The sequence below is a fragment of the Acartia tonsa genome, chromosome 7 (assembly GCF_053477335.1).
Source record: "Acartia tonsa isolate MP-2025a chromosome 7, ASM5347733v1, whole genome shotgun sequence".
NCBI classification, from domain to species: Eukaryota; Metazoa; Arthropoda; class Copepoda; order Calanoida; family Acartiidae; genus Acartia; species Acartia tonsa.
The window spans coordinates 28,603,280-28,675,368 of NC_137266.1; the positions used below are offsets into that span (position 1 = coordinate 28,603,280).

The 72,089-nt window shown below is 30.4% G+C and overlaps 1 protein-coding gene and 1 long non-coding RNA gene across 2 annotated transcripts; one reads left to right on the forward strand and one right to left on the reverse strand.

The window, feature by feature from the left end:
• Window positions 1-723: 723 nt before the first annotated feature.
• On the reverse strand, window positions 724-41,266 carry LOC145325224 (muscle-specific protein 300 kDa-like). The gene is made up of 21 exons (XM_080168140.1): window positions 41,213-41,266; window positions 40,914-40,982; window positions 40,246-40,305; window positions 39,727-39,803; window positions 36,924-36,977; window positions 36,135-36,204; window positions 19,665-19,726; window positions 15,103-15,190; window positions 13,263-13,333; window positions 12,850-12,923; window positions 9,364-9,458; window positions 8,862-8,926; window positions 7,542-7,638; window positions 5,302-5,409; window positions 4,864-4,982; window positions 4,322-4,426; window positions 3,446-3,593; window positions 3,056-3,130; window positions 2,543-2,649; window positions 2,130-2,223; window positions 724-1,671 (listed from the first exon to the last, which is right to left on the reverse strand). The coding sequence occupies exons 1-21, from the start codon at window positions 41,246-41,248 to the stop codon at window positions 1,537-1,539; spliced, it is 1,809 nt and encodes a 602-aa protein (XP_080024266.1). The 5' UTR covers window positions 41,249-41,266; the 3' UTR covers window positions 724-1,536.
• A 6,184-nt stretch (window positions 41,267-47,450) lies between these two features.
• LOC145324253 (uncharacterized) lies at window positions 47,451-48,274 on the forward strand. Its single transcript, XR_013881220.1, has 2 exons — window positions 47,451-47,568; window positions 47,883-48,274. It is a non-coding gene; the product is annotated as an uncharacterized LOC145324253 (long non-coding RNA).
• The last annotated feature ends 23,815 nt before the right edge of the window (window positions 48,275-72,089 follow it).

Here is a 72,089-nt window from a genome sequence, read left to right on the forward strand (position 1 = left end):
AAATTTTTATCTACAGACGGAGTCATTTTGTATATCATCATTGGGGATGTATCTAAATGTATCGGCCATTGTCTTATCCCTGTAGATCCAAGGGTAATAACTCTTTTAGCTTCGCTACTCATGAAAAAATTCTTACTTGACTTTTTTCTCTCCATTAAAAGATTTCTTAATGTTAATATTTGTTTGATCTTAGGTATGTTGTAGAAAATCTTGGTGTACCTTTAATTCCACCAAAATAGTTGATAGTTTCGCACCCAAATAAGTTGTATTTTTCGCTAAAAATAAGCTCTTTTTGTCTTATCGCCTTTTTCTTAACATTAAAGTAACAGAAACGGTTCAACAATGGAAAGATTATCAGATTGGGCACGCAATATATTGTGAGATAATTACAGTAGATCCGATTTTTGCGCGGTTTTGACGGTATACCCAAAATCTTATTTTTCTTACATTTTCTTTTCATAACAAAATCATATCAACATAAAAGAAAAACATTTAGCATTTATGTCAGGGTAAAAAGTTGTTTTTATATTGGTTGGTTTTAAGTAGAGCAGCAACTCTATAGTTAACAATTGGCTGTACATCTGTCTAACAAATAGTCAGTCGTGTACACCTTCTTAGCAAATTATCATCACTGGGTATTTGGAAATGATAACAATCAAGATTTGTTTGATAACTTGGGGGTAACAGGTTTTTTTCAGATGATATATCCTTACCAAAACACGATTCTTTACTCTGATACAATTTATTTAAAAGATTTTTACATTGTGATTATAGCATAATTATTACATTCAATTTACAACAGTTATCATTTCATTACAAAATAAATCCTTCTCAAAAATGAATTTGAAATTTACAAAAATGTACTCTTAGTTAAAACTATTGCAAAAATAAACTTAGTTTTCTAAAAACTTTATAATGTTTACATCATGCTTGCCAATATTCTGGCATTTAAGACTAACTTAGATATCAAATCTATAATTAGTTTATCAAAATCTATTTTTATGATTGGATTTATGACTTAAGGAGCAATTAAAAACAAATCATTAAAACAATTTTATAAGCTGCAAATGCTACTTGAAAACATTAAATTTATAAAACTACCTTCCTTTGGCATTTAATAAATCATGATCCTAAATTCTATGAGTAAAAATTTTTAAAATTTAAACTTTTGCAATAATAGGTTTAATTAAAACATATTCACTTAATTATCAAAAGTAATTGGTATAATAATTACAATTTAACAAACAAAGATCATATTTTACATTAAATATACAAATAAGATTCTTTTTGAGAATTATCAACATTAATTGAGCATTCGTTTGTGACAACTTTACTGTAGCAAAAAGATTTTTGGGAAATAAATTAGCTTATTTTAAACAGTTTTCAGAAATTTAAGAATTCAAACAACCATGACTTCAGATAATTTGTCTTAGATGTTTAAATTCTGTGTTTTTGGAGGTTAGTGTTAAAATAAGCTAGTTTAAAACCAAAATAATACTTTATTACAGCAAATCATCAATGAAATCAAAGCATTTTTCAGGATGGGACAACATTCAATCCATCCACCATTTTCTGTTTCTCAATGAACATTTTCTTCATGTCAGCCAGGAGTCCCTCAAGATCTTCCACCTTGATATCACTGTCAGCTGGAGCGGTTAGGGCAGCATTCACCTAAATTAGAATTAGATTTATTATTCTTGGGTGTACATACATAAAAAGTACAACAATAATAAATGAATATCATATACATTATTTATACAATCAAAATTTTCTTCCCAAATGGCAGTAATAGATAAGAAATATGCAGTAATGTGTAGTAACACATTGTTTTCATACAGGCCATAAAAAGAGATATGCCTGTTAGGAATGACAGGTTCAATAACTGTGTTTTTGTGTGTATTTCAAATATTAAAAGACTAAAGAAAACTTTTGTTTTTTTTGCGATTTCTCTTGGGAGGTTGATGTTAGCCTCCCCCAAAATAGTTATAAATCTTCCCAGGACTTATTAGAAGCTACCCTGTAAAGGAAAACCATATCTGTTCATCAGTTAGCAAGATCCTTTGGTACAAACAAACAGACAGGCATCCCGTTACTTTATTTTAAGGAAAATGATAGAATAAGATAAGCACCTTATCTGCAGTGGCCGCCTGTTTCTCCCACATCTTGATCATCTCGTCCATTCTTTTCACCCAAGCCTCTGCCATTGCATTGATTTTCTTCCATCTAAATACATATTTTTATTATACTTGTTCTGACAGTGTTCAGGCTGATTCTAGAGCACACTGTGTCATGATAGAGGTAGAAATGTTTCAGTTGCTGCTATGTTAAGTGACTGTCATACAAAGTACAACTTAATAGAGTGCATTGGCTCATAAGCAGGCGCATCTAATTACAATACACATTTGGGACTTGCAAATAAGTACCGTGCAATCATAAATTGGATTGTCTGTTTTACACAACAAGAACAGAAAAAGAAATACTAGGAGAAATAGTATTTTTTATTTTTACTGATGCTAAAGTTTTATTGGTCAAATTGATTTACCCAGCAATGAATTCAGCATATTTTCTGTCTGGTTCATCGTGCTTGGCCATCTTGTCAGCTGAGGCTTTACCATCATCAAGCAACTGTTTCATATTTGTTGATGTTTCCTTAACAATATATTTGACTTAAATTACTTTGAAAACAAATAAAGAATTTAGGAATTATGAAGTATTTAGTTAGTCATAAAATGACTAAAAATGGCAATCATTTAATTCTATGTTAGGAATTGAAAAGAGTAATGTAATAATTTGTTAAAACTTCTATGGAGTGTAAATCTGTTTATTAGTGTTGAAATGAATGACATAAGGCTCTAAATATCCCTGCAGTTACTTAACTTAGAGGGATCTTCTAATCTTTTCTTATAGCAATTAAAATAGTTTGGTCGAGATTATAACCCTCACATTGTATTTTTTTTTACTAATCTTTAACTGAATCTTTCTATATAGACAACATTATAATTTGTATTAAATCTCTGTATATTATTTATATTTCTGTAAATAGAAACAAAGTTACCAAGAATGTTTTTGCTTCTGTGTCAAGTTCCTTTGCTTCTTCTAATGATTCAGGTTTCTTCAAACCACTCTTCACCTGAATTAGTGGATTTTTACAAAAAAAAAAAAATAGTTTAATGTTAAATTCATTATCAAATAAGAAAGTTAAACCTAAAAGTAAATACTTTTTATTTTAAAAGAATAGATTTAGAATTTAAAGTTGCCAAGAGTTCTTCTAATTAATGTTGATGTTATATGGTGTTTGCAATCACGTAAAGAAACTGTGTAGAGAATATATAATTAATTTGAGTGATTGTTGGACAGTCTTAGTCAGTTTGACTAACAGATATACTCTCGTTGCAGAGTAGATATACACTTGCTCTACTTATTACCAAAACTTGAAAACACAAACCTTTGTTTCAGCCTTGGCCATCCAAGGTTCAAACTTCTTGCAAGAGTTTGTGAAGTCAGCCAGATGTTTCACATCCTCACCATACTTGGAGGCTTCTGCTTCTACTTCACCGTTCAGCTCCTCAAGTGTGTCCTTTACTGTGTCCATTCTAGTGAATACGAGTTTTAAATTAACAAAACAAAGAATAGTTTTCATGAAAACTGATGCTTTTTAGTTATGAAAATAAGATAACTGTACTTTCGTGTAAAGACATACAAACCTTAAACATACAGAAATTATATTGCCCTTTAAAATCACCTCAAAATTAATAAAAACTAACCAAAAAAAAGAATTATACTTACTTTTATACATAGACAGACATAAGGACTTACAAATGACAGAATGTGGACCCCATGGTGTCCTAGGCTTAATTATACAATTTTAACACTGAAAGAAAGTAATGAAAATCACAAAACCTTAATCATATAAAAAACATGAAAAGCATGAAACCTCTTCCCGTGTATATATTTATATTCTTAAGCATAAAAAACAAACGAACAAATAGAACAACTAACTTTTTAGGACCACCATTTTAAATGTCTCAACGGCCATACAAATTACGAGTAAGGAAAGTTCCTTAATCATTAGTTTATCTAATTATCATAGAATCCATGAATCATTAATCAAAGTATCTATCAATTAATCTATTCAATGCTCAATATACCTATCAATCCATCTATCTCTCATTCTATTTATCTAATTATGCATCTATTTAAGTACTAATCCGTAAATATATTGATCCATCTCTCTATAAATTAAAGTATATTTCTATTTCATGTTCTATCTTCATGTCTATTTAGAAAACATTCCGATGTATCTTTCAATTAATCCTTCTACCTCGATGAAATAGCTTGGCATTCAGGGGTATCTTCTCCAGCCTCTGACGGGTAGAGGTTATCCTCCCATTTGTTCTGTTGTTGGTTGTGGACTTCCATCTTTTCTCTATAATAGGACAACAGTAATACTACTAAACTTTAGGTAGATTTATTTTCAGTGTTTCAACATTCGAAGTAATAATTAATAATTGTTTGGTCCAATAATAGACCATTGATTAATCTTTAATGTCTAGTAAAACATAATATAAATTAATTTACATTGGTCTAATATTAAATCTTCCTTAATCACTCCTCTATCTTTTTACTAATCAATCAAATGATCAATTTATCAAACAACCCCTATCCATCAGTCCATCTATCATTCAATACATAAATACATAGATCTATCAATCTATTAATAGATATAAATCAATATAGCAATCTATATCTATAAATTGGTTCATAAATTTAATTATCAAATCTAGGTATACATTCTGTAGTTAATATATTTATCTAGCTTTTTAACCTAGCTTTCTGATCTAGCAATGAATCCCTCTATCCTACCTAATATCATCTCCAAGCTGCATGGTGGCCAAAACTCTTTCCTCTCCCTCAAACTTGGCGTCAGGATTTGAAAGTTCTGTCATTCTGGCACGTCCAGCTGCCACCCACTTCTCTAGTTCCTACGTAGAATAAAGATAATCTAGAGACTCTCTAAATCGGCTAATCGGAGATCAGCGGAGGTACATTCCAAACATGTCATTGGTTGAAATTTTGTACAGATTCTGGCAGGAAAGGGCATGATTTTACTATTTATTCGTTGGCTTAACAACTTTGAGGACTTTTAATGATTTTTGATTGGTTGGTTTGTATGGATTTAACCACTAATTGTGATCTACAGAAAGGGTAATTTTGGGGAGGTACATCAATAAATCGGCCATTGTCTGATCCCTTTAAATCCCTGATATTCCAGGTATCTAACGCCAAATCCAAGAAATTTACCTCCAGCACAACAAGGAATTCTTTGAGATTGCCATTAAATTCTTCAATTTTCTTCAGTTTCTCGTCAATATTATCATTTACATTCATCTTATACTTTAGCTCATCAACCTAGATATATAGATAAATAGTTTCATTAATTAATAAATAGCTGTTTGATTTTTATATACATAAACAAATAACATAGGTTTAATAATTAGATGGTTATTATGAAAACATCCATTAATTAGCGAGGCACAAGAAATCTTGGATTGGCATACAGATAAAGTGAGTTATGGAGTAGATGTTTAGTGTTTCATAAAAAAGAGAGCGAATATTTAATTTTCAAACAATAAAAAAAATCACAAAACCTTTTTCAAATGTTTTTTGTATCCTGACTATCAAACTGACGGATGCTCTTTGGTAAGAGATATATATTTTTTTAAATCTAAATTCTTAAATAGCAGCTGACAAAATTACATTTTTCCCATAGTGTTACAGAGTCACTGATAGAAGAACAGATAGAAAAAGTTAACTATATAGTAACTTCACTACTAAAACTATTAATTTTTATTTTATAAAAAAAATTGCATTCAAATGGTAGCTTACTTGTACTGTATCTATAATACAAAGTAGCTTGATGTCTGTCCGTCTGACCGTCTGTCCGTCTGTCTGTCCGTCTGTCTGTCTGTCCCTTAAGATCTCGGTAACCACTGAACCGATCGGATTCTACTCTTCAGGGAATATACCTACTGGTCTTGTGGTGGTTTTAGGCTATTTTCTTGGGGGGTGGGACACCCCCAACCCCCCCAAAAATAAAAAAAATCCAACCCCCCAAATTTTTTTTTTTACATTTTTTGTAAAATCTCAGTAACTGCTGATCAAATTGGGCTCTACCCTTCTGGGAATATACCTACTGGTCCTCTGGTGGTTTTAAGCTATTTTCTTGGGAGGTGGGACACTCCAACCCCCCCAAAAATAAAAAAATCCCCACTTCCAAAATTTTTTTTTTTTTTAATTTTTTTAAACAAAAACCAGTAATTGGGGTGGGGGAACCCCACTGCAACATGGGACAAAGCCCCCATGAATCCCCCCCCCCAAAAAAAAATAAAATTATATTTTTTTTTTATTTTAATTTTTGTGTATGCGAACAACCTAGGTCTAATTTTTACGAATTGAAATTTTTTTGTATACGGCAAACAACCTGGGTTTAATTTGTACAAATTAAAATTTTTCTGCATAAAGCGCACAACCTGGGTTTAATTTTATCACAGAGTAATTAAACGAAGAATATTTTTTTTGAATATTTCTATTAAGGAGGGTTGACTTCCCAAAACTATATAGGGCGAAGCCCCTAGAGGCTAGGGGCGAAGCCGCTAGTGTAAAAAAAAGTATTTGTAGTCAGTTTGACATAAATGTAGCATTTAATACAAAACTCTACAATAAACGTTTATTGTAAAACTTAAACAAATAGAATAAAAAGATCAAAGTGAATATATATTTAGGAAAAGGAAAGAAAGCGAATAATTTTCTTTCTGAAATTTTCTCAAAACAAATAAGAAAACAATTTGCTAGGAAAATATATTGTTTTTTTTCTCTGAATTCTTCCTGGTTTACAATTAAATATTGAATTAACATTTTTGAACTGTATATTTTTTAAGATTATTTACAACACATGCTCTAAAAAAAAATTTGATCAAAAATTATAGAAGCCTATTATAGATATATAGGCCAATTCATAGATAAATCAATACTGAATTATGAATAGCTAGTAGAAAATATAATTGTTTAAAATTTTAATTTAATTTTTGGCAAACAGAAATGGATAGATATATTGATATATAGAGATAGATGAATGAATATTACAAGATAGATAGGTAAACAAAATATAATTATGAACAATAAATATTGAGAGACTGATTGGTAGTCGTCTAGAAAACAAATCGGTTCATTTATATTTTCATTTATAATATTTGAAACATAAATAAGTATGAATATATTTTTCTATAGATGGATAATAAAAGATAAATGAATAATTAGGAATGTAAAATGAAACAGTTAATATTAGGATATTGATAGATAGATAAATAGATGGATTTTTAAAAATAGAATAAAATGTTGTAAAACAAAAATGAAGAGATCGAAAGGTTCGTTTAGTAATTAATTTTAATTTCAATTGGACATTGTTAAAAAGAGAAATAAAATGTAAGATTAAGCAATAAATATTAATTGATTGATAGAGAGATAAAAATAGTATTGTATACCTGTTCATTTAATTCCATTTTCATTTCATCGGTAAGAAGAGTTTGGACAACATCGTTAGCCCCACTTACTGTCTCAAATATGCTACTCAAAGTTTTCCTGAAAAAATATCAAGGTTATAAGGTTTCTTCGTCTGAAGCTTAAGAACTCATTAACAAATGAACCGATTGGGTTCTTTATGGTAAATAAGCTTCATATAGTTTTCGTAGTTTTAGGCTGTTTCATTTTCTGTTTTACGTCTTGGGGTGGTTTTAAGTTATTCTTATAGCAGTCCCTTTTTGCCTCTTTTAGTACCTTGATGCTGGGGGCGCAGGTAGTAAGGTTTTTTTTGTCTGTACCTTTGTATTGCATATAGCTACTGAACCCAGTTAGTTCACAATTGTCGAGAAGCTCTTTTAGGAATTGAGATAGTTTTAGCTATTTTTAAATTTAGGTCTTGGGATGTTTTAGGCTATAATACATTTGTATGGTATATTTTTAAGGTTTGCAAGGAAAAACTGTATATAAGAATAATTATAAAACTCTCTAAGTATTTTTCCAATATCCAATGTCAGAGAGAGAAGGGACATTGGATTGTCCCTAAAGTTTTATGACAACGTTTTTACGTTTTTTATTATTCTTTGGCTTAACAACTTTGGGGGCTTTTATTGATTTTAAATTGGCGGGTTCATTAAATGCAAAACGTTTCAACCATTAAGTGTAATTTACAGATGGGGTAATTTCGTGTATAATGATCGGGGATTTACATCAGTTTATCCGCTAATGTCTTATCCCTTTGGATCCCTGATCCAATATAATACAGTATAAATATAAAAATAACATTATAGAACATGACATTTTTTAGTAATATATAATTTACTAAATGTTACTAATTACTATAAATTACATTTATATATTATTTTTTAATATTCTAAATGACGAAGCTTTTCTATAATTAGGGTAGTTACGTCTCCACGTCCATTCGTCTATGCGTAACGGATGGGTCTTTTCGTTAATTCAGGCATGATAGAATTTTCCCATCGAGTTACAATTTTGCAATCAATCTGATTTTTTTAACAATGTATAACATTAATATCAAAGCATTTCTATAATATTAATCAAGTACTAAAACTTTATATATGTCCTTAAAAAATATAGTGTATTTTGGTAATTTTATCATCCATGTTCTATCCAATTCAGATGCATTAATGGATACATAAATAAATGGTTGGATAAAAGTTGAGATAAAAACCAGTCTTGAGAAAATGTTCTTGATATCTAATACATGTTTAAATGGACAAAATTTCAAAGAATAGATGAAAAATGGATTAATAGATTATTACCTAATAGAAGCAGCATTAGTCAATCTTTTCTTTAAGTCTTCGGGTCCAACAGCAGGGTCATAAATCTAAAGAAAACAAAATATCAAATATTATATTTTCCAGTCACAATGGCCCGATTAAGGTTCTGAGCCATACTGAAAAAAAACGTGTATCATATCATATAATAGAAAATAAGTAATAAATTTAACTTTAATTATTTTCATAGCCGTTAAAGTTGTAATACGATTCGATACATAAATACCCCCCCCCCCCCCCATCCCCCAAATAAGATAAACAAAATAATAATTTTGTATCAGTGGATTAGAATTATTAATTGAAAAGTTTGGACATTGTTACCTTGTACAATCCTATTCTTATCTATAAAGGGATAAATTAGAGGGAGGGGATTTGCAACCCCACTCAAACTACAGGCATATTGAGAAATACTAGAAACATTTTACTTAAAGTTCGAAAACGTATGTATAATTTTTGTGATAATTAAAAATCATATGAATCTTTTTACCTTTTTGATATCCTCAAGTTCTTTATCCGCACCAACCAATTTCTCAAACAGATCATTCCTTCTCTTCTCATAGGTTTCCCAGGCTTCAAGATTAGCTGAAAGAAAACAAAATTATCATTAGTTTACGGTATTTATCTATATTTATGAATTTACTGAATGTCCAGCTATTGTCCTTATCCTATTATACAAGGTAGAAAGGTAGAAAGCTTATTTATTCTTTTTATTCTGGCGCGAATTATCTCGCTAAACGCCGAACAGAAATAATTCTCCTTACATAAAGCTTTTTAATGGTCCAGGTAAGGTTTATAAATATCTTATAAGAAATGCCCCACCTCTTTTTTTTAAACTTAAATTGTAATGGGGGGTTGGTTAAATCCCCCCACAGCTCCATAATTGCCCCTAGAGTCTTATTTACTATTTTAGTTTTACATTTAGATGTTAGGATGGATTTAATGCAGAGCCCCTCTATACTAAAGGCAATGAAAACTAACTTATTGAAAACTTCTAAGGATTTCTAAATTTTTCCATGTAATATATAAATCTTGTTTTAACTAGAAAATTTGTCTATTTTGTTAAAATCCTAATTAGAAGTTGTAAATAAAATGCACTGAGATGTAATTTCATCAGACTAAATTTTATTTACACAAATGCAAACACAAACACACACCCATAGGTTACAATCAGAGAGAGAATAATGGACTGTTTATTACACTAGTCCACAAAGTCTTTTAATAACTTTTTCTTATTCGTTGACTTAACGCTTTTGATACTTTGTGAATTTTGATTGATTGGTGTATTAAGTTGAGTGTTCCAACGTTTCAACCAATAATTTTAATCCACAGATGGGGTAATTTTGTGTATCATCATTCGGGATGTACATCAATTTATAGGCCATTGTCTTATCCCTTGTGATCCCTGGGTTATAGTACATTCTTAAACTAGTCTATTTAAATAGGTTTATATACTCTAGTGGCACTTGAGGTAAAATGAGGGAGGGGGAGAGTCTATCCTTAACTTTCATTTTTAGATTGTCAAACAAGGGTATAAAAAATCAGGGGAGGGTGGAAGTGCCCTTCCCTTAAAAAGTTAAAAACCTTCCCTAGATCTAAAAGAGGCTTCGATGCAAAGGAGAAACATCTCGGTTCAGCGGTAAGCGAGATCCTACACTTTACACAGATAGACATCCTGTTACTTTTATACAAGGATAGAAGCTTGTATGTAAATATTTTGAAATATTATGGAAATGACAATTTAAGTATTGAATAAGATATAAATTCAGAAATGTTGTGGCCAAAAGCAACCTTAATTCTACACTCTTAAAAATACACGAAAATTGTTCTTCATTGCCGTAGAAAGATTTTGAAAATTAAACAATAATGACAACATTCATGAGAAACGAAGAATAAAAACGGTCCTATGACAAACGAGTCCCAAACGTCGGAGTGGACAAACGCAGGAGTGGACACTTAACCTAACCTAACCTATTTTAGACCATATTATAGTTTTTTTTAAATGCCTAACCTTTGCAGGGGCTTATTTGTACATTCATATTTTAACCTAACCTAATCTGCATAGAAATACATAATTAAATTAATATTTTAACTCTCCTGCGTTTGTCCACTCCGACGTTTGGGACTCCCGCGTTTGTCCTGGAACCAATAAAAACACATAAATGAACAAACTGACAAAGTAATTTAAAATACAAATGTTCAGAAAAACTCACAGAAATACTGAAATCGGACCAAGTAAATTACATACTGGATGTTTTTTTTGTATAGGAAACCATCAATCAGTTCAGCAACCAAAGAAAATCACATATCCTGAAAGCGTAATGGACGGACTGACGGACAGGCATCAAAGTAAATAATGGTATAAATTAATTTGCTTTTTTGTATTATCCTTACAAATATAAGATACATATAACCATAAAATAATTTTTAAGAGTGCTAATTCGTTTCAGTACAAATATCAAAGAATTCGCATTTATGCAAATAAAAGATAAAAGATATATGCAAAGGCGTAGCTGATTCAAAAAACAAGCAAAGCCTTTATTCTTTATCAATTGTCTCAAGTTAATATTACTGGGGGTTAAAAATGTACATTTGATAAAAATAAAAATAAGTATTTTGCCTTCAATTTTGCGTCAATGGTCTATTGTGACAAAATTAAGGTTTTTTTTTCTATTTTTCGTACTTTTGAAGGATTTTATTGCCAATGAAATAACAACTCAATGAATTAAAGCGAATTAAAGCGAAGGAAAAAATGTTTTTCTTGAAATTAGTATTCAAGTTTGGATGAAAAGCGCATAATTAAAGTGATGTAATGCTTTTAAAAATATTTTAATCTCAAGTTACTTATGTGATAACAGAGCTTTTTCTTGGGACTGAAAATTAGTCTATAATGTATAAACTTAATATTTATACTAGCGGCTGCAACCCCAGTATGTTATGGCTTCGTATTCGAAGGGAAGATAACACCAACTCATACTAAGATTTAAATTTTAAATTAAAAAGCAAACCATCCCGGAACGTGTGTGGAGATTCTCTTAAATAGAAAACTAAATATTTTAGGCTAGGGTCTCGATTCATTCACACTATGTCAATAAATATCTTTGTTTGTCATGATACAAGTCCATATTCTTATTATTACTATTATTTTTGTAAATATTTTAGCCCCCTAATCCCTGCCTAAAAGTTAGGGCTCGTCAGCCGCCTATAAGCCTCAGCAAAATCAGCCTTGAAGCACGGCTGCCTAGACCTGCTAAAATGTGAAATCTCACATCTACAGACAAATATTATCATTCACCCAAAAATTTGTGACCCAAATCTGAATTTGCAAAAAATTGAGTGTTTCTTAAAACTCTGTGAAAGTTACAACTTATTTCATGAATAAGATTCATTATTAACTCCTAATTATATACCTTTTAGATTGAAAAAGTCCAAAGCAGAAACAATATCAGAAAGCAATTTGGAGATCTGAGTTAAACAAATATGTATTTTTTGAATAAGTAATTTTCGTATTTAAACTTTTTTTTTAAGATTTACTATTTCCATTATGGAACCATTTTTAATTTTCTTTCCCAAAAATGCATAAAAACATACCAATAAATTAACCTACAAACCTGTAACATTTGAAGTTTTATAGTAAATTTGCTACAAAATAATTTGCTGTATTGTCAAAATACATAATGTTGACATCTGATAGTTTTGGCATATTTAATGAGAAAGTTGGATTTGAGTAAATGTTTTTGTTTTTTCAAATTTTATCATAACTAAACCTCAAACTGTTATATGTTATAAGCAGGTATTTTAAAATGCATAACAAAGAGATGAGCACGCAGATATTAATGTGATGACAAATATATTTTTTTCCTTTAGAATATTGTATGAGGTCATTTTTATAACTATAATTTGCTTCTTTATTTTTTTATTTTATCTAAAACTTAAATTTGAAAAATGAAACAGTCAAACTATCAAGATTGCTCACCTTTAAGTCTGTCAAGTCTATCCATGGCCAAATTGTTTGTTTCTTCCCATTGAGATCTCATGCTGGCCACTTCTCTGAATTAGAATGAAATTAATAAGAGGGTAATTTTATTCGCGTATTTTCAAATTTTGGAATTGTTTTGTGTATAAGCGTTTAGTCAAATGCACTTATTAAGTCAATTTGGTTCTATTTTGACCAAATGTATATATATGAATGATAAAATGTTCAAAATTAACAACGCGAAAAAATTACCCTCTTATTGATTTTTTGATGGTCCTTAAAGTTGAAGTGTTGTACCTTTTATTATTAAACCAGATCTTCTAATCCATAATCCGAAGTCAGTGTTTTAGATACTACAGATAGACATTTGTAAATTGTGATTAGGTATAAAATTAGGTATAATAAAATTGTACCTTGCTAAGAAAGCAGGACTCTTGGGATCATCTTTCAGCTTAGTTCCTCTGGCCAGCAGTTCATTTATGTTCTAAATATTAAAGTAAAATAATAGAGGGGGCATGAGCTATATGTACCTCTGCCCACAGGGTGGGGACCCTGACATGATTTTGTATTAGGTGGTAATAGCGTTGGAAATATAAACACATCTTAGTCTCTACAAAAGAACAGAATATAAATTGCTAATAGATGAAAAGAGTCTCCAACCACTTTGGCCTCGTAGTTGTCTGGATTATACATCTATACTTCTACGTTTTTTCTAAACTTTTAATCTAAAATTCGTTGAATTAGCATGTAAAAATATAAAAAGTATTGAATGAATGAATATGTGATTGAACGAAAAAATTAAAAATGTAATAATTGTAGCTAATTTTTCTAAACTTTTTGTAACTACTATGAAAAAATAAAACTTTCATAAAAACTATCATGAATGTGGGTAAAAATTTTTGTAAGAAAATTACTTTTACTAATTTCAAATTATTTAAATATTTATTGGGACACTTAATGCAAATCACAACAAATTACATACCATAATTCTTTTGAAATTATATAAATTGAATAGAAATTATGTGGAATTGTACTTTGAAGTAAATTACATATGATAATCTATGTCAAATTATAACCAATTATAAAAAATTATATTCATTTATAATAATATGCATAGGTTGCAGCTTATTTTTTACTGCTGAAAAGTACATTAGTATTAATTATGCATTGCTTAGGATTGTAACAAATAATTTGAGAATAATTAAAGTTGATTATAGTCAAATAATCAATTCAAAATTCACAAACATTTAAAATTAGATGTTTCAAAATCAATTAATAGTAGTCTTTTTTTTCTTCATCTGCTCAACTAATTTACTCTATGACTTCACAACATTTTCTTTATTTTGCAAATTTGGTTAAAAATCAATATTATTTTATAACCTTAAAATATAAATTTAAAATTAAAAAAGGACACCAATTATGCATACATTTTTAAATATTTTTAAAAGAAATAATTTCACTTTAAACTTAATAGCCAGGAGGGAAACATCAAATAAACCGAATCTATTTATTGCTTCAATGCCATAAACTTTAGGTACCTTTTACAAGAAGAATTAGGGAAAATGGAAATCAAGAAAAAATTGAAGGTTGTCATTTTGATGATCTCCTTCATTATGTTTGCAATCCAGTTGAGATCGGCAATCATACGACTGGTTGATCCACCTATGGTTGATTCAACATATGAAAGGAACATAAATACTGCTGTTATGCCTATAGTTACTGTCTGCCCAACAAATCAGACCAACAAAACCAGGTTAACTGAACTGAAATACTGGTATCTAGAAAAGTTTTGACTGGTATGTCTTTCTGTGACGGAAAGCTGTGTGTGTCTTGGGGTAACCCATCAGACAACCAACTTTTTAATTGCATAACCTTTGTCTGAGAAGTCCAACCTGTGCATGGTAATGAGTGCATAACGTCTATTGTCATCACATCACCGACGTTTTGAGCCATGGTCACAGGTGTATGACATTCATACTTTTTTCTATTACAGTAAGAAAAATATTGGGGTATAGTCACTTTTGTAACATCGCACCTTATGGGGCGATTCTTCGTATTTTTCACAGAAGCTTTTCTCCTATTTCTAGCCCCTGCGGGGGGCTCTAACCCTGCGGGGCCAATTACCTAACCCTGTGGGGCAATCACCTAACCCAATATAACCTAACCTAACCTATAAAAAGCCATTTTAAAAATACGACGAATCACACCTTATGGGGCGATGTTACGAAAGGGACTATTCCCAAATATTGTTACCTTTCTCTTCTTATCAAGTTGATCAATAACCTTCTCTTGTCTCTCAATCAACTCCTCAGTTTCACTGGCACTGTTACTGCTGATATCCCTAAAATAAATCAAGTTGGTAAAAAATATATCTATGAAAAACATTTGAAAATCTGCATATCTAAAAAGATTTCTAAACAATGACTACCATTTTTCACTTTTAAAAATTTGTTGTTTGTCTATTTATTTTGCTTAAAATGCAATAAAAATTTTATCAACTGCTATGTTTAGTTCATAACTACATAAATTTTAAAAAGATATACAATTATTTTTAAAAATTTAAATGAACATAAATTAAGTCATAAGTATATCATTTGTCAATTTATAGATAATGAAAAACGTTTTTTTATCGAATAATATAATTTAACATTATAAAATCTTGAATAAGGAAAATCTAGAATGATACAGAAAGTTTTTTTTGAGAAATTGTCTAATTTAATTTCTTAGTTTAGTTCTACTTCACATTTGAATTTATTGTAATTCAGAAAAATAACAGTATGTTGAACCAACAAGGACAATAATGTCCCTGAATTAGACAGCAAAAATAAACAATAATGATAAACTCAGGGATCTAAAGGGATAAGACAATGACCGATAAATTAATGTATATCCCCAATAATAATACACAAAATTACCCAAGCTATAGACACAATTGGTGGTTGAAACGTTTGGACTCAAAGTAAAATTTATTTGTGCAATGACATAATGTTTGGTATTGAAATTAAAACTAATTCTAAAGCGTAACAAAGATAATGCATAAAAGCTTCAGAATAAAAAATTTCTAGCAAGGAGAATTTTTACAAGGAAGTCAAGCCTTTTTTGATGAATTCTTTGATATATATTGTAACTTTCATACATTTAAAGGGTAAGGAATTCATTATCTTATTCTTCTTATTTTATGTTTGTCTTTTAGTTTTACCATCCAATTATGCCTATACATCATACAATAAAAATGGCCAATGATAGGCTAATACACAGACTACATTTGCAATGGTAGGCCATAATACATTTTATTTGACCAATGCAATGGTAGGCCAGCATGACGTCTTTTCTATAGGTACTATAAAAAGCTTCCAATTTGATTTATCATTTTCCTAACATTTTTTAATAATTTTTCTATTTTTCTTTTTTTATGATTTTTCATTTTTTGTTGTTGTTGTTGTCCTATCTAAACCGTCCTACGAACATAATACTTTTCGAGCAGCTTCGCTACTTTAAAAAAAATGTATTTGTCAAAATGAATTAGTGCTTTCCCAAAATTTGCCTTGTAAGTGAAATAAAAACTCTAGCTTCGCAGTATTATGGAATGAGATTTTTATGCTAAAAAAATATTATTTGTACAAGAAAGATAAAGGAAAAAGTCAAGTTTAGATTTTTGGCATAATAAGATAAAAGATTGCTATGTTACTTTAAAGTTTACTAGCGGCTGGGGTATCTTCAAAGGGGCAGAAAGAGGATAGATAGAAAAATAGCTTAAAACCACCCAAAGACTTAAATCTAAAACCATCACAGTACCTAGGTGAGGTCTCCTAAAACCGAGAACCAAATAGGTTCATTAGTTACTAAGATCTTAATCTTCAGACAAAAAAAACGCTTACTACTTTATATGTATAACTAGCGGCTTCGCCCCTAGCCTCTAGGGGCTTTGCCCCAAGAGGTTTCATCAACTTATTTTTTTTTTTTTTTTGGGGGGGGGGTATTTTTTAATTTTTTGGGGGGTTGGGGGTGTCCCACCCCCAAAGAAAATAGCTTAAAACCATCACAGGACCAGTAGGTATATTCCCTGAAGAGTAGAGCCCAATCGGTTCAGTGGTTACTGAGATCTTAAGCTTCAGACGGACAGACAGACGGACAGACGGACAGACAGACGGACAGACAGACGGACAGACAGACGGACAGACAGACGGAAAGACAGACGGACAGACAGGCGGACAGACATCGTTCTACTTTGTATTATAGACTAGCGGCTTCACCCCTAGCCTCTAGGGGCTCTGCCACAAGAGGTGATAAAAAAAATTAAGGCAAAATTCGTTAAAGGACCAAGGAAATCTTAAGCAAAAAAAAAAAAAAAAAAAAAAAGGGGGGGGGATTTTTTTGCTTTGGGGGGGTTGGGGGTGTCCCACCCCCCAAGAAAATAGCTTATAACCACCACAGGACCAATAGGTATATACCCTGAAGAGTAGAATCCGATCGGTTCAGTGGTTACCGAGATCTTAAGGGACAGACAGACAGAAAGACAGACGGACAGACAGACATCGTTCTACTTTGTATTATAGATAATAATAATACGATGAATAGTTTCTATAATTTAATTTAAGATCTACATACTATTATACACTTTTTCAGTAATCTTCAGCTAAAATTTGGCAATTACCGAGCCCTAATTATTTCATATCCCAAAATTACTTTAGATATGCCTAGTCTTACTCTTTACTTTCCCCCATGGGAAGAGTTGGCATTTAAAGCTATAATTCTTTTTTTTGATTAATTATCCTCATCTGTATTAGAATATTAAGGAAAATGTCTCTAAATTAATGTGATGCTACTATGATAAAATACAATGTCCCATTTAAGAAATATAAAGGCATAAGTTAGGAAATATTCCAGAAACAATAAGATAATAAATTAATTTATCTAGTATGTCTAAAGCTATAGTAAAACGTTTTAGGGTTTAAGTTTAGAATCTAGGTGTAGGAGAATCAAATTAGGATATAAAATTTGATAAAGGATGTGTTTATGCAAGATTATCAAAAAACCACTCTACCGATCGTTCCAGAAGTTTCTTGAAAACGTAATACTAATCCTGGGCTATCTTTGAGCAATTTGACGGGAAAATATTATACCTCCACCCACTCCCTTACTTAAAATTTAGATCTTGCTTTAATATACAAAGAAAACAAAACCGAAAACGGTCAATATGGGTAGATGTAATTCAAGTAGAGGCTAGGGGCGAAGCCGCTACTAGTATACACTCTAATAGTGATATACAACATTTTTATTGGAAGGAAGGATAGAGGGAGCCAATGAGGAAATAGGATAAATATAAAGATGCTTTATTCTTTCTGTCCATTACAGACATACATACTGAACGACCCATTGTGGAGTAGGCACTCCACCAAAAATTAAAATATATATATTGTGTTCTAAGTGCGAGTGTGTGTGTGCCTATGTGTATTTGTGTGTGTGTTTGCATGGACCTAGACAAGAAGTTTTATTGGAAAAAGAAAGATAAACACTGAAACTATGTTTTAAAGAATGATCATTAAAACATAATTTTGAATACAAAAACACTAACAAGAAAAAATAAGAAAAAAGTGTCGAAAAGGTTATTTATTTTTATATATTTTGAAAACTGATTGATAGAAAATGATTATTTTGTAGTTTACTTAAGATACATAAATAGAATAGTTTTAAAACTATAAACTCAGCAAGTGGAAGCTGCCACTATAAGAAACCATAAGTTCATAGCAATAGCACACAGTACTACTTTTATATAATCTACCTACAGCTGCTAAAAATGGCAGCTAAAATGTAAATAGTGCAATTACAGCCGCCTATGTTTTGATTTAGAAAAAGTCACTGTACACAAGAGTCGATCTTTTAGAAAGTAATTACTATTTAAAAAGAAACATAAATTACTTTGATTTGGTTTAAAATACGACGAAACGCCCCTTAAGAGGTGATGACACGTAACCGTTTTTTTCGTTTTAAAGATATGTATTTCATAAAGAAAAGACTTATACATACAGAATTACATATTATAGTACGAGACTTTTATTTACATCAACATAGCTTAGTAGCTAGAGATTAATCAGAAAAAAGTAATCACTATGTTATTAAACAATCAAGAAAATCAGAGATAAAATTAGTTTCTTGCCCTGCATTTTGTAACAGTTTGAAGGAAAATTGGGTTAGGAGAATTGTATGGGCATGCAGGTTGTTTTTATTCCAATTTGAAATACAGTCTTCTTTGCTTAATTTGAGTGATTTGTCTTTTGCAGCTAAAATAAGATTGGATAGTTGAGTATATACATTTAACGAGAAATAACCGACAATATCCGAATATGTATAAAAAAAATGAATATCAATCACCCTTTATCTGCAAGAAAGATAAACATTGGAATAGAAAGTTTAAATTTGTATTTCACCTTAAAATTAGATTAGGCAAATTTAGATACAAAACTGTTACATAAAATTGCAGTTTTCTGTAATTTTTACGGATAGGCTTGTCAGCAGTCTTAAAAGGTGCAACTTAGCAACCGTTGATGTTTGTTACCATCTGGCGGCTGCAATTTTGTTGCAGCTGAACAAAATACAAGCGATTGAATTAAAAAATTACGTCATACTATACAAATGGCCAGGCCAATACACAGACTAAATTGCCAATGGCAGGCCAGTATACATTTTGATTGACCAAAGGTTTATCTATCTATCTATGTTATCTAACTATCTGTGTTATCTATCAATCCTTCCGTTATTTATCTATGTCATCTATCTATCTATGCTATCTATCTTTCTATCTATAAATTACTAACCTGGTGGCTAAAACCTTCTTTTCCACCAGCCATTCCATGCTAGGGCTCAACTCGTCAGTAAACTAAAATAAAAAAGTGGTCATTTTTTCGAGTAATTTCCGTTAAGATGGGCGTAACCTTTTAGTCAAATGCTCTTATTAGGTCAAACTGTTCTTAATTATGACCAAACATATACTGAGCGCTTGAGATGAAATAAAGGCGGATTTAATTACAAGATTTTTTTATTTTCCCTCATATGATTCTCCATATTGCTAAATACTGTTTTGATATTAAACTGTTAACAGTAAAGTACTTTTCAAATCAATGTACATAAGGAATGTATCCTCGGTTCCTCAAACTTTAAGGGTGTTTGTTGGCTCTTTTTAATAAAGAATTATTGTATCATGCCACCTTTTTTCTACAATTGCAATTTAAATTAACACTAATTTGATCTATCAACTTTTAAAATCGTTTTACCAAAATTTAATGTTATCATTTAATAAAGTATATTGTTTGAAAATAGTTTAAAAATTTGAAAATAAAGTATCAAATATAACCTAAGCTAACCTAAACAAACAAATAAACACTACCACCCCTTGTCCCACTTTTTAAAAATAAATGGTAAAGGGGAATCATCAGTGAACAAGAAGATACTTTGTGTGATAGTACCTATTGTTTTAAATGCCTTACATATGGACATAACTGTCCTTGTTTAATTATGTGTTTATGAGGTTTTGTGAAATCATTTGCAAAATTTAAGACCTGTCACAAACAAAATTATAATAAATTTAAAATTTAAACAAAACAAAACTATTTCTCTCTCCCAGTTTATTTTATTGTTTCATAGTTTATTTTTATAAAATTTAAGCTGTGGACAAGGATGACAACATCCATTAATAGGTAAGCTCTAAACATTTAAAATAAACCAATTCATTGAGATATCCAGTGCATTGTTATGTATTCAAAAGAAAATTCAGAAACCTATCCCAAAAAGCAGCCGAGTAAAACTTATATCCCTCACAGTGGTGTAAAAAGACAAACAGCTGGATATTCAAAATAATTCTGATCAATATTTTAAAATATATTGCAATATTTACATAACCAACTGGTCAAAAGTATGAAGGAATATCTGTTTATTTTACTTTGCTACTTTAGACATGTATTGTGTAAAATAGAAAATGGTAGCTTTATATAAAGACTTTTAAATATACATTTCATATCCAAAATAAATAAAAGTTTATTTTGTGCACATAAAGTACATAACATTATCATTTGTATACTGGAATTTTTAACAATTTTCTACTATTAATATTATTATATTTCATGGATTTTCCTACAAATTACTATTTAATACTATACTGTTTTTGGCTTCTATCTTTCAATTTCTCATTTAATATTTTTATTTTTTTCTATTTTGGCCAATTTGGCTTCATGTGCGTTTTCTGGTCCTACGACAAACGCAGGAGTCCCAAACGTCGGAGTGGACACTTAACTTAACCTAACCTATTTTAAACCATCTTATAGGTTTTTTAAATCCCTAACCCCTGCGGGGGGCTTATTTGTTCATTCATGTCTTAACCTAACCTAATCTGTTTAGAAATATTTAATCAAATTAATATTTTAACACTCCTGCGTATGTCCACTCCGATGTTTGGGACTCCTGCGTTTGTCCTGGAACCTGTTTTCTCTTATAGTCGAACACAGATCCTTCCTTTTAAGTTGGTTATTTTTGTGTGTTTATAATTTTTCTTTATGTCAGATTATCTTAGGTTATATTGGGTACTGGACATCCCCGCATTGCCAGAGCACTGCAAGTTTAGGCGCACCGCAGGGAATAAGCAAAAAGAAAAAAAACAATTCTTTTTATTTTTCATAAATAAGGGTTTCTGTTACCGCAAGGCACTTTTGAAGGAAAGCATGAAACATGTTTTTAATGACGATTTATCAAAAGCAATACTGCAAAGTGTCGTCAATTACTGCCTCGTAAAGTTAGAACCTTTCAAAGATCATTACAGTTAGTAAAATTAAACAGTTGTTTGCTGACGAGACTTTTTTCCCGACTGTTTAAGCACAAATTTATAGGGTTGGTTATTATTTACTCCAAAATATTTGTTGAATGATATCATCCCTTGTAACTATGTAAAATGCACGTCGCACGTGTATGTCTTCAAATCAGGAAGACATAAGTGTGTACAGGCTAAATTTTTACCTGTATTAACGTAAAACGTGAGCATAACTAATTTATATCATCATATGTTCTTATGGTTACTAATTAAATATTTTTTTATTATCTAATATGCTATCGTTAGATCCTGCCTCTAGCAAAATATTGGTGTGTCAATTAATGCATTAACTAAATCTTTGCTACAGTAAATGTTCATAATCTGTCATTATTACTGTATTTTAATATGTTGAGTGAAATAAATATGTTGAAAAAAGTCTTAATTTACTTATTAGTCGCTTATAAATAATTGTATCTAATCCCAATAATATTTCTAACTGCAAAGCTTCTCTATACTCTTACTTAATCTAATAATCATACAACCAATTCAATGAAAAATATTATTAAAGACGGACAGACAAACACAAATATGTGACGTCATAAGGAAAAACAATTTGATGATGATTGTTAATGTAGTTAATGTCAGGAAAGTTCATTTGAATTAAACCCCATAAAGTCGAAGCTTATTACAGTGCCAATAAAAATGACGTCATTCTGGTCTACCATTGGTCAATTAAAATGTATACTGGCCTGTCATTGGTAATTTAGTCTGTGTATTGGCCTATCTTTGGTCATTTGTATTGTTTGGCGTCATTTATTATAGGCACAATGAACAGCTTCCATAAAGTCGATATAAAATTGTATGTGAACAGAATGCCTGCAGATTTTATGCTACCCCCAACTCCCTGGGTGAGTGTACAACTACGCATCACCTATTTTACTTTGCTAATATGTTTCTATGTATGACGTTATGACGTCAATCCTAGTCATTTTCCCAACATTTTTGCAAACCGCAAGGAGGGAGAGAGACAAATTTTGTAAAAAAAAAAAAAAATTAAATAGGCGTACAAACCGACCGAAAATGTAATGATCAAGAAACTCTTTAAGATTACTTATAAATGTGTTTATTAAAGATATTAATAAGAATCAATTATATGTAACACGGCAGTAGAATGCCCCTTTATATCTCTTAAAGGGCTCTATAAATGGACACCGGGTCTCTCCACTTGGGCCTCTACCCTTATAATCAAAATTTTAAAGGAAAAAAATCTTTCTAGCTTCAAATAGTTGTTTGTTGTTGCCCAAATGCTTTATAAGGGAAAACGTCTTTCAGTACATTTGTCTCTTTTCTAGGCGGAAGTTATTTTTTGTTTCCATAAGAGTAAATATTAGGCAGACTTCTCCTACTGTGTGCAGTGCAAAAAAAATATGCGCAACTTTAAATTTTTTATTCAAATTTATTTTGTTAAAATAGGTAATATTTTTATTTTATTTATGTAATACATCATCATTAATACATGATGTCATTTATGAATTTATGGGGTGTCATAATAGTTATTTATTTGAAATAGTTATTGAAAATTCTTAAGGTTAATTTTAGTTTAGTTGGTAACGAGGTTCCGAGGCCCAGTCCAACAAAACAGGTATTGATTTAATGATCTTTATTTTATTATTCGCAGAAAATTGTTTACTATACAATAAGACGCATGATTTTTCAGTATGCAACATAATCGGTTCTAATCCAGCTGATGTTAATCGGTGTGGAAGCCATTATGAAAATGTTAGGGATGATGAGCTGGGGTGTATAAACATTATGCACATGTTTTCATGCTCTTGTACAATCATATGAACTAAAGTAATAAGATTCCTGCCTACTTAGTTGTATTTATCTCTGCTAAGATCTCGTAAACGGCCGCACAGATTGTTTTAAAATTTTATTCCAGTTGCAGGCTATTCTGTGGGGATGGGATGTAACCCCTTTAGATATCTAGCCCATGATGAAAAAAATCCCACCTCCAAATAACAATGATTGGGTATAGTCCCTTTCGTAACATTGCACCTTATGGGGCGATTCTTCGTATTTTTCACAGTAGCTTTTCTCCTTTTTTTAGCCCCTGCGGGTGGCTCTAACCCTGTGGGGCCAATTACCTAACCGTGTGGGGCAATCACCTAACCCAACATAACCTAACCTAACCTAAAATAACCTATAAAAAGGCATATTTTAAAAATACTACAAATCGCCCCTTATGGGGCGATGTTACGAAAGGGACTATTCCCCAATGATTTTTGTAATACAAAAAAATATGGATGGGTCGCACTAGTAATTCTTTAAATATGTTAGTTTTTGACCTGAAACTATTTTCATTCATATAGCCATTTCACAAATGAGGGATAAGGATAGCTAATCAGTTGGTTAATCATCTTCATAGTAGCACTATGTATCATTTTTAACGTCTATCGTATAACTCACGGTTGACCGGACTCGAACCCGGCACCTCCCCAACAGCAAATCAATAACATTAACCCTAGTCCCTAATACCAATGTTCCTGAATTAACAAACAAAGTAACTGGGACAGGTTTATATATATTTTATTTTATCTAAATCATTAAATTATATTTTGATTTAATTGTAGATTTTCATCAAGATTTACTAGATTTTTAAAATCAAGTAGATGGTATTATTAAAGACACATTGTACAGTATAGCTTCACCCAAGTGATTTACAATCGATTAAAATCTCTGAATGTTTGTCTGTGTTTGTGTGTCCATTGAGCTGAGTCAGTGGGTTAATTGGCCTATTCTAAAATTTCCGGAAATGTATTCAAACACACGCATGGAGGCAAAATATTAGTTATTTGTCGCACCGTATTATAGATAGCTTTCCGCGAATAGTAAAACGAAATATTGTAGGCTTAATTCAAGTTTTGGCCCTGACCAACAAAACTGGTATTGATTTTTAGATTTTTATTTTATTATTCGTAGAAAATTGTCTGTAATACTATACGATACACATTTTAAAACCAGCTCTTATCCAGCCTTTTTTAATCGGTTTGGAAGTCAAACTGGAAACTAACCCAGAAATCATGGTGTAAAAAGCTTAGCTTTTCCAACTATGATAACTATGTATAATTGATATGAAGTTAATAAAGACCAATAGGATGATAACATTCATAAGTAGCGTAGCTTAGACATTTAGTAATCAGATGATTAATGGTCAAAGTCAGCTGTTTATCTTTTATGACTGACGAGAAAATCCAATTATCCCTCTTGAATTTCAAATTTAGATAATGCATTATCGACAGACTGACGGACAAACGCTTTTTTATACTGTTTTATTAATAGACTGACAGACTGACGATATACAAAGTAAATTATAGCGATAAAAGTTATATAATTCACGTATTATATTATAACATTCAAAGTCTAAAATAAAAAAAAATTTACAAAGTAAAATATTTCGTAGATAATTAGTCAAGGCACGAAGTTTTTGTGAAAGCACTAGACTGAATAAAAATTTGAATAATCTATATTTGACAGTGACAATAGAATTTTACTATTTTGTATGTAACATAAGATACTTCATACATCTCGAACAAGTTAGAAAAGATAGCATGTTGCCATTCCTGGTACGATAAACATACATGGGACCAATATTAAACTTTACTCAAAACCTTATTAATCAATATGTGTTTTACAGCTTACGGTAAAATGTTTCTAAGATTGATTATATACAAAAAAAAATATGAACTTCAAAGGCTGCTTGAGCTGAACGGCTAAACATACATATCATGTCCACAAATCAGTAAACGCTAGCGACTGTGGTAGCGATTCTGCTTGTTGTCATTGCGGTGATAGGTTCGTATCTCAGCCAAGTTTCGCGTGATAACCATGGACGTTAAAAGTGGTTCTTATTCTTACTATGTCAGGTGTGCGAGTTAATAGATAGAGTAGGATGAATGCCTTGGCTCTAACAGGTGCAACTAAAAACCAAGTACAGTTAGGATTCCAGACAAATGTCATGCATTCAAAGAGTTAGTTGTCTAAAGGGCGTGTGACCATATAATCATAACAATTAAGCAAAATTTGGTTCAATACACCAAAAAAAGATCTTGTTGTGTATCCCGTCCTGAAAGGCTAACTAAGTAAAGTTGTAGTGTATCTATCCAATATTTCCTAGTTAAGGCTATATATCTAAGTAAAGTTGTTGTGTATCTATCCCATATTTCCAAGTTAACTATGTTCTTAACACAACATAAACAATGCCTACTCAATGGACAGAACAATTTTTAGGCAAAACTATAAAATCTTTATATTTTACTACTTTTTAAACACTACTAGCGGCTGCGTCCTTAGCATCTAGGGTATCTTTATTGAAAGGGGTAGGAAAGGGCAGAAAAATAGCCTGAAATGTGAAGCTTCCTTAAAATGGAGAACTCAATTGGTTCAGTATTTTTCAAAATCTTCAGGCTTCAGACAAAAAAAATATTACCTCATGATAAAGGATATAGTGTTAACTTTTAAAACTATTTCTCAGAAACACTTTAGAATTATAGGTAAAAACTAGGTTGCTAATTGTATCTTCAATACACTGAAAACCTTAGATTTCAAAATAAACAATTCAGGGGTCGGCAGCCGTGCCTTTAGCCTACAGCTGCGGGTAAAAGTGGCTGCCAATTAGTCTGGCTGCTGCATATAGTGGCTGTGTAAGGTCAAATGTAGTAATGTGTAATTTTTCAAAATTTTCAATGAAACAATCATAGAATCAATTTGTCCTATGATTTTTCATTTTTTGTATGAAATACCTGAAAGTAAATGACATACGGTCTAAATCACAGATAATCTGCGTTATAAAATACATAAAAAGAAAATTTATTATGATTTTAGCTAAATCTTGTAATGCACATGGCAACGTAAAAAAACAATACCCAAAACTCATCTATTTCATATTTTGATATTTTTTTGCATTTTCATCTAAACCCCGAACAAACATATTATGCAAATCTGAATTTTCAAAATAGCAGCTTTATTATTCATTTAGGATGATTTTACAATAAATATGAAATGTAGATGCCTCTTTTGGTTACAAAATTCCACTGTTATTTTTTAATTAATCAGCACCAATAAAACACAAGATCTCAAAAACAGCATTTGGGGGAAATACTGGTGAACAAACATATTATGCAAATCCAAAACAAAGCAATAAAAAAAGGTTTTTTGGCACTTTTCTCCTCTTTTAAAGATTGATTATGATAAAATAATTTATTTTTAAGGGATTTATGCCTTAATTATTATGAAATATAGTATAAGGTAGAAATTATTGATTTTTCTAAATAAGAAATGTTTGAAAAAAATAAATTCGATCCCTATCACTTTAGAGGACAGCTGCTGACCTCCAGTCTTATGGATGAACCTAAATACATGTTAAAGATAAAAATAACCCTGAAAAGTATACAAAAATGTTTTTTTATGTGTTAAAAAAATTCATTTTAAAATCTTGATTTTGAGGATGATGACCTTTCAGATGCTCCTGTTGGTGGTGATGGTGAGCCAAATGTTATCTAAGTACATGCCCATTACAACAACTTGTCTATTAACCTATGTACCATTTTTTGTAGTCATAGCACCCTCCAATGGAGCCTCCCAACAAGAAATATAACCATCTTCTAAAAACTACAGTATTCACCTTATGAATTGAAGTAAATAAAATTGTAATTCTTTTCTTTTTTAATAACGCTGGGCTGGAGGATGCTATAACTACAAAAAATGAATCATAGTTTAATATATAAGTTGTCATCATGGACATGCACTTTGATAACATTTGGCTCACCATCACCACCAATAGGGGCATCTTAAAGGTCATCATCCTCAAAATCATGATTTTAAAATTGATTTTTTCAACACACCAAAAAACATTTTTGTATAATTTTCAGGGTAATTTTTATCTTTAACATGTATTTAGGTTCATCCATAAGACTGGGGGTCAGCAGCTGTCCTCTAAAGTGATAGGGATCGAATTTATTTTTTTCAAACATTTCTTATTTAGAAAAATCATTTATTTCTACCTTATACTATATTTCATAATAATTAATGCATAAATCCCTTAAAAAATTATTATTTTATCATAATCAATCTTTAAAAAAGGAGAAAAGTGCCAAAAAACCTTTTTTTTATTGCTTTGTTTTGGATTTGCACAATATGTTTGTTCACCAGTATTTCCCCCAAATGCTGTTTTTGAGATCTTGTGCTTTATTGGTGCTGATTAATTAAAAAATAACAGTGGAATTTTATAACCAAAAGAGGCATCTACATTTCATATTTATTGTAAAATCATCCTAAATGAATAATAAAGCTGCTATTTTGAAAATTCAGATTTGCATAATATGTTTGTTCGGGGTTTAGATAGCATTTCAAGAGAAACTTTTCTAAATTATACTCTGTTCGTAAGTTTGAGGGAAAAGGAAAAACGTATGGTCGAGGTTGCTGTCCATGACACTATAACGTAAGATACAGCAACCAAGGAAATATAAGATTTAAACATCCAGGGAATTCTGTAAAGTAACACCCAACAGACAACATATCCTTTGATTGCATACTGTTGCATACTGTATGTGCCGTTTTATCGACCACTGTATTCTCCCCTGTTAATAAAACGCGCCTTGCAAAGCAGCAGTATTAACTATCTTTAACGTCTCTAGTATAACGTGTATAGATGTCTGTCCACACTAAAACCTGATACCTACCCGACAGCAACAAACAATTTTGTACCTTTTTTATATCAGTCAAAAAATAATATTTTACACCATCATGCAGAAATATTAAAAATTTTGTCCTTATGATGATTTTCTGACTAGCGATTCATAAGATTAAGTATTAAATATTAATCAAAACCATGAATGTAATGTTTTTATTTTGTCATTGTGCTTCTAAAATTATGAAAATAATTTCCCTTGTTTTATGAAGAAAACACACTATAATGCTATCAAACACATGGACAATAAATAACATATAAACAAAAAAAAATCAAGTAAATTTTAACGGAGGCTAAATTTTCGAAATAAATGCCCAAAAATAACAAAAATTTTAACTACTAAAATTAAAATTTTAGCGTATGACAATGGATATATTATTACTTGGATCTTACACCAGATTTTATATTTTTGAATAAAATGAAACAGGCAGCGGGCTTCGATCCACTCTGCCCTATCCCCTCCCCTCCTACTGGATGAACGAATCTTCCAATAAATGACCGGTGAAATTTTCAGTTTTAGATATTTGTACCTTTATATAAAAAAAAATACTCCTGTCCATGAAAATTTCATGAAAAAAAGATAAAAATATGATGATTTATATTCGACCTCATGTAAGAGATATAATCAAGGAAATTTACACAGGTCATGGAAATAGGGTGTAAGCAGGAGGGAAGTTGTCTTAACCTCTTTTCGAGGAAGCTTTGTGTTTATCAAGTGCAAAATTAATTCCTTATCATTAATTCTAAAACTAAGCGCAAATGTCGTCTTTCTTGGCTTTCCCTTCATAATGTGACGCAGCATGGATTGTTTATATGCGCCCACGTTTTTCACTTTTGAATGAGACATGAGTGTGTGAAGATTTCGGAGAACAAAATTGGGCCTATCATTGGTCTCATAGTGTGTGAACGACCCTAGTATATCAGGGATTTGAAACCATAAGAGCTTCAGGTAGAATTTGTTATTTCTATTAAGAAGTATGGTGTATAGGACGATTATATGTAGTTTTAAAAAGGCTTTAGCCAGCTAAGCATGAAACTTAATTATGATTAATATATGTTTTAGTAATTTTTATGTGCCTTATTGTTGCATTTAACAATGATTTATTAAACCAAATAATTTTCCTTTAAAGCCAAAGTTTCCAAAGATTTTTTACCGTAGAGAAAAATGATTTTAAAAAGCAAATAAGATTACGTGGTTATAAATAACTGGAATTATGAACTAATTGATATTGTAATTTCAGGTCTTTGAAATAATTTCATCAATAAATCTATATTCAAACCTGCTGTTGAAACTTGATGGTTCCTGGTATTGGGGGTTTGTATGTTCGCCAACTGATCTCGTGAACTTCCCGCTAATTCGGAAGTCAAGCTCAACCAAAGTGTCATGGTTGAGACAATTTCAAAGTATCTGATGAATAGGCGTTAGCATTCATCAAGAGATCAATAGCATCTAGATTATTGATGCAAAAAAGAAAGAGCTGCACAAGCAATTTCAAATGATTGGAGTTTGAAGGAGCTGCACAAGCGAATTTCAAAGAAGTGAAGGTTGAAGTTTAGGCATTAGCAAATTTCAAATAACCTGATGGTTGAAGGAGCTGCACAAGCAACTTCAAATGGTTCTGAAGAATAGGCATTAGCATTCTTCAAAGAATCTGAAGAATAGGCGTTAGCATTCTTCAATAAATCAATAGCATATAGTGTATTGATGCAAAAAACATTGACAATTTTTCTGTGAAATAATTACCTAGTGAATCAATATGGTGCTCACTAAAAAGCAGAAAATTGAGCGAGCTATCGCTATTGGCAATGAAAGGCTAGAGGTGTTTGACGAACAGATAAAAGTGTTTTATGAAAATCTAAAAGCCTGCCAAAGTTTTAGTTCATGTGAAAATGTGAATTTAAAATCAATTCGTGACATTTTTAGTGAGGTCAAGGACTTATCTGACCTAATAAAAAGTCTAAAATCTGCCGTGGAGACTAGTGAGATGCGCAAGTTCAAGCGTGATTTGGATGAAGCTAGTGAACGGAAAACTGTTGCAGTTAAAGTTTATGCGTCGTTGGAGCAGTGTACGAAAATTCTGCACTGGCTTGACAATGATTCAGACGACGCGAGGTCGAGCACTGTCGCCAGGAACCTCGACGTTGTTGAGAAGGTGAGGATGGACATGGGAGTGCTTAAAATTTCCATGGAGTTGCGCCAAGAAGTACGTGATATATACCGAAGGCTTAGAGAGATGGAACGTCGTTCATCTAACTCGGATAAGCTTGGTGTCTGTGGCACCAATAATTGCGACAGTTATCATAGTCGTAGGTTGCTCCATGAGGCTAGTGCTGGTGTGAATACAGTCTACAAGTCAAGTTCTGCACCCAGCCCCTGTACCTTCTTACTTCAGTTAGTTCCTGTTGTAGCACCTGGCGGCGGCACCTGCCACGCCACTGTTAGGTTTGATTCTGGTGCAAATCTACCACTTGTGTCTGAGAAGTTATCCAACAAGTTGAAGCTGAAATCTACTGGCAGATATACAACTATTTCTGTAGCTGATGGCAGTGAGTCTTCCTGCCGCAATGTTGTGTTTTATCTGAAGGATAGGGACGGCAATTTGAGGGAGTTTGAGGCAGCTATCATGCCTACCCTCGGCGGGGCCAACGAGATGCGCTCGGTCCACCCCGAAACTGCCGCCGAGATATTTAAAATGCCGCCAGAAAGATTTACATATATTAGTGGAGGCTTAGATATCATCATTGGAAATACACATCCTGACGTGTTTCCATCAACCTACCAGAAAGTGGGCCAGTCTATGTTGTGGCGAACCATTTTTGGTAGTGGTTTTATCTGTACAAGTGCTGACTATGGAGCTGGTCAGCAGAAATCTGCGGTTGGTACTGCCGTAGCTGTTGATAATGAGCCGGTTGGTACTGCCGTAGCTGTTGATAATGAACCGGTTGGTACTGCCGTAGCTGTTGATAATGAACCGGTTGGTACTGCCGTAGCTGTTGATAATGAGCCGGTTGGTACTGCCGTAGCTGTTGATAATGAGCCGGTTGGTACTGCCGTAGCTGTTGATAATGAACCGGTTGGTACTGCCGTAGCTGTTGATAATGAACCGGTTGGTACTGCAGTAGCTGTTAATAATGAACCGGTTGGTACTGCCGTAGCTGTTGAGAATGAGCCGGTTGGTACTGCCGTAGCTGTTGATAATGAACCGGTTGGTACTGACGTAGCTGTTGATAATGAACCGGTTGGTACTGCCGTAGCTGTTGATAATGAGCCGGTTGGTACTGCCGTGGCTAATGTTGATAAGGATGTTAGTTGTGCTGCAGTTATTCCTGATGATATTGGTAACGATACTGTAGCCGTTGAGAATATTGTTACGGCGGGTATTAAGCCGCTGAATGATTCGGTTCCAGCCGGACAAGAGCCGACGGGAGTTTCGGTTCCGGCTGGACAAGAGCCGATCAGAGTTTTGGTTCCAGCTGGACAAGAGCCGACGGGAGTTTCGGTTCCAGCTGGGCAAGAGCCAATAAGAAATTCGGTTCTGGCCGGACAAGAGCCGACGGGAGTTTCGGTTCCGGCCGGACAAAAGCCGGTAGATGATTCTAAATTTTATGACAGTCACACTTTTATTACTTGCCCTGGTGCTGTCATGAATCAAGAATCGACTTGGCTGCTGCCAACCTTGCCGCCCGACACAGGGTAAGAGGCCTGCAAATGGCGGGTGGAATTATGGCGGGTGTTGCCGCCAGAAAGTCATTGAAAAATTTCAAACCACACATATCTAATCTACAACATAAACTATTTATGTGAAAATGATCTTTAAAGAAAAAATATTACAAGTTATATATTAAGCTGTGAAGGGAACCTAAAAAGGTTCTGCAAAGAATAAGTATTCATTATTCAACTAATTTTATTGTTCATATTTAAGCACAAAAATTCTACAAAATTGTTTAGACTTTTAAAGCAGATTTAAAAGATTTTGTTTCTTTAAGTATGATTTTGAAAAGCAAAAGTTTGTGTGTATTAACTACCAAATGATTTTTGCAGTTTTTTTTTTAGATTAAGAAAAATAGATTCTTTTAAATTATTTTTCGAGGTATTTTTTTCATGGTTCACGTTTGCTTAAAAAAATGTTATTTCTCAGATTCTCGTATGAGATAATGCATTAAAGTAAAGAACACAACATGTAAAATTATTATGATAATGTTTAAAATATTTCTTATTATTATTTTAAAAAGATTATCGCAAAAAATCAAGATATTTGTTTTAATTTGTAAGCAAATAAAGTTTTTTCTTTCACTCCGGAGGCAAGGATTCCTAATAATCCACGCGTAAATATTTTTCTTCATTCCGAGAGCAGAGATTCGTAGTAATATATGTACCTAGCGATTTCGGACAGGGCAATTTTAAACCTTGAGAAAGTATTTTATAGCAATTATTTCCTAGGTACATATATTTTCGTTCATGTTTAAAAATGTAAACTCTATTTTCTATGAGATAAGCATTTATAATAATGAGCACGATGTATGATATTATTAAAATATTGATTATTATTTATATGAATATCACAGAATTAATTTAAGATAAACTATGCATATTTTAAATTAACCTTTCCTTCATTTTTATCGCAGATATTAAAATAAAAGCGGTTATTAAAAATTATGATTAATAATTGATTCTTATTTTATGGAAATTGAGATTTTTTTTAGTAAAAAAGCCACATTTTTCATATGCCTATTTTATGCCTAAAATAAGAATCAAATGAAATGCGATTAAAGTTTATTCTATTTCATATGCTCAAATTTAATTTTATTGAGTTTAAATTCTTTTCAAAAGTACAATTCATTAATAAAACTTACCTGAAAAGTTTACCAAAAAGGAATAAATGTGTCGAGGTTGCGTGATTCGATATTTATTCTAAGAAAAAAATCAAGTATTTTTTTTAGCAGATTTTTTTTAAAATTATATATGAATTTCAATCAAGTAAAACATTTTTATTCAGATCAAGGAATGATTGAAAATTCATATTTAAAGTCTCATATTTTTTACAAAGAAAAATTGGTATTTTTTTTCATAATTCCGATGAAAATTCTAACGAAGATATTATTATTTTGCTATTCTTTAAGTATTAAAAAGTTTATTGTTGATTAAGATATTACAGTTCTTATTCATTAGGTTTGAAAAACTTTCTGCCCAAGGATTTTGAAAAATTTTTTCTTACTACTCTTTTTGATGCTTAACCAATTTAGTTTTAAGTACCTATAAATCTTAATTTTCTTGTCTAAGATTTATTTCGTTTTATTTTACCATTATTGTTTACATTTCGACCTGATTTCGTAGGTACTTATTGATTTATTAATAATGATTTATTACCTATTGATTATGAAATGATTATTATTTAGTATAAGTTGTTATATTTACAACATCATGATTAATAGGATTATCCATTTTAGGATTTGTGTATGTGATCTTGTGATTGTCATGTGCATGGAATGTTGTATGGTACAAACCAATCCCCATCCTTCTATCCTAAAATGTGAGGTATTATGAGTCCTAGTGAGGAGTATAATATTGTGTATGCATTTCACGGGGTTTCATTTAGTTAGGAGCAAAATTGTCACGTTTTCGGGATGTGGCCATTCTCATGTGATTATGGTGAGTTGAGTTTAGTGAGAAATGTTGCTAATGCTCAGCGCGAAAAAAACCTTGAATCTCGTTAAGGAAGTTAATTTGACTTTCAAACGGGGGGTGTGTCTTAACCTCTTTTCGAGGAAGCTTTGTGTTTATCAAGTGCAAAATTAATTCCTTATCATTAATTCTAAAACTAAGCGCAAATGTCGTCTTTCTTGGCTTTCCCTTCATAATGTGACGCAGCATGGATTGTTTATATGCGCCCACGTTTTTCACTTTTGAATGAGACATGAGTGTGTGAAGATTTCGGAGAACAAAATTGGGCCTATCATTGGTCTCATAGTGTGTGAGCGACCCTAGTATATCAGGGATTTGAAACCATAAGAGCTTCAGGTAGAATTTGTTATTTCTATTAAGAAGTATGGTGTATAGGACGATTATATGTAGTTTTAAAAAGGCTTTAGCCAGCTAAGCATGAAACTTAATTATGATTAATATATGTTTTAGTAATTTTTATGTGCCTTATTGTTGCATTTAACAATGATTTATTAAACCAAATAATTTTCCTTTAAAGCCAAAGTTTCCAAAGATTTTTTACCGTAGAGAAAAATGATTTTAAAAAGCAAATAAGATTACGTGGTTATAAATAACTGGAATTATGAACTAATTGATATTGTAATTTCAGGTCTTTGAAATAATTTCATCAATAAATCTATATTCAAACCTGCTGTTGAAACTTGATGGTTCCTGGAATTGGGGGTTTGTATGTTCGCCAACTGATCTCGTGAACTTCCCGCTAATTCGGAAGTCAAGCTCAACCAAAGTGTCATGGTTGAGACAGAAGTGACATTGGATTTATATTATAATATGAAAGTTTTAAAAATATGATATCTCAATTGTTACTTTAAAGGACTTTTATATTGAGTGGGGTGTCCAAACAATTCCACCAATAATTATACTGTACAAGAAGTAATTCTTTAATTTTTGGGGACGATCATAATTTTATTGTCCATTAACTTATCCCTTAAGATCCCTGTTTATGAACGGAGTAGTTGGGTTTAAGACTTTAAAACCCACTACATTTTGTTGTTAAACAATTCATACACCTAAATACTTAACCTTGTATATTTTATAATGCCGAGAGAATTGAAAAGGGCCATATTTCATTTTATATAAAACACACTTTTAGAATACTAAGCTACTATGCTTGCTTAGTTAAAATTATTGGAGGGTTTTTAAATTTACATATTTTAATCGTATTTTTAACTTATATTTATTGCTAGGCTTATAATGATACGTCTATCTATGATACTTATCTTTTAATTATTATCCTATTTTAGGCAAAGAACTGTACTAATATAAAAAGAGTTATATGCTGCTTCCTTAATTTTTTTTTCTTGTGGCGGTTTTTTAGGGACTTTATCGTCCTTGTTTAATCTAAATACTAATAAATCTATAACTATTATATTTCTAAAGATGCCTCTAGGGACACCTTAGGAAAAGGGGCTGGGGTTGGGGGAAGTCCTTTTCTCTTGAGTGGTGAAGATTCTTTCCCCCAAAATAGTTATAAAACTTTTATGGGCCTATAAAAAGCTTCGCTGTGAATCAAAATCATATCGGTTCAACGGTTAGCGACATCTTTCGCTACAGACAAAAAGCTTACTACTTTATTTATTAGGATAGTGTCATCCTTGTTTAAGCGCAGTAACTGTAATAATAAATCTAAAAGCTATTAGTGAAACATTAACAGCTTTAATGATCTTATTTTATCTTTTTAATGAAGTTTCAAATGTAATTATTTTCTGCACATTTCTGCAATGTTCATTTATATGCTGTAATTGAACTTTTAATTTAGCACAGCTGCTCTATAAAACTTATAGTTTTTGTAGTCTACGATAGCAGCCGGGTAAAATACATTTTTCACAACAAAAAAAAATATATTAATTAAAATGCTATTACAAACTATCTTCAGAACTGTTTTAAGCTGGTGGAACTATATATAAAATCTTGTTAGTGGAAGTAAAAAAGAGATTATTTTTTTTTGGGGGGGAAAGGGGGGGGGGTAATCACCCATTTACCCACACCCTCTTGGACGTCCTTGGATATAATTTTACCTTATAGGCTTTCCATAGAGAGTCACAAACAAGGCGGGTGTCATTTACTTTGGGCAGCAGGTTGTTGTATCTTAACAGAACAAGCATTGGTTAAAAATATTTTTATCATATCTTTTCATATAATGTAGTAAGGTTTTTATTGTCTAAACCCTAAGCTTATGGTTTTAGGCTGTTTTACTTTTAGATTTGAGTCTTGGGATGTTTTTGAACTATTCTTCTGCCCTTCCGTGCCCATTTAAATGAACATTTTATGAATTGTTAGTTTGAATAAAAACACTCTGAATGGAATTTCAGTTTAGATTTTGTTTAACAAATGGTTGTAATAATTGAAAGTTTGCCTTATATTATTGGATCATTTTTAGAATAAATTCAGTAACAAGTTTGAAATATATACAGGGAGGGAGGGGACATTAGGCTGTTTATAAAACTAGTCCCCGAAGTTTTATATTTACGTTTTTCTATTCGTTGACTCAACTATTTTGATTATTAGATTTGTTGGGTAATTAAGTTGAGTATCTAAAAGGTTTCAAACACTAATTGTAATCTGCAAGTAATTTGTGTATCATCATTAGAGATGTACAATAATTTATTGGAATTTATCTTATCCCTTTAGATCCCTGAAATTTATATTTGAAAAAAAGGTAAAATTTAAACATTAAAAGTAATTTCGGGATTGTCGTAAAAAATTCGACACTATTTCTTATTTATCTTTTTCTTTTTAACGTACTTCTGTCAAAATGTTATTTAGCAACTTTTTAAAAACATTATTTATATGATTTTAATTTTCACCTGTTCATTAAATCTGCAAGTTTTTTGTCCTCGTCACCTCTTGCCTTCTTGTCACTAAAATAAATATAACTTACAAAGTGAAGCTTATCTATAATTATGGTTGGTCTATAAGTCCGTCCCACCGGTTGTAACGTAAAGCTCTTATCTTTCTTTTAGGAATGTTAGAATTCTCCTTTCGATTTAGTAGTACCAGGAAATCAAATAAAAACATGCTGATTTTAAACTTTTTAAAAGATTTTTTGTTTGTTTGGTATAATCATCCTTTTCGTCTAATTTTTTAAATAACTATTACTTAGACAACAAGGTAAAATCAACTTTCCTGTATTTATTAGCAATAACTTTGCTTAGACTTATAAGTCAATATTTTGCTTATTAATTTTTGATAATCTACAAGTGTTAATGTTCGTTTGTGCAACCTTTCACTTTTAATTTTGAGTGCTTTTTTTATCCCTTTAGATATTTTAGATAGATTTAATTTTGCATTTTACATCATTTATACCTTTAAAAAGAATTCCCACATTTTTCCCACAAAATATAAATAAATATCAGTATATGATTTATAGTTTTTTTCTTTCTAATATAATTTAAAATACAATATTACCTATAAATTGTCTCTTTTGTACAGTTTACACAATTGGAATTTACATATTTGTTTATTTTTTTTTTTTATATAATAAAAATAAGAATATTCAAACCCAACTAAAAGGTTGTACCCTTGTTATATGTCAGTCAAATTAAGTCAATAATTTGTCAGCAACAAACACTTTTATTACGTACAACAGTGTTTGTGACAAAGTAAATTGAAGGTTTAAGAATCTTATGTCTATTTGACAATTATTTATGGGAACCACAACTTGTAGAACTAAACTTTTTTCTATGTTTATACGATTTAACAGAAAAATAAATTATTAGTTCTATAAAACAAATTTAATCAAAAATCAAAGCTATAATTTTAATGACTTACTTCTACAATAAATCAGAGAAATTTACCAAAAATCCGCTAGATTCATGAAAAGCCAGTCGCATTCCAAAATATATGACATAGTCGCGGCTGTTCAGGGCTGGTCTGTCCGTTGGTGGAGGATAGCTCTTATCATCAATTTAGGCCTGTTAGAATTGTCCTATCAATTTTTAAATTGGCATGGTATTTCCTGTAGTAGAGGGTACGATTTCAAAGGAGCAACTCTATGATATTATTAGAATGTCCGTATGTCAATTTAGAATATGTTGGTTCTCAACTTGATTGAGAAAATGTTTTATGTGATATAAGTATCCTACTAATTTGATTTTTGGAACACTGATTTCTAGGAAAACAAAGTACAATGTTTTTAGCGAAGATCTCTATAATTAAGTCCTAAAACTATCCTTTAACACTATTCTGTATTTAAGCAGTTTTGTAACAAGTTTAGGTACAATTTAAAAGCTGTTTTTCCAGTTTTGGCAGTGTTAATATTCGTTTGGCCAAATCGTTTCAAAGTTTCGCTGTTATGGATGTTGGCATCATTGTTTTTTTAATAATTTGTCAGTTTAAAGAAACACCAATTGTAAAAGTTGTATAATAAATGTCTTATTTATGTCTAAGAAATACAACTTAAACTTAAATTTATTTAATCTTTTTTTTCGACTTCGCCTCTAAGTGTTTAGTGGTTTTGATCCTGTCATTGAAGGAATCCCTTTTTTCGATTTACTCAATATTGAGTATTTATGGTTAATTATGAAGAAAGTCCTAACCTTAAACCTAAAATTGGATCAGTAGGGTTGCTCCACGAAAAGGCTGAACCTAATCAGTTCAGCAATTATTGAAACATTTTGAAAGACAGAAATCATTCTACATTATATCATACTAGCGGCTACGCCCCTAGAGTCCTCTAGGGGAACTTGAGAAGAGGGAATTTGAATTTTAACGGCCAGTTTTAAAAGAAAAAGTAAAAAAAATGGGCGATTTCTATATTGCATTTCGATTTTCGATTTTTTGTGATTTCTCTTGAGAGAGTGGTGGTACCCATCCCTAAAATAGTTATAAACCTTTCCGAGACCTAAGAGAAGCTACTCTGTTAAGGAGAACCCGATCGGTTCATCGGTTAGCGAGATCCTTCGGTACAAACAAACAGACAGACAAACACACACCATGTTACTTTATTATAAGGAATATTGCAAATAGTGCTAATAATTATGCTACAGGTAAAAAAAAATAATTGTACATTTATCAAAGATGACAACATCCATAAAAGCGAAAGTATGAAACAGTAGGACAAACAAACATTAAAATTTATAGAGTTCTTAATATGTTCTGACACCCTACAATGCTGATGTTCGTTCGTCCCATAGACGTCCAAGGGGGGGGGGGGTAATGTGGCGATTACCACCCCAAAAAATTGTTTTTCATTTTACCCCCCCCCCCCCCATTTAAAATTTACCCCTACCCTGGGGGTGCCGTAGGCACCCCCAACCATTTAGGAGGGGGTATTTACTCTATAATTCACTTTGTCCGTCCGTCAGTCCGTCCCTAACGCTATGGGAGAAATGGGATTTACTCAGCTCCTATAAAAGATAGGATGCTGAAATTTTTTGACAACATTCCCATCATTAAGGAGCACAATTGACTATAAAACGTCATAATGTTGCTACGCTTTCTAAACCGTACCTAACTACTACAGCAATCACCATGCAAAGTTTGAAATCGATAGGACAATTCTAACATGCATAAATTAACGAAAAAGGCTATCCGGTCCGAGCGTACATACGGAAGAATTAAAGAAAAGCGTAAATTTTCAATTATCTAGAAGATTTAGGTAACTTTTACCTTTCTCCCATCAAAGTTTCCTTGGTGCTTTCCAGCCAATCCTTTACCTCGCTCTGCTCAAGATTCTTGGCCAAACTCTACAAAATATTCAATTATTCGCATTTGTCCATGGATTAGAAATAAAAAATGAAAATTTCTATTTTTATCTGCCCTAAAACGTCAAAGTCCAGTGATAAGAAGAAAGGGATTTAATCTTAGATTTAATTTAATTATTGTTGGACAATTTATATAAAACTAGGTTTGGACCGTTTTTTATCCTGCAGAATAGTATACAAAGCAAATGTTGTTCTAATGTTGTATAGCTGTGATAGTTCAAATCATAAGTACCATTTTGATCAACAAAATTGCAAATTTTCCCTTCTAGAGACCTCTAATATCTAATATCTATGGACCCTGGACATAAAGAAAGCTTCACCATAAAGAAAAACAATATCGATTACGCTACAAAAAGACAGAAAGACATCCTGTTACTTTTGTATAACATATTCTTTTTAACTGTATATTCATTTAATGTCTTACTGTAAATTGATCCTTCAGCTTGGCAAAATCATTTGAAGTGTAGATTTTATCAGCCAAAACCTAAAAAGAATGTTGGAATCAATAATGATATTATTCATATATTTATGGCGAGGGTATTCTAAAAATTTAGTTCTATCAAATTCAAAACTAAAAGACAATACATAATATTGGAAATCAGCTTTAGAAATTCGAAGAGACAAACAAAGTATATCGACTAAAGACGTCCAAGGGGGGTAAAGGGGTGATTAACCCCCCCCCCCCCCAAAAAAAAAAAAAAAAAAAAATCTGGATTTTCAATTTTTACCCCCCCCCCCCAATAAAAAAACTCTATGATATAGGGATTACCCCCCCCCAAACTTTTACTTTCAAATTTTTATCCCCCCCCCCCCCAAATGACGCCCCTGATATCGACCAAAAAAAAAAGCTGCGGTAACTATCGAGTACATATGCCCTCCCCCTTGTAGTTTTAATAAATTTAAAAGGTGGGGTTGTAGTTTTCTTATGTTGTTAAATGTTTACTTAGGCTTAGTTATGTTAAATTATTTTGGGTATAGGTTACCCCGTCCACAATGCCCTTATTATCAATTCATTAACAAAAATTAAAGGAGGTTGGGTTCTGTGCTCGCTAGGGTATTTGAGGAAGAGCACTAATAAAGTCCCATTTTTACCTCTTTTATGATATTATCAGTTTTATCCATAATCTCCACCATCTTCTGACTTCTAGTGTCGTAAACATCCTTGAATTAAATTTATCGGTTAAAAAGTTTGAACACTTCTAGTTCCGAGCCAACCAGTTAAAATTGTAAAAAGTTTTTTTGAACAAATAACATAACAGGGTTAAAAATATTAAATTAAAAATGGTATTTATCAAATGATTTTTCATTTTAATATCAGTGGAAAGCTGTCTATAATACGATGCGATAAACCCTAAACCTTTCTTTCAGACCAATAAAAAGATTTAACATACCTTTATAAAGGCGAAATTTTCTTGCCAAAATGCCATTTTACCTGAAAAAAGTGTTATGCTACTAAGAAAAAATATCGACCTAATAAAATCTGACATTGCATTGTTAAAAACAGTTGAAAAACAAATAAATACAACAGTTTTAAACAAGAACAATATTTTACATAAATGGATTTTTTATTACTTGGATCTTACACAAGATTTCATGTTCTCTAATAAACTTGTACTTCCAGCGGGCTAAAATAACTATCTCCTTCCTCCATCAACTCCCTTTAACCAATCCCCTCTTTTCCTACAGGAAAATCGAACTGACCAATAATTCATAGAGGGAGCATCAACCTAAATTGACGACAACTTTTCCCCTGTCATAATATCCACGTACATCTACATCCCTTTTTACATATGTTGTTTAATCTGGCTTTATATACTATTATTTATCTTAAAGCTTGATAACTGGTGGCTAGGTACCTCATATTATAACCAAAAACTAACAGTTTTATAAAAATTGCAAGAAACAAGTTTTTATTTTTCATAAATAAAAATGTAAAGATTGGGTTTTGGGTAAGTTTATAAAGAAGTTGTATCAACTTTTTCACTTTTTATTTAAGATAGCTAGCCGGCGCTTTTAGTAAGTAGTAGATGTAAAATTTTTCATAGAATTCAGATATGCAATCGGTTTTTTTGTGGACCTCTTATTTTTTAAGTAATTTAAGTTTTTAAAAAAAATAATTAAGTCGGTTTTAAGGTACTAAAACGCAACAAAATAAAAGAAGAAAATGGCCAGTATGAACAAAAATAGTAAGATCTTTAATTTGACACCTTACTTTTAAAATTCTGTTAAGTAATTATTGAAAAAATCTATTTTGTTAACCTCGGATTAATCAAAACTTTGAAATTAAAAATATCCTCTCACAGGCATAAAAAGTATGTGTTCATATATACTTTTAGAATGAGAAAAATAATACAAATCCAGTCTAAGCAAAATTGAAAAACTTTTATAAAACTAAAATAAAAAATATAAGTTTATTTTAAGAATCATAATTTTCGGCTTTAAAGGGTTAGCTTGAATAAAACCTGAACAAAACCTAAACAAAAGACAATGCAATGTAGCAGATATTTTTTAAACACAAGAAACAATAATGTATTTTTAACTGCATTGTTTTGAAGTTTATAAACAGACTGATGCATATTTGTTCATAATTTTTCATTCTTTACATGTTCTGTAATATCACTATATTTATTGTGGTATCTATTGTATATATTGTATGAATGTTCTCCTTTTTTTTTGGTAATTCTATTGGTTAACTTTATAGGTTAAGCTTCGCGATTCATCAATTTTCGCGATTTGTGATTGGCTAGTTTAGTAGTTACAATTCTTAAAATAAACTTTTATTTTTTTTATTTTTTATTACAATTTTTTTAAACTTTTTCAATTTCGCTTAGAATGGATTCGTAATATTTTTCTGATTCTAAAGGTATATATGAACCCATATTTTTTATGTCTGTTTGATAAAATATTTAGGTTTAAAGTTTTTATCAAACCGAGATTAAAAAAATTGATTTTTTCAATAATTACTCAACAGAATTTTAAAAGTAAGGTGTCAAATTAAAGATCTTACTATTTTTGTTCATACTGGCCATTTTCTTCTTTTATTTTGTTGCGTTTTAGTACCTTAAAACCGACTTAATTATTTTTTTTAAACTTAAATTACTTAAAAATTAAGAGGTCTACCAAAAAACTGATTGCATATCTGAATTCTATGAAAAATTTTACATCTACTACTTACTAAAAGAGCCGGCTAGCTATCTTAAATAAAAAGTGAAAAAGTTGATACAACTTCTTTGAGCAAAAATTAAAATAAAATGTTCTTTTTAAAAAATTCTGTCTTTTTATAATTCACCTAACGTTATTCAAAAATTTTCAAATATATTTAAATTCTAAGACTGAGATAGTGAATTATATAGAAGAATCACACGTTAGAAAAAGAAAATTATAAGAGCATGCATAACATCGTAAGCGTGTTAAAGAGGGGGTGTTTAAATCTTACTCTGCCCTCATTTAGAATAATTTTAAACGCCATTATATCCCAATAAACAATATTGTAGTAACGCAGCAATAACAAGTGGCAAAACATGCAGAATTAAAAAAAAACAGTTTCTAATTAAACAGTGAAAAATGTCATTTTTTGCATTGCAGGAATTGTCAATAAATTACTTTCTCGTATTCATTCGAATCCGGTGGATAGGAACCGGTTCTCAAAAATACGAAAAAACTATGTCTAGTATCGTATTATATCCAGTTTTCTACGAATATAGAAATGTACAATTATAAGATTAAAACCAGTTTTTTTAGCCGGTGCCTCCGGCACCTCGGGGCTAAAAAAACTAGTTTTAATCTTATAATTGTACATTCTATATCCGCGGAAAGCCGTTTATAATACGATACGAGAAATAACTATTCCTTTACTTTTGATTGAAAAAAAAATTATATTTCTCTTAAATAAACCCCGAACAAATATATTATGCAAATCCGAATTTTCAAAATAGCAGCTTTATTATTCATTTAGGATGATTTTACAATAAATATGAAATGTAGATGCCTCTTTTGGTTACAAAATTCCACTGTTATTTTTTAATTAATCAGCACCAATAAAGCACAAGATCTCAAAAACAGCATTTGGGGGAAATACTGGTGAACAAACATATTATGCAAATCCAAAACAAAGCAAAAAAAAAAGGTTTTTTGGCACTTTTCTCCTCTTTTAAAGATTGATTATGATAAAATAATAATTTTTTAAGGGATTTATGCATTAATTATTATGAAGTGTAGTATAAGGTAGAAATTAATGATTTTTCTAAATAAGAAATGTTTGAAAAAAATTAATTCGATCTCTATCACTTTAGAGGATAGCTGCTGACCCCCAGTCTTATGGATGAACTTAAATACATGTTAAAGATAAATTACCCTGAAAATTATACAAAAATGTTTTTTGGTGTGTTGAAAAAATCAATTTTAAAATCTTGATTTTGAGGATGATGACCTTTAAGATGCCCCTATTGGTGGTGATGGTGAGCCAAATGTTATCAAAGTGCATGTCCATGATGAACTTATATATTAAACTATGATCCAATTTTTGTAGTTATAGCATCCTCCAGCCCAGCGTTATTAAAAAAGAAAAGAATTGCAATTTTATTTACTTCAATTTATAAGGTGAATACTGTAGTTTTTAGAAGATGGTTATATTTCTTGTTGGAAGGCTCCATTGGAGGCTGCTATGACTACAAAAAATGGTACATAGGTTAATAGACAAGTTGTTGTAATGGGCATGTACTTAGATAACATTTGGCTCACCATCACCACCAACAGGAGCATCTGAAAGGTCATCATCCTCAAAATCAAGATTTTAAAATGAATTCTTTTAACACATAAAAAAACATTTTTGTATACTTTTCAGGGTAATTTTTATCTTTAACATGTATTTAGGTTCATCCATAAGACTGGGGGTCAGCAGCTGTCCTCTAAAGTGATAGGGATCGAAATTATTTTTTTCCAACATTTCTTATTTAGAAAAATCATTAATTTCTACCTTATACTATATTTCATAATAATTAATGCATAAATCCCTTAAAAAAATATTATTTTAATATAATCAATCTTTAAAAGAGGAGAAAAGTGCCAAAAAACCTTTTTTTATTGCTTTGTTTTGGACTTGCATAATATGTTTGTTCACCAGTATTTCCCCCAAATGCTGTTTTTGAGATCTTGTGCTTTATTGGTGCTGATTAATTAAAAAATAACAGTGGAATTTTGTAACCAAAAGAGGCATATACATTTCATATTTATGTAAAATCATCCTAAATGAATAATAAAGCTGCTATTTTGAAAATTCAGATTTGCATAATATGTTTGTTCGGGGTTTATATAGTAAAGTTTCTGTCTGAAACCAAAGATCTCAATAACTACTAAACCGATAAGTTTACTATTTTAGGAAAGCTTCACATCGGTCCTGTGATGGTTATAGGCTATTTTATTTTATGATTTAAGTTCGGGATGGTTTTAATCTATTTTGTATAGCACCTCTCTACCTCATCGAAAATATTTCCCCTAGATGCAAAGGGCATAGATGCTAGTAATTTAAAATTTATATACAAACGATGTATCAAGTTCACATGAGTGTTATTTAGTAGCAGAGCTACTAAAACTTGTATATCATACCCCCTATAATTATTCTATTTACGCCCTCGCATAGCATTGAAAAAGAAAGTTATTTTGAATGGGATTAAATCATGTGTATCGCCATAGGAATGTTTGTTTTTTACGGAACAATGAACATTTTTATCTACATTCCTAACAAAATTGTTAAAAATTGTTTTGAAATGAAGCCCATTTAAATATAAGGGGGTAAATAAAAAAAAGTACTTCAGACAGTAATATTTTTTTGACGGCCGGCTTAAAACACAGTGTTTTAAAGGGATAAGACAATAGCTGGTAAATTGATGTACATCCCAATGATGGTACACACAATTACCCTTCTGTTGATTATAGTTATTAATCTGAACGTTTAAATACTCAACTTAATGAACCAACCAATCAAAATTCAAGAAAAGTCTCCAAAATTGTTAAACCAACAAATAAGAAAACTTTGTGGACTAGTGTAATTAATAGCCCAGTCTCATCACACCCTTGTTAAAATAACTGCTGAATGAGCTGTAAACCGCTGTAAACTATCATTGCATGACATCAAAAGATTTAAAGAAACAAATAGCGTCTGTGATTGAAAAGTAAAATCTAGCAGCTAGATTGACAGCTGCAGAAAGCAAAAAAAAAGACAAATCTGAAAATTTTAAAGTTATTGTAAGAACAGTCTTTAATGTTATTTAAAAGCGTAAACTGTGTGGCAGCTTTACAAAATAATTATATACTTTGTATTTATGTTAATTATCCTATTTGTGTTTTTGTGTGTTTTTAAAAACTCTAAGCTATTCTTCTTTAAGGATCGTATACGTCTGTCAAACAGTTAGGTACATTTTTGAAATCGTATCAACGTTATAATCTTGTAACAACGATTGTAGAGTTTCTACGCTTTCTTAATCGTACCAAACTTTTACAGTAATCACCCGAAGTTTAATACCAAAAGAACAATTTCAACATGGTTAAATTAAGATCGGACGAGGGACACATCCTGAATTTGGAACAGCTTTAGCTTTTAATGATGATGAAAAAGTTTCCCGCGCGCCTTTACTTCAACATAGTATCACAAAATGATAATGTTGTTTCAATTGTGCGGACATGAATGAACACCATAATGTTTTTATTTCGCGCCTTTTAAATTTCTTTATTTATTGACTATTAAACCACCTGCATGCATTCACCCCCCCCCCCCCCACACACACACACACACGCCACTCTCCATTTCTCCAATTATCTTTGGTGACAAATTATTTTAAACATTTTAAACACCAGGGATAGGGGGACAACAATATCAAAAAAATATTAAATTTTTTATAAAGTTACCATGTACTTAAACCACTTAGAAAAATTATATCTTTAGAGTTATACAAATTTTCAAAAAAAAATCGTAGATATAGATCACATACAGGATCAAACTTACATTTTACTTTTAAAAAATTTAGTTTTTGTAAAAAAAAAAGTTTATAAAAGTATAACCAAATTGAACCAGCAAAAGGTTTTTTGAGACTTTTTTTCAATTTTTAATTTAGAAAATTATACATTTTTTTAAAAATCTGTATCTAATTATTCCTGATTATTTATATTATTATTATACAAACAAGGACAATTATAATCACAAGTAATTTATTAATTGATAAATCTATACTAAATTAGAGTTTAGCATCTAGCGGTTTTTATTCTTAAGGTGTGGGTTGCAAGGGAGTAAAACAAATAGCTTAAAATCACAATAAGGCCTAAATTTAATAAAATAGCATAAAACCCATTCTCCTATCTATGTAAAGCTTCCCTTAAATGAAAATCTCAATTAATGGTTTAGAAGTTTGTGGACAAACAAACAAAATTACTGCTTTGGATTAACGTTTTTTTATAAATCAATATTAATGTACAAACACAAAAACCTATAGAGTAGCTTCGCTCTAATTTCAAGACAGGATGTATTAACGGAAGTTAATACGTCATCACGTCATCTTAGTTTGACCGCCAGTGCGCGCAACCATTTACCCATAAAAGTTTACATTTTAAGCACGTCTAAATCATTGTAACAATCATATTTCATCAGCAATCAAATAACAATGCCATCCCCAATTAAATTATTGAAAAGACTGTTTTGCAAGAAAAGAACCCGGACCCCTTGCAGCTGTTGCCCTTATTGCAAAGCAATAAGAAGGTAAATATTTGTTCATTAATAATAATTATACTGCTTATTAGCCTTTGATTTATGTTTGTCCTTGTCAAGTTTTTATATTTATTTACTGCATCTTTTTATTGGTAGTTTTCCGCATAAAATAAGATTAAATATATTAAATCGCATCATATATTTTATAAAAGTAAATCTTATCATTAAACTTTATTTTGACGTAGGAAATTGGCTATGATACAATGTGATGTTTGGCTCAATATTCTATTTTTTTTGTCTTTTTTTTTATCTCTAATTTATTAAATAAAATTATTTTGCCTATTTATATTCTTTTTTTATTTTAGAGCAATCATAGCGAATAACACCCACAGGTCTCCTTGCATTCACCTGATGAGGCAGCCGGCTTTCAACCCGGACTACAGACCGAGCCCCTCCCCGGGACCCATTCACTACCAGGATACCCTCATTGGGACCCCCCTGCCGGCGTATTCGCCCCCAGCTATAGATATGCCCCCTGAACTATATACCCCCAACCAATTTCACCACTTTCACCCTATTACCCCTGTATATACATCTACCCCTAGACATAGTATTATTACAAGAAGATACCCTCATTTAGAATCATATGTATAGTGTTTTTGTTTCATGTTTTATGTTTCATCTTTTTTTTATTTTTTCGACCTATCAATTTATTTGAGTGTTTCTATTTATGTATAATAAAACTTATTAAAACTTGGTGTGTTGTTATTATTTATAGCATATTTTTCATTAAATTATTTTGCTTGTTTGAAAAAATTTGCGTTTGAAATTAATTTGGCGTATTAATATTTGCGGTTGTATAATTGATTCAGATAAAATAAAAAATCTTATTATTGCTTATGTTCATCATTAATGTTAATGTATTTTAAATAGGTTTTTTGTTTGGCGTTAAAAATAAGAGTTTATGATTAACAATTGTAATTTTTTTTATTGTGGTAATTCAATAAATCGCCTATTTACAACCACTTAGCATTTTAAACTTTGCAACATATGAAAGCTGTTATTCTTGTTAAAAGCGAAGCCTTTCTATAATTACATCCGTCCGTAATGGATAGCTTTTTTAGTTAATTTAGGCATGTTAGAAATTAATTGTCCTATCGATTTCAAACCTTGCATGGTGTTTTCTTTAGTAGTTAGGTATGATTTAGAAAGCTCTATAATTGTTACTAGAATGTCCTTACATTCATTCTAAACATGTTGATTTTTTACTTTATTAACAACAAATTTTTGTGTGATATAATAGCCTGATTGATCTGATTTTTGGAATACTGATACCTAGAACAACAAAGTACAATGTTATAAGCGAATCATCTCTATAATTAAGTCCTTCAAATATGAGTATGTTCTTAAACAGTATCATGTATTTAAGCAGTTTTCAACAAATTTACTTTCAATTCTTTTCGACTGAAGTAATTCACATTCTGATTATGCAGTTCTGATACTCTACAAGTGTTATTGTTCGTTTGTCCTTATGTTCAGAGCTTTGCTTTTATGAATGCCTGATTTTCTGAGATTCGATTTAATGGCTGTTATCTTTCTTTAGTTCACAGCAACTAGAGGGGAATCTATAGACGAATTCTACAATACAATCTAATCTTTTATTTTAAAAACGTTTTCCCCCGTAGGAGAATATTTCTGAAATAGAAACCTAATAAAGATGTTAAAAATGTACTAAAGATGTCAATTAATTCTCAAAACAAAAAGAAATTAAATAAATGGTTGTCTTTTTTATCCTTATATAAAATCAGTGGTTGTCTGACTGTACCGGATAGAATCTCGCTTACCACTGAACCAATATGGTTCTCTTTTACAGTATAGCTTCTTATGGGAGGTTACAACAACACTCCCAAGAGATATTGCCTCAAGAAAAAATTCCATCCCCTCAAAAAAATTTTTTTTGATGTTAAACTCAAGGGCGTCCAAGATTTTTAATTTTGGGGGGGGGGTAAAATTTGTATAAGGGGGGGGGGAAATTGTTTTTTTTTTTTTGGGGGGGGGTAATATGGCGCACCACAAATTCCCCCCCCCCCGAAAATTTGCTTGGGGGAGGGGGGGGGGGTAATTACCCTCCCTGAAATCTGTCGGCAGGGGTAATTTAATTTAATTTTAATAAATATTTAGTAGTAAAAATGCGCAAAGCGTGCAATTTTTTTTTTTTATTTTGGATTTTTGCCTACGGCACCTTCAAGGTAGGGGTAAATTTTTAAATGGAGGGGTTGAAATGAAAAAATTTTTTAGAGTGCATACAGCACCTCCAAATTCGTTTGGGGAGGGGGTAATTACCCCCCTAAAATCTGTTGGCAGGGGTAATTTGATTTTATTAAATATTTAGTAGTAAAAATGCGCGAAGCATGCAAAATTTTTTTTATTTTGGATTTTTATTTTGAGGGGGGGTAAATACCCCCTCCTAAATGGTTGGGGATGCCTACGTCACCTTCAAGGTGAGGTAAACTTTTAAATGGGGGGGTTGAAATGAAAATAATTTTGAGGGTTCCTACGGCACCTCCAAATTCGTTTGGGGGGAGGGGGTAATCCCCACTTTACCCCCCCTCCCTTGGACGTCCTTGGTTAAACTAATGAGAAAGAGATATAGCCCCACCCAACCCTCTAAATACACCAAGCTTTGTATGCAATGATATTTTAATGGAATTTTTGTAAAGTTTGCAGCGAAAAATTAAGATTTCCATTAGCAAGAAAAAGTATTTAAGAAAACAAACAAGAACAATTATGTTCTACAGTAACAAATATACAAATGATAAAAGTTTAAGAATTCAAATTCTTTTAATCAGGGATCTAAAGGAGTAAGACAATCGCATTACAATTAATGGTTGAAATGATTTTACACTCCACTTAATGGACCAACCAATTCAAAATTTAATGAAAGTTCCCAAAGTTGATAAGCCAACGAATAAGAAAACATTATGGGAAAACTTTGGGGACTAGTATAATAAACACCACCCTAATATCCCCTCCCTCCCTAATCAAAAGGTTTATAAGTCTTTTTTTGTTATATTATTAAAACATACAACATCTGTTATAATCCTATTATAAGCAGTAAGCTTCTTTTGCCTGTAGCAAAGGATCCCACTGACATCTGAACCAATATGGTTCTCCCAGGATGGTTTTAGGCTATTTTATTCTTATATAAGTCTTGGTATAGTTTTAAGATATTTTCTTTGTCCATCCATATTTCGTCAAATATAGAGCTTCTTGTTGCTAGAGGCACAGCCGCTAGTAAAATGATATAAGTTATTGATAATGCTGTAAATGGACTTACTACTAAACTAATAATTAGCTACAAGAATGCAAATGAAAACTCAGCAATGAAACCTATTGGCTTCCATGATATTGCTCACCAATATGGTGAGAAGAAGACATAGATTTAGCATCAAGGAATTTACTCCATGGTGTACTGCTGATTAGTCAAGTGGCAAAAATTTTCAATGTCTTATCTAATGCAAGCATCAAGAAACCTTATACTATCAACCTTCATGAAATGTTTTGATATACAGGCATATGGGTCAAGTATGATTGATCAGTTCCGTGTGGAGTTCACTGGTGGTTTGGTCTGCCAGGAGATCTTATCAAACTCACCTTTCTATTATCTTGGTTTTGATAAGCTGCCAAATATGTACAGGTTGTACACCCATGATTTGCTAATCAGTACAAGAAATTATATTAAGTTGATTATGTTTTATGTTCTGTATTACCTTAGAATTTTCCTGATGTAGACGTGACCATGGAGGTTTCCAAGCTCAACATGGAGGAGGTGTGAAAATTCATTACATCTGCACATGAGCAGGCTTATGATGTCATGAATAAGAACCCTTTGTAGCACAACTAATCACTACACCAGAAGAGGGGGTATAGATTTAGGAATAGGTATTCTAAAAGAATTTGACAAAATCTTCCATGCATATGAGCTGTCCCTGTGTCCCCTTATCTGGTACAAGATAGCATATTAGAAGAAAATGTAGAAGGGAGAAGTCAAGAAGATGTTTGTTGATATCATGGATGAAGATTCAGATGGGGAGAGTGTAGAAGTTCCAAGTGTAGAGGTAGCTGATTATTACAGCTTCAATCAGCTGTTGGTATCCTTTCCAGTCTTACAGAAAACTAGAGTGTTGGAGAGGTGGATACTGCCAGACCTGGAATAAGCCTGGAACCTATTGAACAAAATTCTGAAAGAACCTGGTCACCATGATAAGTTCGTATTATTGGTCATAGAAAGAGTTAAAGGGCGAATATAGGTTGAATATGATATGGGCTTAAAATTTAGGTGCAATTCTATACTTTTAGAATATCTATGCCAAATTTTAAAATCAAAAAAAACCTAAGTAGATATTGCAATTTTCGTGTTCACTTCAACATATAAAAAATCAGATAACCAACAAAATCGGCTTTTTATCCTTTATAAGACTTTTTTGACTATTTTGCTTAAGTTTGATTGACTATTACATTGGCACGCATCTTAAATGATAATTTAAATGTTTACTTTTTTAGATTATATACTATTTTATTCAATTTTTAAAAAGCGTATAAATAATTTGCGTAATAGTGCGTCAGGAGTATTGACTTGGGTAAATAATACGTTTTCAAGTTTATTTTCTGTACAAAGATCATTGATTAATTCCGGATGATATAAATACCCTAAAGTATGCATTTTTTAACACACACACACAGGAAGACACACAAATCGAATGCAAAATTTTCTCCAGAAAAAATATAAGAAAAAAGAAACAATGTTCACCTATTATTTTTGTCCCCTTTAAATTAATTATAACAATTACCATATAATTTTCATACTTACATGAAATATAATTTCTCCTGAAAAGGTTTTTTAAAAAAATATAATTCATATACTTTATACTTTGTGGGGGAATAATTGTTAAGGAAGAAACCATCCAAGATACAAAACTGGCAGATCTAAATAGGAAATAAATGTCTATCTATGAGCTCAAGTTTTCCAAGCGATAAATGTTCAAAACTTATAGTGCTCCAATAATCCGTAATAAACTCTCATTGACCAGAACAATAAGACCCATTATTTTTTTGTATGAAGAATAAATTCATTTTTTTATTTCATGTTGCTATTTGAATTATATTGAAGTATTAAATTTCTATCCATAAAACAGAAAATTTAAATTTATAATATAGTAAATAAAAGAAAACTTAGTTTTTAAATAGTTTGATACTAGCAATACGTGCATAATTTGGTCAGATATTGAACTAAAATTTAACAGTTAACTAAACATTTTAACCCTTTCAGGACAATAATTTGAAATAAAGAATATTAAGATCCTAAAATAGTCTAAATCAAGAAATCGTCAGGGAGAAGATAAGGGAAGAATAGGGTTAATAGTCAGATAACCAAAAGAAAGTAAATATAACATTGAATAAACCTAGCCAATATCGAGATAATTATATCGAGCCCAACTCTAGTAAATTTAAATTTTCTGTTTTATGAATATAAATTTAATACTTCAATATAATTCAAATAGCAACGTGAAATAAAAAATGTATTTATTCTTCATACAGTAAAATAACGGGTCTTCTCGTTCCGGTCAATGAAAGTTTATTACGGATTATTGGAGCACTATGAGTTTTAAACGTTTATCAAACTTGAGCTCATATATAGACATTAGTTTCCTATATAGATCTGTCATGGATCTTGATGCAATAAAGTAGGCTGTTTAGTAAATGTTAATAATTGGAAGATTTCATTAAACAAAAGTTCCCGCAAATATAGGTATTAAATAATTCATTTTGTGTTTTTTTATCAAACTTGGATAACAATAAAATTGGAATATTAATAATTGTGGGTGTTTAGTTGGTTTAGTTAATATGTCACATCATCATAGTTTAACTGCCAGTGCGTGCAACCATTTGCTCATAAAAGTTTACATTTTAAGCAATTTCAAATTACTGTGTCAATCAAATTTTATCATCAATCAATTAACAATACCATCCACAATGAAATTACTGAAGTGATTGTTTGGAAAGAGGTCATCCAAAATAACTAAGGCTCCTTGTACCTGGTGCTCACGCTTCGTTTTTTATTAAATGATTAAGTTGGGGTACAATGTTTGGCACTTTTGATATAAGTAAATAATAATAAAAAACCCATAAAATGAGATAAAAACTTCAGAAAAATCGAAGCAAACAGTTTTCATACTTAATTAACGTTTTTAAGCTTTTCTTCAAAAAGTTTAGATAAGATGCCTTTAAAAGTTGTCTATGATTTTGTCAGGGATAAAAATGTAACTTTAAAATAAGAATTACAACACATTTTTTTAATTAGTACAAAGTAAAATTTTGAACATTTTATTGATCAGTATATTTTTTAATGTTTTTAAATTTTGGTAACATTTTGTTTTAAATGTAGAAAATTGATAATTCTAAACATTCAAAAAATGATTTTATTAAATTTTCATCACTTAAATTGCATGTTTGATGAAATTTTCATCTGATAATTCAAGAAAAATTGTTTAAGTTTTATTATATTTTACTTTGAATTGTTAAAAAAAGACCCTTAACACTTGTAATGAGAATTTTTTTTCTTTCAGGCTTAATTTTAATTAATTATTGATATTTTTTGTAAAAATGATTTTATACAAAAAGTTTTAAAACTCGATTTAAGTAGTGGTGCTAAAAAAGGTTGCAAACTTTTGCAATTTTCTTGCAAAAAAAATTTTCTCAGATTTAAAAAATAGCAAAGGGTGTTATTACACGTACTTACAGATACAATTACTAAGTCATTTTGGCCTAACACTAAAATATAAAGTTTTTACATCTGAGGGTGGAACAGTGTGCTCTTATTGCATAACTTTAAGAAGGTAAATATATATCATATCAATCAATTAACAATGCCATCCACAAATTATTAACTGAAGTGATTGTTTGAAGAGGTCATCTAAAAGAACCAGGACTCCTTGCACTAGTTGCACTTATTGCACAGCAATAAGAAGGTAAATATTTGTTCATTATTAATAATTATAATGCTTATTAGCCTTTAAACTGTTTTTAAAGTATTTTTAAATGAGGGGTTAAAAATATACTTTGCCACATTTAGAACAAGAATGCAGGGCCCAAATTTTAATTAGGCCCCCAAGGTAGTTTTATTGGGGATTTAAGAAATTATTTTTTATAGTAGATTGAGTAATTTTTACAACAGCTGAAGCATTTTTAATTTTAATTGCTTTTTTCTTCCTTTCTTTTCATTTGTACACTCTACTATGCCCTTGATTGGGTATAACAAATAAAAAATATTTATGAAAGTAAAATACATTGGTTTAAAAATATTGTTCAGCTATAAAATCTGCATTTTTGTTAACGAAACAGCCGGACGGGTAAATAAAAGGAATTTTGGACAATTTCTTCATTGAATAATTTTATCGTCTTTACCCTGTAACAAATTTTGGGGGTTTAAAAAATACGAGAATTTTCGTTACGCGAATCCGCGATATTTTATATGGTTTCTGGATAAATAACTTTGTACATTTTTTCCCCCAATTTATTCTATTTTCCTTAATGTAAAAATATAGAGAAAAAATTGGTAGAGAAAAAACGGAAACAATTAATTCATATGGTCTTATGATTAGTCATATTATTATAACTATAATTGGCCATTAAACTTTTTTTCATTATGTTAATTTTATCTATTGAATTCATTTTTTCAGAAAAAATATTATTTGCATTTAACAGAGTACATTGTTTTTGTATGCTATGCATATAAAGTGAATTATTAAAATTCTTCCATAAGCGACAATTTTACCACAAAATAAATAATCGATCGGCTGGGGTAAAAATTACCCAATCCACTATAAAAAATTATTTTTAAAATCCCCAAAAAAACTAATTTGGGGGCCTAATTTAAATTTAGGCCCTGCAGTCTTATTCTAAATGTGGCAAAGTATATTTTTGACCCCCTATTCAAAAATACTTTAAAAACAGTTTAATTTATGTTTATCCTTTCAAAGAAGTTGTATCAACTTTTTTTTTTATAGCTAGCCGGTCCTTTTAGTAAGTAGTAGATGTAAAATTTTTCATAGAATTCAGATATGCAATCGGCTTTTTTGTAGACCTCTTATTTTTTAAGTAATTTAAGTTTTTAAAAAAAAAATTAAGTTGATTTTAAGGTACTAAAATGCAACAAAAAAAAGAAAGAAAATGGCCATTGGGAACAAAAATAGTAAGATCTTTAATTTGACACCTTACTTTTTCAATTCTGTCAGGTAATTATTGAAAAAATCGATTTTTTTAAACCCACGAGAATAAAAACTTTGAACTCAATTTTATCATTTCACAAGTAAAAAAATATGGGTTCATATATACCTTTAGAATCAGAAAAATATTACCAATCCATTGTAAGCAAAATTGAAAAAAAAAGTTTACAATATAGTATATAAACTACAATAAAAGGAATTATATGAAAATATCATATTATATTGTACAGGCAACGTCTTAACTTTTGAATTGAGTATAAAAATGGGAAGGGGGTATAGAGGGGGTAAAAAAGGGAAGACGATAGTGTTGCCAGAACAAAAAATACAATTGGCCATTTTTTAATTTTTTAATTTTTTTACTTTTTTTCAATTTTGCTTACAATGGATTCGTAATATTTTTCTGATTCTAAAGGTATATATGAACCCATGTTTTTTTATGTCTGTTTGAGAAAATATTTAGGTCTAAAGTTTTTATTAAACCGAGGTTAAAAAAATAGATTTTTTCAATAATTACTCAACAGAATTTTAAAAGTAAGGTGTCAAATTAAAGATCTTACTATTTTTGTTCTTACTGGCCATTTTCTTCTTTTATTTTGTTGCGTTTTAGTACCTTAAAACCGACTTAATTATTTTTTTAATAAACTTAAATTACTTAAAAAATAAGAGGTCTACAAAAAAAACGATTGCATATCTGAATTCTATGAAAAATTTTACATCTACTACTTACTAAAAGAACCGGCTAGCTATAAAAAAAAAAGTTGATACACCTTCTTTTCATATTTATTTACTGCATCTTTTTATTGGTAGTTTTTCGCATAAAATTAGATTAAAATATGCATTGCATCACATAAATATATTTTATAAAAAGTAAATGTTATCATTAAACTCTATTTTCGCCCGGCGAACCAAACAGTGATTAATTAATAGATTTATTTTCACGAAGAATTTGATACGGTGTGATGATTGGCTCAGAACCGTTTTTGATCAAGCAAAAATCAATCGGATTTAGAGCCATTCTATGAAAAATTATTCTTTTTTATCCAAGTCTTAGCTTTGCTTCTTTTATTGGCTTAAATATTATCTCTAATTTAGCTGTAAAATAAAATTATTATGCCTATTCATATTCTTTTTTTTATTTTAGAGCTAATATGGCGAATAACTCCTATAGGTTACAATGCATCCACCTGATGAGGCAGCTGGCTTTTAACCCAGACTACAGACCGACCTCCTCCCCGGGATCCATTCATTACCAGGATATCCTCATTGGGACCCCCCTGCCGGCATATTCGCCCCCAGCTCTTGATCTGTTCCTGGACTATATACCCCCACACAACTTCACCCCTACCACCCTACTACCCCTAAAAATACATCTACACCAAGACGCATGACGTCCACCCCAAGACATAGTATTAGTACAAGAAGATACCTTCATTTAGAATCACATGTAAAGCGTTTTTGTTGTTTTATGTTTCATCTTTTTTATATTTTCGACCTATCTATTTAGTTATGTGTTCCTATTTATATATAATAAAACTTATTAAAACTTGGTATGTTGTTATTATTTATAGCATATTTTTTCATTAAATTATTTTGCTTGTTTGAATAAACTTGTGTTTGAAATGAACACAGTAATAGTGTCTGACTGATTATGACGTAACAAAAAAAAATTAGCCAATGAGAGGCTGTTATTGACCAATGGTAAAATTTATAGTGGCCTCTCATTGGCTATTTTTTTTGTTACGTCATAATCAGTCAGACACTATTACTGTGTTCGTTTGAAATTAATTTGGTGTATTAATATTTGCGGTTGTATAATTAATTCAGATAAATAAAATATCTTATTTAAGAGTTTTTAAAAGTGTTTTTATTGTACAAATGTTATCAGTTTCTGCCAAAAATAAGCTTATAATTTTCTCTCTAGTGTTTATTGTTTGTTTGTCCTTATGTTTAGAGCTTCGCTTTTGTGAATGCTGTCATCCTTGTTATCATATATTTCCCGAGATTCGCTTTAATGGCTGTTGTCATCTTTCTTTAGTTCACAGCAACTTTAAAAACGTTTTCCCCCGTAGGAGAATATTTCTAAAATAGAAACCTAATAAAGATGTTAAAAACATACTAAAGATGTTAATTACTTCTACAAACAAAAAGAAATCAAATAAATGGTTGTCTATTTTATCTTTATATAAAATCAGTGGTTGTCTGACTGTACCGGATAGAATCACGCTAAACACTGAACCAATATGGTTCTCTTATACAGTATAGCTTTTCATAGGTCCATGGAAGTTACATAACTTTTGTGGGAGGTTACAACCACCCTCACAAGAGATATCACCACTAGAAAAAATTCCACCCCCCACCCAAAAAAAAAAATTATATGTTAAACTACTGAGAGATAATCAATTACAACCACACCCAACCCTCTAAATACGCCAACCTTTGTATGCGGTAATATTTTAATGGAATTTTAGTAAAGTTCACAGCGAACAATTAAGATTTCCATTAGCAAGAAAAAGTATTTAAGAAAACAAACAAGAACAATTATATTCTATAGTAACAAGTATACAAATGATAAAAGTTTAAGAATTCAAATTCTTTTAATCAGGGATCTAAAGGAGTAAGACAATCGCCGATAAATTGATGTACATCCCCAATCATGATACACAAAATACTCCTTCTATGGATTACAATTAATGGTTAAAATGATTTTACACTCCACTTAATTGACCAACCAATTCAAAATTCAATGAAAGTTCCCAAAGTTGATAAGCCAACAAATAAGAAAACATTATGAGAAAACTTTGGTGACTAGTATAATAAACACCACCCTAATCCCTCCCTAATCAAAAGGTTTATAAGTCTTTTTTTGTTATATTATTAAAAAATACAACATCTGTTATAATCCTATTATAAGCAGTAAGCTTCATTTGTCTGTAGCAAAGGATCCCACTGACAGCTGAACCAATATGGTTCTCCCAGGATGGTTTTAGGCTATTTCATTCTTATAAAAGTCTTGGTATAGTTTTAAGCTAATTTCTTTGTCCATCCATATTTTGTCAAATATAAAGCTTCTTGTTCAATATGTTTTGTTATTTGTGATTAATCACATATCACTTACTCTAATATATTTACCCCTTTGAAGATTAAAGACATCAAAATAATTATAAATGTATCATTGAGTTAATGTTTTTTAAATCTTATTAAAATATTATAAAAAGAATCGAAATTTAATAAGTAATATATTAGTGTCATCATATTTGACATAGACATGGTGTAGGAGAAAGAATATCAGTTTCTATGCCTTACTGTAAAAAGGATTCTTTTTTTCTAAGTCTTAGTATTTCTTCTGTTTTACTTGAGTCTTATATTATGTGTAATTTAACTGTGAAAAACAATTGTTTGCCTTTAGAGCAAATGCATCATACAGGCAAGGCAACCATGCTTAAACTTAAAGAAGCAGCCAGTCTTCAACACAAACTGTAAACCTACACCCTCCCCAGGACCTCTTATACAAACAAGGATACCTTTAGGGAACTCCCCTGCTGATTTATTTATCCCCAACAATAGTCCTGCCACCAGAAGGTCTTGCCCTAAGCCATTTCCACCTTGCTACCCCTATAGTTACATCAACCCCTAAATACATGATGTCTAAGCCATGACATAACATTAGTACACATAGTTATATGAATTTAGAATCTCATGTAGAGAAAGTTTGCTTTATTATGATAGCTTTCATCATTATTTTACCTATTCAACATATCTTTACATCTATGTTTAAAAGTAATTATATTTATGTAAATTAAAACTAATAAGATCTACAATTTTTGTTATTTAATAAAGTTGGTAGATATATTCAATAATTCATTTTGTGCTTTTTTTATCAAACTTGGATAACAATTAAATTGGAATATTAATAATTGTGGGTGTTTAATTGGTTAAGTATAATATGTCACATCATCATAGTTTGACTGCCAGTGCGTGCAACCAATTGCTCATGAAAGTTTACATTTTAAGCAATTTCAAATTAATGTATCAATCAAATTTTATCATCAATCAATTAACAATGCCATCCACAATGAAATTACCGAAGTGATTGTTTGGAAAGAGGTCATCCAAAATAACTAAGGCTCCTTGTACCTGGTGCTCTTATTGCAAAACTATAAGAAGGTAAATGTATATCATATTTTATCATCAATCAATTAACAATGCCATCCACAATGAAATAACTGAAGCGATTGTTTGGAAAGAGGTCATCCAAAAATGAACCAGGACCCCTTGCAGCTGTTGCCCTTATTGCAAAGCAATAAGAAGGTAAATATTTGTTCATTATTAATAATTATACTGCTTATTGGTCTTTGATTTATGTTTGTCCTTGTCAAGTTATCATATTTCACGGTTGGACCCTCAGATGTCAAAACTTTAATTTAGTGTTTGGCCAAAATGACTTAGCAATTGTATCTGTAAGTACGTCTAATAACACCCTTTTTAATAACACTCGAGTTTTAAAACTTTTTATATAAAATCCTTTTTACAAAAAATATCAATAATTACTTAAAATTAAACCTGAAAGAAAAAAAATCTCATTACACATGTTAATTTGCATGTTTTAGGTCTTTTTTTGAGGAAAGTATAACTTCCACATTTTTGACAATAATTATATTTTTTAACATTTCAAAGTAAAATATAATAAAACTTAAACGATTTTTCTTGAATTATCAGTTGAAAATTTCATCAAACATGCAATTTAAGTGATGAAAATTTAATAAAATCATTTTTTGAATGTTTAGAATTACCAATTTTCTACTTTTAAAACAAAATGTTAACAAAATTTAAAAACATTATAATATATAACTTTAAAAATCAATAACATTTTATAAAATGATGTTTTAAAAAATAAATCATTAAAAGGTATTAAAATGCATTTTAAGTTGCCTAAAATTAAAATGAGAATATCTTTTTACACTTTATTCTTTGTAATAGAGATTAATCGTCATTTGCTGAAAATGAAACATTTAATAAACTAATTGAATCTTTTTGTGACCATATTTAAAATTTTTAATTTTTACACTAAGATGTTTTTTAATAAAAATCTTTGTTAATTTCTGTTGTACGACAAAAAAAGAAAGGGACTTTTTTACTATTTCTAGGTTATCTTATGCAATTTAAACTATATAATGTGAAATAAATTTTAATTGTCTTTCATTTGAGCCACAAAACACTGTAAAATGTAACATATATGCAAAAATAACAATTTTTTTAATGAATATTATAATATCCTTATATGACATTGCGTCAGAGCTTATTCTTTAGATCATATGTTCATGAAAAGTAGCCATAACTTGGAGGGTTGCGCTATTTATTAGAATATTAAATAAACTTGAATGGTAAAAATATTAGCATAACCTTTGTCAATTCAAATGCTTTAGGTATATAATTCGGAAAGTTAGTTAAAAAAGAGAGAATTTGCTGTGTATACTATTGAAAGACTTTCAAAAATGTGAATTTCAAAGCAATCCTAAAAGATCGGGCCATAGGCGAGTCTTAGTCGATTGGGGGGTACGGGGGTTTTCTGATAGCAATTTGCGTTATTGGTATACAATGTAAAAAAAAAATTTTAAAGAAATTCTTTAAATAAAACCCAACGTGTATTGGCAGTACAAACATCTTTATGCTAGCAGACATATGTTTATCAAAATTAAAGAAAAGTATTTCCACAAGAAAAATTATTCAGGTTTCTACTTTATAATTTTAAATATTTTTTTTGATAAAATGTTTGACATATATCATATAATCATTTACCAAAAAAAATATTTTGATAATTTAGATTTCAGAGAATATGAAAACCCTCAAAAACTAAGACGACATTTTGCATCTTCTGCTATGACATTTAAGAAAAAAAATTTAAAAATCAAAATTTAGTATGAAAAATATTTTCATCGATTTTTCTGAAGGTATTATCGTATTCTATGGGTTTTTCATTATCATTTACTTATATCGAAAGTGCCAAACATTGTACCCTAACTTATTCATTTAATAAAAAACAAACCGTGATTTATTTACTGCATCTTTTTATTAGCAGTTTTCCGCATAAAATAAGATTAAATATATTGCATCGCATCATATATTTTATAAAAAGTAAATCTTATCATTAAACTCTATTTTGTTGGCCCAGGGCCCGGGCGAACCAAACAGAGATTAATTATTAGATTTACTTTGTGATGTTTGGCTCAGAACCATTTTGGATCCAGTGAAAACTAATCTAATTTGGAGCCATTATATAAAACAAAATATTCTATTTTTTATTAGTCTTTTTACATCTTCTTTTTTGGCTATAAGATTATCTCTAATTTATCAAATAAAATTATTTTGCCTATTTATATTCTTATTTTTATTTTAGAGCAAACATGGCAAATAATTCCCACAGGTCTCCTTGCATACACTTGATGAAGCAGCCGGCGTTTAACCCGAACTACAGACCTACCCCCTCCCCGGCACCCATTACATACCATTACCAGGATACCCTCATTGGGACCCCCCTGCCGGCATATTCGCCCCCAGCCATAGATATGCCCCCTGAACTATATACCCCCAACCAATTTCACCACTTTCACCCTGCTACCCCTGAAAATACATCTACACCAAGACGCATGACGTCCACCCCAAGACATAGTATTAGTACAAGATACCATTATTTAGAATCACATGTATAGCGTTTTTGTTGTTTTATGTTTCATCTTTTTTATATTTTCGACCTATCTATTTATTTATGTGTTCTTATTTATATATAATAAAACTTATTAAAACTTGGTGTGTTGTTATTTTTTCATTAAATTATTTTGCTTGTTTGAAAAAACTTGCGTTTGAAATTAATTTGGCGTATTAATATTTGCGGTTGTATAATTGATTCAGATAAAATAAAAAATCTTATTAAATGTTCATCGTTAATATTAATGTATTTTAAATAGGTTTTTGTTTGTCGTTAAAGATAAGAGTTTATGATTAACAATTGTATTTTGTTTTTTTTATTGTGGTAATTCAATAAATCGCCTATTTACAACCACTTAGCATTTTAAACTTTGCAACATATGAAAGCTGTTATTCTTGTTAAAAGCGAAGCTTTTCTATAATTACGTCCGTCCGTAATGGATAGCTTTTTTAGTTAATTTAGGCATGTTAGAAATTAATTGTCCTATCGATTTCAAACCTTGCATGGTGTTTCCTTTAGTAGTTAGGTATGATTTAGAAAGCGTAGCAACTCTATAATTGTTACCAGAATGTCCGTACATTTATTCTAAACATGTTGATTTTTTACTTTATTAACAACAAATTTTTGTGTGATATAATAGCCTGATCGATCTGATTTTTTGAATACTAATACCTAGAACAACAAAGTACAATGTTATAAGCGAATCATCTCTATAATTAAGTCCTTTTAAATATGAGTATGTTCTTAAACAGTATCATGTATTTAAACAGTTTTCAACAAAGAAGGTGTATTAACTTTTTTGCTTTTTATTTAAGATAGCTAGCCGGTGCCTTTAGTAAGTAGTAGATGTAAAATTTTTCATAGAATTTTTTAAGTTTTTTTTTTAAATAATTAAGTCGGTTTTAAGGTACATAAACGCAACAAAATAAAAGAAGAAAATGACCAGTATGAACAAAAATAGTAAGATCTTTAATTTGACACCTTACTTTTAAAATTCTGTTGAGTAATTATTGTAAAAATCTCGTAAAAACCTCGGTTTAATAAAAACTTTAAACCTTAATATTTTCTCAAACAGACATAAAAACATGGGTTCATATATACCTTTAGAATCAGAAAAATATTACGAATCCATTCTAAGCAAAATTGAAAAAAAGTAAAAACTTAAAAAAATAAAAATGGCCTAAATTTTTATATTTTTCAGGCAACACTTAATTGTAACTATTAAACTAGCCAATCAAAAATCTCTAAAATTGACGAATCAAGAAGCTTCTTCTCAAAACTTAACCAATACAATTGACAAAAAAGGATAATGTTCAAACAATATATACAATAGATACTACAATAAAAATAGTGATACTTACATAACATGTAAAGAATGAAAAATTATTAACAAGTATGCTTCAGTCTGTTTATAAACTTCAAAAAAATGCAGTTAAAAATGCATTATTGTTTCTTGTGTTTAAAAAATATCTGTTACAGTGTATGTACATTTGTTTAGGTTTTGTTCAGGTTTTGTTAAGTGAACCCTTTAAAGCCGAAAATTATGATTCTTAAAATAAACTTATTTTTTTATTATAGTTTTATAAAACTTTTTCAATTTTGCTTAGAATAGATTTGTAATATTTTTCTGATTCTAAAGGTATATATGAACACATATTTTTTATGTCTGGTTGAGAAAATATTTAGGTTTAAAATTTTTATTAAACCGAGGTTAAAAAAATAGATTTTTTCAATAATCACTCAACAGAATCTTAAAAGTAAGGTGTCAAATTAAAGATCTTACTATTTTTATTCATACTGGCCATTTTCTTCTTTAATTTTGTTGCATTTTATCACCTTAAAACCGACTTATTTATTTTTTTTTAAAACTTAAATTACTTAAAAAATAAGAGGTCTACAAAAAAACCGATTACATATCTGAATTCTATGAAAAATTTTACATCTACTACTTACTAAAAGCACCGGCTAGCTATCTTAAATAAAAAGCAAAAAAGTGAATACACCTTCTTTACTTACAATTCTTTTCGACTTAAATAATTCACATTCTGATTATGCAGTTCTGATACTTTACAAGTGTTATTGTTCGTTTGTCCTTACGTTCAGAGCTTTTAAGAATGCTGGATTTTCCGAGATTCGATTTAATGGCTGTTATCTTTCTTTAGTTCACAGCAACTAGAGGGGAATCTATAGACGCATTCTACAATACAATCTAATCTTTTACTTTAATAAGTTTTCCCCCGTAGGAGAATATTTCTAAAATAGAAACCTAATAAAGATATTTAAAATGTACTAAAGATGTTAATTAATTCTCTAAACAAAAAGAAATCAAATAAATGGTTGTCTATTTTATCCTTCTTTAAAATCAGTGGTTGTCTGACTGTACCGGATAGAATCTCGCTAACCACTGAACCAATATGGTTCTCTTTCACAGTATAGCTTCTTATATGGGAAGTTACAACCACCCTCCCACTCTACCTTTGTGGGAGGTTACAACCACACTCCCAAGAGATATTGCCTCAAGAAAAAATTCCATCCCCTCAACAAACAAAAATTTTGATGTTAAACTCAAGGGCGTCCAAGATTTTTAATTTGGAGGGGGGGGTAATTACCCCCCCTGAAATGTGTTGGCAGGGGTAATTTAATTTTATTAAATATTTAGTAGTAAAAATGCGCGAAGCGTGCAAATTTTTTTTTGATTTAGGATTTTTTTATTTTGAGGGGGGGTAAATACCCCCTCCTACATGGTTGAGGGTGCCTACGGCACCTTCAAGGTAGGGGTAAATTTTTAAATGGGTGGGTTGAAATAAAAATTTTTTGAGGCACCTCCAAATTCGTTTGGGGGGGGGTTCTCCCCACTTTATCCCCCCCCCCCTCCCTTGGACGTCCTTGGTTAAACTAATGAAAGAGAGATATAGCCCCACCCAACCCTCTAAATACGCCAAGCTTTGTATGCAATGATATTTTAATGGAATTTTTGTAAAGTTTGCAGCGAAAAATTAAGATTTTCATTAGCAAGAAAAAGTATTTAAGAAAACAAACAAGAACAATCATGTTCTACAGTAACAAATATACAAATGATAATCAGGGATCTAAAGGAGTAAGACAATCGCCGATAAATTGATGTACATCCCCAATCATGATACACAAAATACTCCTTCTATGGATTACAATTAATGGTTGAAATGATTTTACACTCCACTTAATTGACCAACCAATTCAAAATTCAATGAAAGTTCCCAAAGTTGATAAGCCAACGAATAAGAAAACATGAGAAAACTTTGGGGACTAGTATAATAAACACCACCCTAATATCCCCTCCCTCCCTAATCAAAAGGTTTATAAGTCTTTCTTTGTTATATTATTAAAACATACAACATCTGTAGTAATCCTATTATAAGCAGTAAGCTTCTTTTGTCTGTAGCAAAGGATCCCACTGACAGCTGAACCCATATGGTTCTACCAGGATGGTTTTAGGCTATTTTCTTTATCCATCCATATTTCGTCAAATATAGAGCTTTTTGTTCAATATGTTTTGTTTATTGTGATTAGTCACATATCACTTACTCTAATATATTTACCCCTTTGAAGATTAAAGACATCAAAATAATTATAAATGTATCATAGAGTTAATGTTAAATCTTATTAAAATATTATAAAAAGAATCGAAATTTAATAAGTAATATATTAGTGTCATTGTGGTAGGGGTGAAGCAGTTCAACCCTACTGAGCGAGTCCGGAGCCCCTAGCCTTGAGGATTCTATCAATAAAGTACTTCAGGTAGTTACAGTTTGAAGGTTTATTTAGAACTCATCATACATAACAAATTAATGGCTTTATATACAAACAGATTACAATATTGGGTTAGGTAGGTCAAACAATAGAAGAAAGGGTTGGCTTAAGAATGTGATAGTTAGGGGATTAACCACCTGGGCGGTTTTATCGGCAGCCCCGGAGAGTAGCGTGCTCTAGGAAGTGACAGTCTGTCCGGCTACCACATCATCATATTTGACATAGACATGGTGTAGGAGAAAGAATATCAGTTTCTTTCCTTACTGTAAAAAGGATTCTATTTTTCTAAGTCATAGTATTTCTTCTGTTTTATCTGTGAAAAAAAAATTGTTTGCCTTTAGAGCAAATGCATCATACAGGCAAGGCAACCATGTTTAAACTTTAAAAAGCAGCCAGTCTTCAACACAAACTTTAAACCTACACCCTCCCCAGGACCTCTTATACAAACAAGGATACCTTTAGGGAACTCCCCTGCTGATTTATTTATCCCCAACAATAGTCCTGCCACCAGAAGGTCTTGTCCCAAGCCATTTCCACCTTACTACCCCTATAGTTACATCAACCCCTAAATACATGATGTCTAAGCCATGACTTAACATTAGTACACATAGTTATATGAATTTAGAATCTCATGTAGAGAAAGTTTGCTATATTATGATAACTTTCTTCATTATTTTACCTTTTCAACATATCTTTACATGTATGTTTAAAAGTATTTATATTTATGTAAATTAAAACTAATAATATCTAAATTTTTTGTTATTTAATATAGTTGGTAAATATATTCAATAATTCATTTTGTGCTTTTTTTATCAAACTTGGATAACAATTAAATTGGCATATTAATAATTGTGGGTGTTTAATTGGTTAAGTATAATATGTCACATCATCATAGTTTGACTGCCAGTGCGTGCAACCAATTGCTCATGAAAGTTTACATTTTAAGCAATTTCAAATTAATGTATCAATCAAATTTTATCATCAATCAATTAACAATGCCATCCACAATGAAATTACCGAAGTGATTGTTTGGAAAGAGGTCATCCAAAATAACTAAGGCTCCTTGTACCTGGTGCTCTTATTGCAAAACTATAAGAAGGTAAATGTATATCATATTTTATCATCAATCAATTAACAATGCCATCCACAATGAAATAACTGAAGCGATTGTTTGGAAAGAGGTCATCCAAAAATGAACCAGGACCCCTTGCAGCTGTTGCCCTTATTGCAAAGCAATAAGAAGGTAAATATTTGTTCATTATTAATAATTATACTGCTTATTGGTCTTTGATTTATGTTTGTCCTTGTCAAGTTATCATATTTCACGGTTGGACCCTCAGATGTCAAAACTTTAATTTAGTGTTTGGCCAAAATGACTTAGCAATTGTATCTGTAAGTACGTCTAATAACACCCTTTTTAATAACACTCGAGTTTTAAAACTTTTTATATAAAATCCTTTTTACAAAAAATATCAATAATTACTTAAAATTAAACCTGAAAGAAAAAAAATCTCATTACACATGTTAATTTGCATGTTTTAGGTCTTTTTTTGAGGAAAGTATAACTTCCACATTTTTGACAATAATTATATTTTTTAACATTTCAAAGTAAAATATAATAAAACTTAAACGATTTTTCTTGAATTATCAGTTGAAAATTTCATCAAACATGCAATTTAAGTGATGAAAATTTAATAAAATCATTTTTTGAATGTTTAGAATTACCAATTTTCTACTTTTAAAACAAAATGTTAACAAAATTTAAAAACATTATAATATATAACTTTAAAAATCAATAACATTTTATAAAATGATGTTTTAAAAAATAAATCATTAAAAGGTATTAAAATGCATTTTAAGTTGCCTAAAATTAAAATGAGAATATCTTTTTACACTTTATTCTTTGTAATAGAGATTAATCGTCATTTGCTGAAAATGAAACATTTAATAAACTAATTGAATCTTTTTGTGACCATATTTAAAATTTTTAATTTTTACACTAAGATGTTTTTTAATAAAAATCTTTGTTAATTTCTGTTGTACGACAAAAAAAGAAAGGGACTTTTTTACTATTTCTAGGTTATCTTATGCAATTTAAACTATATAATGTGAAATAAATTTTAATTGTCTTTCATTTGAGCCACAAAACACTGTAAAATGTAACATATATGCAAAAATAACAATTTTTTTAATGAATATTATAATATCCTTATATGACATTGCGTCAGAGCTTATTCTTTAGATCATATGTTCATGAAAAGTAGCCATAACTTGGAGGGTTGCGCTATTTATTAGAATATTAAATAAACTTGAATGGTAAAAATATTAGCATAACCTTTGTCAATTCAAATGCTTTAGGTATATAATTCGGAAAGTTAGTTAAAAAAGAGAGAATTTGCTGTGTATACTATTGAAAGACTTTCAAAAATGTGAATTTCAAAGCAATCCTAAAAGATCGGGCCATAGGCAAGTCTTAGTCGATTGGGGGGTACGGGGGTTTTCTGATAGCAATTTGCGTTATTGGTATACAATGTAAAAAAAAATTTTAAAGAAATTCTTTAAATAAAACCCAACGTGTATTGGCAGTACAAACATCTTTATGCTAGCAGACATATGTTTATCAAAATTAAAGAAAAGTATTTCCACAAGAAAAATTATTCAGGTTTCTACTTTATAATTTTAAATATTTTTTTTGATAAAATGTTTGACATATATCATATAATCATTTACCAAAAAAAATATTTTGATAATTTAGATTTCAGAGAATATGAAAACCCTCAAAAACTAAGACGACATTTTGCATCTTCTGCTATGACATTTAAGAAAAAAAAATTTAAAAATCAAAATTTAGTATGAAAAATATTTTCATCGATTTTTCTGAAGGTATTATCGTATTCTATGGGTTTTTCATTATCATTTACTTATATCGAAAGTGCCAAACATTGTACCCTAACTTATTCATTTAATAAAAAACAAACCGTGATTTATTTACTGCATCTTTTTATTAGCAGTTTTCCGCATAAAATAAGATTAAATATATTGCATCGCATCATATATTTTATAAAAAGTAAATCTTATCATTAAACTCTATTTTGTTGGCCCAGGGCCCGGGCGAACCAAACAGAGATTAATTATTAGATTTACTTTGTGATGTTTGGCTCAGAACCATTTTGGATCCAGTGAAAACTAATCTAATTTGGAGCCATTATATAAAACAAAATATTCTATTTTTTATTAGTCTTTTTACATCTTCTTTTTTGGCTATAAGATTATCTCTAATTTATCAAATAAAATTATTTTGCCTATTTATATTCTTATTTTTATTTTAGAGCAAACATGGCGAATAATTCCCACAGGTCTCCTTGCATACACTTGATGAAGCAGCCGGCGTTTAACCCGAACTACAGACCTACCCCCTCCCCGGCACCCATTACATACCATTACCAGGATACCCTCATTGGGACCCCCCTGCCGGCATATTCGCCCCCAGCCATAGATATGCCCCCTGAACTATATACCCCCAACCAATTTCACCACTTTCACCCTGCTACCCCTGAAAATACATCTACACCAAGACGCATGACGTCCACCCCAAGACATAGTATTAGTACAAGATACCATTATTTAGAATCACATGTATAGCGTTTTTGTTGTTTTATGTTTCATCTTTTTTATATTTTCGACCTATCTATTTATTTATGTGTTCTTATTTATATATAATAAAACTTATTAAAACTTGGTGTGTTGTTATTTTTTCATTAAATTATTTTGCTTGTTTGAAAAAACTTGCGTTTGAAATTAATTTGGCGTATTAATATTTGCGGTTGTATAATTGATTCAGATAAAATAAAAAATCTTATTAAATGTTCATCGTTAATATTAATGTATTTTAAATAGGTTTTTGTTTGTCGTTAAAGATAAGAGTTTATGATTAACAATTGTATTTTGTTTTTTTTATTGTGGTAATTCAATAAATCGCCTATTTACAACCACTTAGCATTTTAAACTTTGCAACATATGAAAGCTGTTATTCTTGTTAAAAGCGAAGCTTTTCTATAATTACGTCCGTCCGTAATGGATAGCTTTTTTAGTTAATTTAGGCATGTTAGAAATTAATTGTCCTATCGATTTCAAACCTTGCATGGTGTTTCCTTTAGTAGTTAGGTATGATTTAGAAAGCGTAGCAACTCTATAATTGTTACCAGAATGTCCGTACATTTATTCTAAACATGTTGATTTTTTACTTTATTAACAACAAATTTTTGTGTGATATAATAGCCTGATCGATCTGATTTTTTGAATACTAATACCTAGAACAACAAAGTACAATGTTATAAGCGAATCATCTCTATAATTAAGTCCTTTTAAATATGAGTATGTTCTTAAACAGTATCATGTATTTAAACAGTTTTCAACAAAGAAGGTGTATTAACTTTTTTGCTTTTTATTTAAGATAGCTAGCCGGTGCCTTTAGTAAGTAGTAGATGTAAAATTTTTCATAGAATTTTTTAAGTTTTTTTTTTAAATAATTAAGTCGGTTTTAAGGTACATAAACGCAACAAAATAAAAGAAGAAAATGACCAGTATGAACAAAAATAGTAAGATCTTTAATTTGACACCTTACTTTTAAAATTCTGTTGAGTAATTATTGTAAAAATCTCGTAAAAACCTCGGTTTAATAAAAACTTTAAACCTTAATATTTTCTCAAACAGACATAAAAACATGGGTTCATATATACCTTTAGAATCAGAAAAATATTACGAATCCATTCTAAGCAAAATTGAAAAAAAGTAAAAACTTAAAAAAATAAAAATGGCCTAAATTTTTATATTTTTCAGGCAACACTTAATTGTAACTATTAAACTAGCCAATCAAAAATCTCTAAAATTGACGAATCAAGAAGCTTCTTCTCAAAACTTAACCAATACAATTGACAAAAAAGGATAATGTTCAAACAATATATACAATAGATACTACAATAAAAATAGTGATACTTACATAACATGTAAAGAATGAAAAATTATTAACAAGTATGCTTCAGTCTGTTTATAAACTTCAAAAAAATGCAGTTAAAAATGCATTATTGTTTCTTGTGTTTAAAAAATATCTGTTACAGTGTATGTACATTTGTTTAGGTTTTGTTCAGGTTTTGTTAAGTGAACCCTTTAAAGCCGAAAATTATGATTCTTAAAATAAACTTATTTTTTTATTATAGTTTTATAAAACTTTTTCAATTTTGCTTAGAATAGATTTGTAATATTTTTCTGATTCTAAAGGTATATATGAACACATATTTTTTATGTCTGGTTGAGAAAATATTTAGGTTTAAAATTTTTATTAAACCGAGGTTAAAAAAATAGATTTTTTCAATAATCACTCAACAGAATCTTAAAAGTAAGGTGTCAAATTAAAGATCTTACTATTTTTATTCATACTGGCCATTTTCTTCTTTAATTTTGTTGCATTTTATCACCTTAAAACCGACTTATTTATTTTTTTTTAAAACTTAAATTACTTAAAAAATAAGAGGTCTACAAAAAAACCGATTACATATCTGAATTCTATGAAAAATTTTACATCTACTACTTACTAAAAGCACCGGCTAGCTATCTTAAATAAAAAGCAAAAAAGTGAATACACCTTCTTTACTTACAATTCTTTTCGACTTAAATAATTCACATTCTGATTATGCAGTTCTGATACTCTACAAGTGTTATTGTTCGTTTGTCCTTACGTTCAGAGCTTTTAAGAATGCTGGATTTTCCGAGATTCGATTTAATGGCTGTTATCTTTC

Bases quoted from the DNA above. Each gene is read 5' to 3' on its own strand.
- LOC145325224 (XM_080168140.1), bottom strand. From the start codon at position 41,248: ATGGCATTTTGGCAAGAAAATTTCGCCTTTATAAAG. The intron at 8,927-9,363 runs GTAAAAAGATTC...TGTTTTCTTTAG, and splicing joins AACTTGAGGATATCAAAAAG to ATTTATGACCCTGCTGTTGG. The intron at 5,410-7,541 runs GTATACAATACT...CTATATATCTAG, and splicing joins AAATGGAATTAAATGAACAG to GTTGATGAGCTAAAGTATAA.